Here is a 72089-nt window from a genome sequence, read left to right on the forward strand (position 1 = left end):
GCATTGTATTAATATTTTCCATCATCAAAAGAAGTGCATTGCAGTCAATTACTGGATTAACAGTGTATTCTTTTCATTTTTTAAGATCATAAGCTCCTTAGAGAATGTTTCTTGTTTTGAAGGAATTAGGAATACACTGACCAAGAAATCCCTTTCAAAAAACGGGAAGCTTTGTTGGTATGTGTCGCACTGGCCAATGCATGATTTTTCTTGTGTATTCTTTTCATTTTTTAAGATCATAAGCTCCTTAGAGAATGTTTCTTGTTTTGAAGAAATCAGGAATACACTGACCAAGAAATGCCCTTTCAACAAATGGGAAGCTTTGTTGGTATGTGTAGCACTTATGGGGTATGGACAGAGTCATGGCTTTGTCATTCTCAGAATACTAGATTTATGGCATCTTAAAAATATCCAACTCTGAATAGTCTTATGTAAATTAGGCTATTAAATATATTTTCCTATTATCTGCTTTAACATTTGATTCAAATTCTCTTTTCCAAAAGTGCCAAAAAGTGGACTTCAGTGTACATCATGTTTATTTATTCATTTGCATTTTTAACCTAATTTGTGCATTGTATTAATATTTTCCATCATCAAAAGAAGTGCATTGCAGTCAATTAATGGATTAACAGTGTAGAGCATTGAAATCATACAATCAGGTGTTGTGGCTTACAGATTTGACTAACAAATGCCCTTTTGAAAACCGGGAAGCGTTGGTGGTTTATGGTTCGATTCCCAGCCAACGCATAGTTTGTATTCTATTCATTTTTTAAGATCATAAGCTCCTTAGAGAATTTTTCTTGTTTTGAAGGAATTAGGAATACACTGACCAAGAAATGCCCTTTCAAAAAACGGGAAGCTTTGTTGGTATGTGTAGCACTGGCCAACGCATGATTTTTCTTGTGTATTCTTTTCATTTTTTAAGATCATAAGCTCCTTAGAGAATGTTTCTTGTTTTGAAGAAATCAGGAATACACTGACCAAGAAATGCCCTTTCAACAAATGGGAAGCTTTGTTGGTATGTGTAGCACTTATGGGATATGGACAGAGTCATGGCTTTGTCATTCAGAGAATACTAGATTTATGGCATCTTAAAAATATCCAGCTCTGAATAGTCTTATGTAAATTAGGCTATTAAATATATTTTCCTATTATCTGCTTTAGCATGTGATTCAAATTCTCTTTTCCAAAAGTGCCAAAAAGTGGACTTAAGTGTACATCATGTTTATTAATTCATTTACATTTTAAACCTAATTTGTGCATTGTATTAATATTTTCCATCATCAAAAGAAGTGCATTGCAGTCAATTACTGGATTAACAGTGTATTCTTTTCATTTTTTAAGATCATAAGCTCCTTAGAGAATGTTTCTTGTTTTGAAGAAATCAGGAATACACTGACCAAGGAATGCCCTTTCAACAAATGGGAAGCTTTCTTGGTATGTGTAGCACTTATGGGGTATGGACAGAGTCATGGCTTTGTCATTCACAGAATACTAGATTTATGGCATCTTAAAAATATCCAACTCTGAATAGTCTTATGTAAATTAGGCTATTAAATATATTTTCCTATTATCTGCTTTAACATTTGATTCAAATTCTCTTTTCCAAAAGTGCCAAAAAGTGGACTTCAGTGTACATCATGTTTATTTATTCATTTGCATTTTTAACCTAATTTGTGCATTGTATTAATATTTTCCATCATCAAAAGAAGTGCATTGCAGTCAATTAATGGATTAACAGTGTAGAGCATTGAAATCATACAATCAGGTGTTGTGGCTTACAGATTTGACTAACAAATGCCCTTTTGAAAACCGGGAAGCGTTGGTGGTTTATGGTTCGATTCCCAGCCAACGCATAGTTTGTATTCTATTCATTTTTTAAGATCATAAGCTCCTTAGAGAATTTTTCTTGTTTTGAAGGAATTAGGAATACACTGACCAAGAAATGCCCTTTCAAAAAACGGGAAGCTTTGTTGGTATGTGTAGCACTGGCCAACGCATGATTTTTCTTGTGTATTCTTTTCATTTTTTAAGATCATAAGCTCCTTAGAGAATGTTTCTTGTTTTGAAGAAATCAGGAATACACTGACCAAGAAATGCCCTTTCAACAAATGGGAAGCTTTGTTGGTATGTGTAGCACTTATGGGATATGGACAGAGTCATGGCTTTGTCATTCAGAGAATACTAGATTTATGGCATCTTAAAAATATCCAGCTCTGAATAGTCTTATGTAAATTAGGCTATTAAATATATTTTCCTATTATCTGCTTTAGCATGTGATTCAAATTCTCTCTTCCAAAAGTGCCAAAAAGTGGACTTAAGTGTACATCATGTTTATTAATTCATTTACGTTTTAAACCTAATTTGTGCATTGTATTAATATTTTCCATCATCAAAAGAAGTGCATTGCAGTCAATTACTGGATTAACAGTGTATTCTTTTCATTTTTTAAGATCATAAGCTCCTTAGAGAATGTTTCTTGTTTTGAAGAAATCAGGAATACACTGACCAAGAAATGCCCTTTCAACAAATGGGAAGCTTTGTTGGTATGTGTAGCACTTATGGGGTATGGACAGAGTCATGGCTTTGTCATTCACAGAATACTAGATTTATGGCATCTTAAAAATATCCAACTCTGAATAGTCTTATATAAATTAGGCTATTAAATATATTTTTCTATTATCTGCTTTAACATTTGATTCAAATTCTCTTTTCCAAAAGTGCCAAAAAGTGGACTTCAGTGTACATCATGTTTATTTATTCATTTGCATTTTTAACTTAATTTGTGCATTGTATTAATATTTTCCATCATCAAAAGAAGTGCATTGCAGTCAATTAATGGATTAACAGTGTAGAGCATTGAAATCATACAATCAGGTGTTGTGGCTTACAGATTTGACTAACAAATGCACTTTTGAAAACCGGGAAGCGATGGTGGTATATGGTTCGATTCCCAGCCAACGCATAGTTTGTATTCTATTCATTTGATAAGATCATAAGCTCCTTAGAGAATTTTTCTTGTTTTGAAGGAATTAGGAATACACTGACCAAGAAATGCCCTTTCAAAAAACGGGAAGCTTTGTTGGTATGTGTAGCACTGGCCAACGCATGATTTTTCTTGTGTATTCTTTTCATTTTTTAAGATCATAAGCTCCTTAGAGAATGTTTCTTGTTTTGAAGAAATCAGGAATACACTGACCAAGAAATGCCCTTTCAACAAATGGGAAGCTTTGTTGGTATGTGTAGCACTTATGGGATATGGACAGAGTCATGGCTTTGTCATTCAGAGAATACTAGATTTATGGCATCTTAATAATATCCAGCTCTGAATAGTCTTATGTAAATTAGGCTATTAAATATATTTTCCTATTATCTGCTTTAGCATGTGATTCAAATTCTCTTTTCCAAAAGTGCCAAAAAGTGGACTTAAGTGTACATCATGTTTATTTATTAATTTACATTTTAAACCTAATTTGTGCATTGTATTAATATTTTCCATCATCAAAAGAAGTGCATTGCAGTCAATTACTGGATTAACAGTGTATTCTTTTCATTTTTTAAGATCATAAGCTCCTTAGAGAATGTTTCTTGTTTTGAAGAAATCAGGAATACACTGACCAAGGAATGCCCTTTCAACAAATGGGAAGCTTTCTTGGTATGTGTAGCACTTATGGGGTATGGACAGAGTCATGGCTTTGTCATTCACAGAATACTAGATTTATGGCATCTTAAAAATATCCAACTCTGAATAGTCTTATATAGATTAGGCTATTAAATATATTTTCCTATTATCTGCTTTAACATTTGATTCAAATTCTCTTTTCCAAAAGTGCCAAAAAGTGGACTTCAGTGTACATCATGTTTATTTATTCATTTGCATTTTAACCTAATTTGTGCATTGTATTAATATTTTCCATCATCAAAAGAAGTGCATTGCAGTCAATTAATGGATTAACAGTGTAGAGCATTGAAATCATACAATCAGGTGTTGTGGCTTACAGATTTGACTAACAAATGCCCTTTTGAAAACCGGGAAGCGTTGGTGGTATATGGTTCGATTCCCAGCCAACGCATAGTTTGTATTCTATTCATTTTTTAAGATCATAAGCTCCTTAGAGAATTTTTCTTGTTTTGAAGGAATTAGGAATACACTGTCCAAGAAATGCCCTTTCAAAAAACAGGAAGCTTTGTTGGTATGTTTAGAACTGGCCAACGCATGATTTTTCTTGTGTATTCTTTTCATTTTTTAAGATCATAAGCTCCTTAGAGAATGTTTCTTGTTTTGAAGAAATCAGGAATACACTGACCAAGAAATGCCCTTTCAACAAATGGGAAGCTTTGTTGGTATGTGTAGCACTTATGGGGTATGGACAGAGTCATGGCTTTGTCATTCACAGAATACTAGATTTATGGCATCTTAAAAATATCCAACTCTGAATAGTCTTATATAAATTAGGCTATTAAATATATTTTTCTTTTATCTGCTTTAACATTTGATTCAAATTCTCTTTTCCAAAAGTGCCAAAAAGTGGACTTCAGTGTACATCATGTTTATTTATTCATTTGCATTTTTAACCTAATTTGTGCATTGTATTAATATTTTCCATCATCAAAAGAAGTGCATTGCAGTCAATTAATGGATTAACAGTGTAGAGCAATGAAATCATACAATCAGGTGTTGTGGCTTACAGATTTGACTAACAAATGCACTTTTGAAAACCGGGAAGCGATGGTGGTATATGGTTCGATTCCCAGCCAACGCATAGTTTGTATTCTATTCATTTGTTAAGATCATAAGCTCCTTAGAGAATTTTTCTTGTTTTGAAGGAATTAGGAATACACTGACCAAGACGGGAAGCTTTGTTGGTATGTGTAGCACTGGCCAACGCATGATTTTTCTTGTGTATTCTTTTCATTTTTTAAGATCATGAGCTCCTTAGAGAATGTTTCTTGTTTTGAAGAAATCAGGAATACACTGACCAAGAAATGCCCTTTCAACAAATGGGAAGCTTTGTTGGTATGTGTAGCACTTATGGGATATGGACAGAGTCATGGCTTTGTCATTCAGAGAATACTAGATTTATGGCATCTTAATAATATCCAGCTCTGAATAGTCTTATGTAAATTAGGCTATTAAATATATTTTCCTATTATCTGCTTTAGCATGTGATTCAAATTCTCTTTTCCAAAAGTGCCAAAAAGTGGACTTAAGTGTACATCATGTTTATTTATTAATTTACATTTTAAACCTAATTTGTGCATTGTATTAATATTTTCCATCATCAAAAGAAGTGCATTGCAGTCAATTACTGGATTAACAGTGTATTCTTTTCATTTTTTAAGATCATAAGCTCCTTAGAGAATGTTTCTTGTTTTGAAGAAATCAGGAATACACTGACCAAGAAATGCCCTTTCAACAAATGGGAAGCTTTCTTGGTATGTGTAGCACTTATGGGGTATGGACAGAGTCATGGCTTTGTCATTCACAGAATACTAGATTTATGGCATCTTAAAAATATCCAACTCTGAATAGTCTTATGTAAATTAGGTTATTAAATATATTTTCCTATTATCTGCTTTAACATTTGATTCAAATTCTCTTTTCCAAAAGTGCCAAAAAGTGGACTTCAGTGTACATCATGTTTATTTATTCATTTGCATTTTTAACCTAATTTGTGCATTGTATTAATATTTTCCATCATCAAAAGAAGTGCATTGCAGTCAATTAATGGATTAACAGTGTAGAGCATTGAAATCATACAATCAGGTGTTGTGGCTTACAGATTTGACTAACAAATGCCCTTTTGAAAACCGGGAAGCGTTGGTGGTATATGGTTCGATTCCCAGCCAACGCATAGTTTGTATTCTATTCATTTTTTAAGATCATAAGCTCCTTAGAGAATTTTTATTGTTTTGAAGGAATTAGGAATACACTGACCAAGAAATGCCCTTTCAAAAAACGGGAAGCTTTGTTGGTATGTGTAGCACTGGCCAACGCATGATTTTTCTTGTGTATTCTTTTCATTTTTTAAAATCATAAGCTCCTTAGAGAATGTTTCTTATTTTGAAGAAATCAGGAATACACTGACCAAGAAATGCCCTTTCAACAAATGGGAAGCTTTGTTGGTATGTGTAGCACTTATGGGATATGGACAGAGTCATGGCTTTGTCATTCACAGAATACTAGATTTATGGCATCTTAAAAATATCCAACTCTGAATAGTCTTATATAAATTAGGCTATTAAATATATTTTTCTTTTATCTGCTTTAACATTTGATTCAAATTCTCTTTTCCAAAAGTGCCAAAAAGTGGACTTCAGTGTACATCATGTTTATTTATTCATTTGCATTTTTAACCTAATTTGTGCATTGTATTAATATTTTCCATCATCAAAAGAAGTGCATTGCAGTCAATTAATGGATTAACAGTGTAGAGCATTGAAATCATACAATCAGGTGTTGTGGCTTACAGATTTGACTAACAAATGCACTTTTGAAAACCGGGAAGCGATGGTGGTATATGGTTCGATTCCCAGCCAACGCATAGTTTGTATTCTATTCATTTGTTAAGATCATAAGCTCCTTAGAGAATTTTTCTTGTTTTGAAGGAATTAGGAATACACTGACCAAGAAATGCCCTTTCAAAAAACGGGAAGCTTTGTTGGTATGTGTAGCACTGGCCAACGCATGATTTTTCTTGTGTATTCTTTTCATTTTTTAAGATCATGAGCTCCTTAGAGAATGTTTCTTGTTTTGAAGAAATCAGGAATACACTGACCAAGAAATGCCCTTTCAACAAATGGGAAGCTTTGTTGGTATGTGTAGCACTTATGGGATATGGACAGAGTCATGGCTTTGTCATTCAGAGAATACTAGATTTATGGCATCTTAATAATATCCAGCTCTGAATAGTCTTATGTAAATTAGGCTATTAAATATATTTTCCTATTATCTGCTTTAGCATGTGATTCAAATTCTCTTTTCCAAAAGTGCCAAAAAGTGGACTTAAGTGTACATCATGTTTATTTATTAATTTACATTTTAAACCTAATTTGTGCATTGTATTAATATTTTCCATCATCAAAAGAAGTGCATTGCAGTCAATTACTGGATTAACAGTGTATTCTTTTCATTTTTTAAGATCATAAGCTCCTTAGAGAATGTTTCTTGTTTTGAAGAAATCAGGAATACACTGACCAAGGAATGCCCTTTCAACAAATGGGAAGCTTTCTTGGTATGTGTAGCACTTATGGGGTATGGACAGAGTCATGGCTTTGTCATTCACAGAATACTAGATTTATGGCATCTTAAAAATATCCAACTCTGAATAGTCTTATATAGATTAGGCTATTAAATATATTTTCCTATTATCTGCTTTAACATTTGATTCAAATTCTCTTTTCCAAAAGTGCCCAAAAGTGGACTTCAGTGTACATCATGTTTATTTATTCATTTGCATTTTAACCTAATTTGTGCATTGTATTAATATTTTCCATCATCAAAAGAAGTGCATTGCAGTCAATTAATGGATTAACAGTGTAGAGCATTGAAATCATACAATCAGGTGTTGTGGCTTACAGATTTGACTAACAAATGCCCTTTTGAAAACCGGGAAGCGTTGGTGGTATATGGTTCGATTCCCAGCCAACGCATAGTTTGTATTCTATTCATTTTTTAAGATCATAAGCTCCTTAGAGAATTTTTCTTGTTTTGAAGGAATTAGGAATACACTGTCCAAGAAATGCCCTTTCAAAAAACGGGAAGCTTTGTTGGTATGTTTAGCACTGGCCAACGCATGATTTTTCTTGTGTATTCTTTTCATTTTTTAAGATCATAAGCTCCTTAGAGAATGTTTCTTGTTTTGAAGAAATCAGGAATACACTGACCAAGAAATGCCCTTTCAACAAATGGGAAGCTTTGTTGGTATGTGTAGCACTTATGGGATATGGACAGAGTCATGGCTTTGTCATTCAGAGAATACTAGATTTATGGCATCTTAAAAATATCCAGCTCTGAATAGTCTTATGTAAATTAGGCTATTAAATATATTTTCCTATTATCTGCTTTAGCATGTGATTCAAATTCTCTTTTCCAAAAGTGCCAAAAAGTGGACTTAAGTGTACATCATGTTTATTTATTCATTTACATTTTAAACCTAATTTGTGCATTGTATTAATATTTTCCATCATCAAAAGAAGTACATTGCAGTCAATTACTGGAGTAACAGTGTATTCTTTTCATTTTTTAAGATCAAAAGCACCTTAGAGAATTTTTCTTGTTTTGGAAGGAATTAGGAATACACTGACCAAGAAATGCCCTTTCAAAAAACGGGAAGCTTTGTTGGTATGTGTAGCACTGGCCAACGCATGATTTTTCTTGTGTATTCTTTTAATTTTTTAAGATCATAAGCTCCTTAGAGAATGTTTCTTGTTTTGAAGAAATCAGGAATACACTGACCAAGAAATGCCCTTTCAACAAATGGGAAGCTTTGTTGGTATGTGTAGCACTTATGGGATATGGACAGAGTCATGGCTTTGTCATTCAGAGAATACTAGATTTATGGCATCTTAAAAATATCCAGCTCTGAATAGTCTTATGTAAATTAGGCTATTAAATATATTTTCCTATTATCTGCTTTAGCATGTGATTCAAATTCTCTTTTCCAAAAGTGCCAAAAAGTGACTTCAGTGTACATCATGTTTATTTATTCATTTGCATTTTTAACCTAATTTGTGCATTGTATTAATATTTCAAATCATCAAAAGAAGTGCATTGCAGTCAATTAATGGATTAACAGTGTAGAGCATTGAAATCAAACAATCAGGTGTTGTGGCTTACAGATTTGACTAACAAATGCCCTTTTGAAAACCGGGAAGCGTTGGTGGTATATGGTTCGATTCCCAGCCAACGCACAGTTTGTATTCTATTAATTTTTTAAGATCATAAGCTCCTTAGAGAATTTTTCTTGTTTTGAAGGAATTAGGAATACACTGACCAAGAAATCCCTTTCAAAAAACGGGAAGCTTTGTTGGTATGTGTAGCACTGGCCAATGCATGATTTTTCTTGTGTATTCTTTTCATTTTTTAAGATCATAAGCTCCTTAGAGAATGTTTCTTGTTTTGAAGAAATCAGGAATACACTGACCAAGAAATGCCCTTTCAACAAATGGGAAGTTTTGTTGGTATGTGTAGCACTTATGGGGTATGGACAGAGTCATGGCTTTGTCATTCACAGAATACTAGATTTATGGCATCTTAAAAATATCCAACTCTGAATAGTCTTATGTAAATAAGGCTATTAAATATATTTTCCTATTATCTGCTTTAACATTTGATTCAAATTCTCTTTTCCAAAAGTGCCAAAAAGTGGACTTCAGTGTACATCATGTTTATTTATTCATTTGCATTTTTAACCTAATTTGTGCATTGTATTAATATTTTCCATCATCAAAAGAAGTGCATTGCAGTCAATTAATGGATTAACAGTGTAGAGCATTGAAATCATACAATCAGGTGTTGTGGCTTACAGATTTGACTAACAAATGCCCTTTTGAAAACCGGGAAGCGTTGGTGGTTTATGGTTCGATTCCCAGCCAACGCATAGTTTGTATTCTATTAATTTTTTAAGATCATAAGCTCCTTAGAGAATTTTTCTTGTTTTGAAGGAATTAGGAATACACTGACCAAGAAATGCCCTTTCAAAAAACGGGAAGCTTTGTTGGTATGTGTAGCACTGGCCAACGCATGATTTTTCTTGTGTATTCTTTTCATTTTTTAAGATCATAAGCTCCTTAGAGAATGTTTCTTGTTTTGAAGAAATCAGGAATACACTGACCAAGAAATGCCCTTTCAACAAATGGGAAGCTTTGTTGGTATGTGTAGCACTTATGGGATATGGACAGAGTCATGGCTTTGTCATTCAGAGAATACTAGATTTATGGCATCTTAAAAATATCCAGCTCTGAATAGTCTTATGTAAATTAGGCTATTAAATATATTTTCCTATTATCTGCTTTAGCATGTGATTCAAATTTTCTTTTCCAAAAGTGCCAAAAAGTGGACTTAAGTGTACATCATGTTTATTTATTCATTTACATTTTAAACTTAATTTGTGCATTGTATTAATATTTTCCATCATCAAAAGAAGTGCATTGCAGTCAATTACTGGATTAACAGTGTATTCTTTTCATTTTTTAAGATCATAAGCTCCTTAGAGAATGTTTCTTGTTTTGAAGAAATCAGGAATACACTGACCAAGAAATGCCCTTTCAACAAATGGGAAGCTTTCTTGGTATGTGTAGCACTTATGGGGTATGGACAGAGTCATGGCTTTGTCATTCACAGAATACTAGATTTATGGCATCTTAAAAATATCCAACTCTGAATAGTCTTATGTAAATTAGGTTATTAAATATATTTTCCTATTATCTGCTTTAACATTTGATTCAAATTCTCTTTTCCAAAAGTGCCAAAAAGTGGACTTCAGTGTACATCATGTTTATTTATTCATTTGCATTTTTAACCTAATTTGTGCATTGTATTAATATTTTCCATCATCAAAAGAAGTGCATTGCAGTCAATTAATGGATTAACAGTGTAGAGCATTGAAATCATACAATCAGGTGTTGTGGCTTACAGATTTGACTAACAAATGCCCTTTTGAAAACCGGGAAGCGTTGGTGGTATATGGTTCGATTCCCAGCCAACGCATAGTTTGTATTCTATTCATTTTTTAAGATCATAAGCTCCTTAGAGAATTTTTATTGTTTTGAAGGAATTAGGAATACACTGACCAAGAAATGCCCTTTCAAAAAACGGGAAGCTTTGTTGGTATGTGTAGCACTGGCCAACGCATGATTTTTCTTGTGTATTCTTTTCATTTTTTAAAATCATAAGCTCCTTAGAGAATGTTTCTTATTTTGAAGAAATCAGGAATACACTGACCAAGAAATGCCCTTTCAACAAATGGGAAGCTTTGTTGGTATGTGTAGCACTTATGGGATATGGACAGAGTCATGGCTTTGTCATTCAGAGAATACTAGATTTATGGCATCTTAAAAATATCCAGCTCTGAATAGTCTTATGTAAATTAGGCTATTAAATATATTTTCCTATTATCTGCTTTAGCATGTGATTCAAATTCTCTTTTCCAAAAGTGCCAAAAAGTGGACTTAAGTGTACATCATGTTTATTTATTAATTTACATTTTAAACCTAATTTGTGCATTGTATTAATATTTTCCATCATCAAAAGAAGTGCATTGCAGTCAATTACTGGATTAACAGTGTATTCTTTTCATTTTTTAAGATCATAAGCTCCTTAGAGAATTTTTCTTGTTTTGGAAGGAATTAGGAATACACTGACCAAGAAATGCCCTTTCAAAAAACGGGAAGCTTTGTTGGTATGTGTAGCACTGGCCAACGCATGATTTTTCTTGTGTATTCTTTTCATTTTTTAAGATCATAAGCTCCTTAGAGAATGTTTCTTGTTTTGAAGAAATCAGGAATACACTGACCAAGAAATGCCCTTTCAACAAATGGGAAGCTTTGTTGGTATGTGTAGCACTTATGGGATATGGACAGAGTCATGGCTTTGTCATTCAGAGAATACTAGATTTATGGCATCTTAATAATATCCAGCTCTGAATAGTCTTATGTAAATTAGGCTATTAAATATATTTTCCTATTATCTGCTTTAGCATGTGATTCAAATTCTCTTTTCCAAAAGTGCCAAAAAGTGGACTTAAGTGTACATCATGTTTATTTATTAATTTACATTTTAAACCTAATTTGTGCATTGTATTAATATTTTCCATCATCAAAAGAAGTGCATTGCAGTCAATTACTGGATTAACAGTGTATTCTTTTCATTTTTTAAGATCATAAGCTCCTTAGAGAATGTTTCTTGTTTTGAAGAAATCAGGAATACACTGACCAAGAAATGCCCTTTCAACAAATGGGAAGCTTTGTTGGTATGTGTAGCACTTATGGGGTATGGACAGAGTCATGGCTTTGTCATTCACAGAATACTAGATTTATGGCATCTTAAAAATATCCAACTCTGAATAGTCTTATGTAAATTAGGCTATTAAATATTTTTTCCTATTATCTGCTTTAACATTTGATTCAAATTCTCTTTTCCAAAAGTGCCAAAAAGTGGACTTCAGTGGACATCATGTTTATTTATTCATTTGCATTTTTAACTTAATTTGTGCATTGTATTAATATTTTCCATCATCAAAAGAAGAGCATTGCAGTCAATTAATGGATTAACAGTGTAGAGCATTGAAATCATACAATCAGGTGTTGTGGCTTACAGATTTGACTAACAAATGCCCTTTTGAAAACCGGGAAGCGTTGGTGGTTTATGGTTCGATTCCCAGCCAACGCATAGTTTGTATTCTATTCATTTTTTTAGATCATAAGCTCCTTAGAGAATTTTTCTTGTTTTGAAGGAATTAGGAATACACTGACCAAGAAATGCCCTTTCAAAAAACGGGAAGCTTTGTTGGTATGTGTAGCACTGGCCAACGCATGATTTTTCTTGTGTATTCTTTTCATTTTTTAAGATCATAAGCTCCTTAGAGAATGTTTCTTGTTTTGAAGAAATCAGGAATACAGTGACCAAGAAATGCCCTTTCAACAAATGGGAAGCTTTGTTGGTATGTGTAGCACTTATGGGATATGGACAGAGTCATGGCTTTGTCATTCAGAGAATACTAGATTTATGGCATCTTAATAATATCCAGCTCTGAATAGTCTTATGTAAATTAGGCTATTAAATATATTTTCCTATTATCTGCTTTAGCATGTGATTCAAATTCTCTTTTCCAAAAGTGCCAAAAAGTGGACTTAAGTGTACATCATGTTTATTTATTAATTTACATTTTAAACCTAATTTGTGCATTGTATTAATATTTTCCATCATCAAAAGAAGTGCATTGCAGTCAATTACTGGATTAACAGTGTATTCTTTTCATTTTTTAAGATCATAAGCTCCTTAGAGAATGTTTCTTGTTTTGAAGAAATCAGGAATACACTGACCAAGGAATGCCCTTTCAACAAATGGGAAGCTTTCTTGGTATGTGTAGCACTTATGGGGTATGGACAGAGTCATGGCTTTGTCATTCACAGAATACTAGATTTATGGCATCTTAAAAATATCCAACTCTGAATAGTCTTATATAGATTAGGCTATTAAATATGTTTTCCTATTATCTGCTTTAACATTTGATTCAAATTCTCTTTTCCAAAAGTGCCAAAAAGTGGACTTCAGTGTACATCATGTTTATTTATTCATTTGCATTTTAACCTAATTTGTGCATTGTATTAATATTTTCCATCATCAAAAGAAGTGCATTGCAGTCAATTAATGGATTAACAGTGTAGAGCATTGAAATCATACAATCAGGTGTTGTGGCTTACAGATTTGACTAACAAATGCCCTTTTGAAAACCGGGAAGCGTTGGTGGTATATGGTTCGATTCCCAGCCAACGCATAGTTTGTATTCTATTCATTTTTTAAGATCATAAGCTCCTTAGAGAATTTTTCTTGTTTTGAAGGAATTAGGAATACACTGTCCAAGAAATGCCCTTTCAAAAAACGGGAAGCTTTGTTGGTATGTGTAGCACTGGCCAACGCATGATTTTTCTTGTGTATTCTTTTCATTTTTTAAGATCATAAGCTCCTTAGAGAATGTTTCTTGTTTTGAAGAAATCAGGAATACACTGACCAAGAAATGCCCTTTCAACAAATGGGAAGCTTTGTTGGTATGTGTAGCACTTATGGGATATGGACAGAGTCATGGCTTTGTCATTCAGAGAATACTAGATTTATGGCATCTTAAAAATATCCAGCTCTGAATAGTCTTATGTAAATTAGGCTATTAAATATATTTTCCTATTATCTGCTTTAGCATGTGATTCAAATTCTCTTTTCCAAAAGTGCCAAAAAGTGGACTTAAGTGTACATCATGTTTATTTATTCATTTACATTTAAAACCTAATTTGTGCATTGTATTAATATTTTCCATCATCAAAAGAAGTACATTGCAGTCAATTACTGGATTAACAGTGTATTCTTTTCATTTTTTAAGATCAAAAGCACCTTAGAGAATTTTTCTTGTTTTGGAAGGAATTAGGAATACACTGACCAAGAAATGCCCTTTCAAAAAACGGGAAGCTTTGTTGGTATGTGTAGCACTGGCCAACGCATGATTTTTCTTGTGTATTCTTTTCATTTTTTAAGATCATAAGCTCCTTAGAGAATGTTTCTTGTTTTGAAGAAATCAGGAATACACTGACCAAGAAATGCCCTTTCAACAAATGGGAAGCTTTGTTGGTATCTGTAGCACTTATGGGGTATGGACAGAGTCATGGCTTTGTCATTCACAGAATACTAGATTTATGGCATCTTAAAAATATCCAACTCTGAATAGTCTTATGTAAATTAGGCTATTAAATATATTTTCCTATTATCTGCTTTAACATTTGATTCAAATTCTCTTTTCCAAAAGTGCCAAAAAGTGGACTTCAGTGTACATCATGTTTATTTATTCATTTGCATTTTTAACTTAATTTGTGCATTGTATTAATATTTTCCATCATCAAAAGAAGAGCATTGCAGTCAATTAATGGATTAACAGTGTAGAGCATTGAAATCATACAATCAGGTGTTGTGGCTTACAGATTTGACTAACAAATGCCCTTTTGAAAACCGGGAAGCGTTGGTGGTTTATGGTTCGATTCCCAGCCAACGCATAGTTTGTATTCTATTCATTTTTTTAGATCATAAGCTCCTTAGAGAATTTTTCTTGTTTTGAAGGAATTAGGAATACACTGACCAAGAAATGCCCTTTCAAAAAACGGGAAGCTTTGTTGGTATGTGTAGCACTGGCCAACGCATGATTTTTCTTGTGTATTCTTTTCATTTTTTAAGATCATAAGCTCCTTAGAGAATGTTTCTTGTTTTGAAGAAATCAGGAATACACTGACCAAGAAATGCCCTTTCAACAAATGGGAAGCTTTGTTGGTATGTGTAGCACTTATGGGATATGGACAGAGTCATGGCTTTGTCATTCAGAGAATACTAGATTTATGGCATCTTAAAAATATCCAGCTCTGAATAGTCTTATGTAAATTAGGCTATTAAATATATTTTCCTATTATCTGCTTTAGCATGTGATTCAAATTCTCTTTTCCAAAAGTGCCAAAAAGTGGACTTAAGTGTACTTCATGTTTATTTATTCATTTACATTTTAAACCTAATTTGTGCATTGTATTAATATTTTCCATCATCAAAAGAAGTACATTGCAGTCAATTACTGGATTAACAGTGTATTCTTTTCATTTTTTAAGATCAAAAGCACCTTAGAGAATTTTTCTTGTTTTGGAAGGAATTAGGAATACACTGACCAAGAAATGCCCTTTCAAAAAACGGGAAGCTTTGTTGGTATGTGTAGCACTGGCCAACGCATGATTTTTCTTGTGTATTCTTTTAATTTTTTAAGATCATAAGCTCCTTAGAGAATGTTTCTTGTTTTGAAGAAATCAGGAATACACTGACCAAGAAATGCCCTTTCAACAAATGGGAAGCTTTGTTGGTATGTGTAGCACTTATGGGATATGGACAGAGTCATGGCTTTGTCATTCAGAGAATACTAGATTTATGGCATCTTAAAAATATCCAGCTCTGAATAGTCTTATGTAAATTAGGCTATTAAATATATTTTCCTATTATCTGCTTTAGCATGTGATTCAAATTCTCTTTTCCAAAAGTGCCAAAAAGTGACTTCAGTGTACATCATGTTTATTTATTCATTTGCATTTTTAACCTAATTTGTGCATTGTATTAATATATCAAATCATCAAAAGAAGTGCATTGCAGTCAATTAATGGATTAACAGTGTAGAGCATTGAAATCAAACAATCAGGTGTTGTGGCTTACAGATTTGACTAACAAATGCCCTTTTGAAAACCGGGAAGCGTTGGTGGTATATGGTTCGATTCCCAGCCAACGCACAGTTTGTATTCTATTAATTTTTTAAGATCATAAGCTCCTTAGAGAATTTTTCTTGTTTTGAAGGAATTAGGAATACACTGACCAAGAAATCCCTTTCAAAAAACGGGAAGCTTTGTTGGTATGTGTAGCACTGGCCAATGCATGATTTTTCTTGTGTATTCTTTTCATTTTTGAAGATCATAAGCTCCTTAGAGAATGTTTCTTGTTTTGAAGAAATCAGGAATACACTGACCAAGAAATGCCCTTTCAACAAATGGGAAGTTTTGTTGGTATGTGTAGCACTTATGGGGTATGGACAGAGTCATGGCTTTGTCATTCACAGAATACTAGATTTATGGCATCTTAAAAATATCCAACTCTGAATAGTCTTATGTAAATAAGGCTATTAAATATATTTTCCTATTATCTGCTTTAACATTTGATTCAAATTCTCTTTTCCAAAAGTGCCAAAAAGTGGACTTCAGTGTACATCATGTTTATTTATTCATTTGCATTTTTAACCTAATTTGTGCATTGTATTAATATTTTCCATCATCAAAAGAAGTGCATTGCAGTCAATTAATGGATTAACAGTGTAGAGCATTGAAATCATACAATCAGGTGTTGTGGCTTACAGATTTGACTAACAAATGCCCTTTTGAAAACCGGGAAGCGTTGGTGGTTTATGGTTCGATTCCCAGCCAACGCATAGTTTGTATTCTATTAATTTTTTAAGATCATAAGCTCCTTAGAGAATTTTTCTTGTTTTGAAGGAATTAGGAATACACTGACCAAGAAATGCCCTTTCAAAAAACGGGAAGCTTTGTTGGTATGTGTAGCACTGGCCAACGCATGATTTTTCTTGTGTATTCTTTTCATTTTTTAAGATCTTAAGCTCCTTAGAGAATGTTTCTTGTTTTGAAGAAATCAGGAATACACTGACCAAGAAATGCCCTTTCAACAAATGGGAAGCTTTGTTGGTATGTGTAGCACTTATGGGATATGGACAGAGTCATGGCTTTGTCATTCAGAGAATACTAGATTTATGGCATCTTAAAAATATCCAGCTCTGAATAGTCTTATGTAAATTAGGCTATTAAATATATTTTCCTATTATCTGCTTTAGCATGTGATTCAAATTTTCTTTTCCAAAAGTGCCAAAAAGTGGACTTAAGTGTACATCATGTTTATTTATTCATTTACATTTTAAACTTAATTTGTGCATTGTATTAATATTTTCCATCATCAAAAGAAGTGCATTGCAGTCAATTACTGGATTAACAGTGTATTCTTTTCATTTTTTAAGATCATAAGCTCCTTAGAGAATGTTTCTTGTTTTGAAGAAATCAGGAATACACTGACCAAGAAATGCCCTTTCAACAAATGGGAAGCTTTCTTGGTATGTGTAGCACTTATGGGGTATGGACAGAGTCATGGCTTTGTCATTCACAGAATACTAGATTTATGGCATCTTAAAAATATCCAACTCTGAATAGTCTTATGTAAATTAGGTTATTAAATATATTTTCCTATTATCTGCTTTAACATTTGATTCAAATTCTCTTTTCCAAAAGTGCCAAAAAGTGGACTTCAGTGTACATCATGTTTATTTATTCATTTGCATTTTTAACCTAATTTGTGCATTGTATTAATATTTTCCATCATCAAAAGAAGTGCATTGCAGTCAATTAATGGATTAACAGTGTAGAGCATTGAAATCATACAATCAGGTGTTGTGGCTTACAGATTTGACTAACAAATGCCCTTTTGAAAACCGGGAAGCGTTGGTGGTATATGGTTCGATTCCCAGCCAACGCATAGTTTGTATTCTATTCATTTTTTAAGATCATAAGCTCCTTAGAGAATTTTTATTGTTTTGAAGGAATTAGGAATACACTGACCAAGAAATGCCCTTTCAAAAAACGGGAAGCTTTGTTGGTATGTGTAGCACTGGCCAACGCATGATTTTTCTTGTGTATTCTTTTCATTTTTTAAGATCATAAGCTCCTTAGAGAATGTTTCTTGTTTTGAAGAAATCAGGAATACACTGACCAAGAAATGCCCTTTCAACAAATGGGAAGCTTTGTTGGTATGTGTAGCACTTATGGGATATGGACAGAGTCATGGCTTTGTCATTCAGAGAATACTAGATTTATGGCATCTTAAAAATATCCAGCTCTGAATAGTCTTATGTAAATTAGGCTATTAAATATATTTTCCTATTATCTGCTTTAGCATGTGATTCAAATTCTCTTTTCCAAAAGTGCCAAAAAGTGGACTTAAGTGTACATCATGTTTATTTATTCATTTACATTTAAAACCTAATTTGTGCATTGTATTAATATTTTCCATCATCAAAAGAAGTACATTGCAGTCAATTACTGGATTAACAGTGTATTCTTTTCATTTTTTAAGATCAAAAGCACCTTAGAGAATTTTTCTTGTTTTGGAAGGCATTAGGAATACACTGACCAAGAAATGCCCTTTCAAAAAACGGGAAGCTTTGTTGGTATGTGTAGCACTGGCCAACGCATGATTTTTCTTGTGTATTCTTTTCATTTTTTAAGATCATAAGCTCCTTAGAGAATGTTTCTTGTTTTGAAGAAATCAGGAATACACTGACCAAGAAATGCCCTTTCAACAAATGGGAAGCTTTGTTGGTATGTGTAGCACTTATGGGGTATGGACAGAGTCATGGCTTTGTCATTCACAGAATACTAGATTTATGGCATCTTAAAAATATCCAACTCTGAATAGTCTTATGTAAATTAGGCTATTAAATATATTTTCCTATTATCTGCTTTAACATTTGATTCAAATTCTCTTTTCCAAAAGTGCCAAAAAGTGGACTTCAGTGTACATCATGTTTATTTATTCATTTGCATTTTTAACTTAATTTGTGCATTGTATTAATATTTTCCATCATCAAAAGAAGAGCATTGCAGTCAATTAATGGATTAACAGTGTAGAGCATTGAAATCATACAATCAGGTGTTGTGGCTTACAGATTTGACTAACAAATGCCCTTTTGAAAACCGGGAAGCGTTGGTGGTTTATGGTTCGATTCCCAGCCAACGCATAGTTTGTATTCTATTCATTTTTTTAGATCATAAGCTCCTTAGAGAATTTTTCTTGTTTTGAAGGAATTAGGAATACACTGACCAAGAAATGCCCTTTCAAAAAACGGGAAGCTTTGTTGGTATGTGTAGCACTGGCCAATGCATGATTTTTCTTGTGTATTCTTTTCATTTTTTAAGATCATAAGCTCCTTAGAGAATGTTTCTTGTTTTGAAGAAATCAGGAATACACTGACCAAGAAATGCCCTTTCAACAAATGGGAAGCTTTGTTGGTATGTGTAGCACTTATGGGATATGGACAGAGTCATGGCTTTGTCATTCAGAGAATACTAGATTTATGGCATCTTAAAAATATCCAGCTCTGAATAGTCTTATGTAAATTAGGCTATTAAATATATTTTCCTATTATCTGCTTTATCATGTGATTCAAATTCTCTTTTCCAAAAGTGCCAAAAAGTGGACTTAAGTGTACTTCATGTTTATTTATTCATTTACATTTTAAACCGAATTTGTGCATTGTATTAATATTTTCCATCATCAAAAGAAGTGCATTGCAGTCAATTACTGGATTAACAGTGTATTCTTTTCATTTTTTAAGATCATAAGCTCCTTAGAGAATGTTTCTTGTTTTGAAGAAATCAGGAATACACTGACCAAGAAATGCCCTTTCAACAAATGGGAAGCTTTGTTGGTATGTGTAGCACTTATGGGGTATGGACAGAGTCATGGCTTTGTCATTCACAGAATACTAGATTTATGGCATCTTAAAAATATCCAACTCTGAATAGTCTTATATAAATTAGGCTATTAAATATATTTTCCTATTATCTGCTTTAACATTTGATTCAAATTCTCTTTTCCAAAAGTGCCAAAAAGTGGACTTCAGTGTACATCATGTTTATTTATTCATTTGCATTTTTTACCTAATTTGTTCATTGTATTAATATTTTCCATCATCAAAAGAAGTGCATTGCAGTCAATTAATGGATTAACAGTGTAGAGCATTGAAATCATACAATCAGGTGTTGTCGCTTACAGATTTGACTAACAAATGCACTTTTGAAAACCGGGAAGCGATGGTGGTATATGGTTCGATTCCCAGCCAACGCATAGTTTGTTTTCTATTCATTTGTTAAGATCATAAGCTCCTTAGAGAATTTTTCTTGTTTTGAAGGAATTAGGAATACACTGACCAAGAAATGCCCTTTCAAAAAACGGGAAGCTTTGTTGGTATGTGTAGCACTGGCCAACGCATGATTTTTCTTGTGTATTCTTTACATTTTTTAAGATCATAAGCTCCTTAGAGAATGTTTCTTGTTTTGAAGAAATCAGGAATACACTGACCAAGAAATGCCCTTTCAACAAATGGGAAGCTTTGTTGGTATGTGTAGCACTTATGGGATATGGACAGAGTCATGGCTTTGTCATTCAGAGAATACTAGATTTATGGCATCTTAAAAATATCCAACTCTGAATAGTCTTTTGTAAATTAGGCTATTAAATATATTTTCCTATTATCTGCTTTAACATTTGATTCAAATTCTCTTTTCCAAAAGTGCCAAAAAGTGGACTTCAGTGTACATCATGTTTATTTATTCATTTGCATTTTTAACCTAATTTGTGCATTGTATTAATATTTTCCATCATCAAAAGAAGTGCATTGCAGTCAATTAATGGATTAACAGTGTAGAGCATTGAAATCATACAATCAGGTGTTGTGGCTTACAGATTTGACTAACAAATGCCCTTTTGAAAACCGGGAAGCGTTGGTGGTATATGGTTCGATTCCCAGCCAACGCATAGTTTGTATTCTATTCATTTTTTAAGATCATAAGCTCCTTAGAGAATTTTTATTGTTTTGAAGGAATTAGGAATACACTGACAAAGAAATGCCCTTTCAAAAAACTGGAAGCTTTGTTGGTATGTGTAGCACTGGCCAACGCATGATTTTTCTTGTGTATTCTTTTCATTTTTTAAAATCATAAGCTCCTTAGAGAATGTTTCTTATTTTGAAGAAATCAGGAATACACTGACCAAGAAATGCCCTTTCAACAAATGGGAAGCTTTGTTGGTATGTGTAGCACTTATGGGATATGGACAGAGTCATGGCTTTGTCATTCAGAGAATACTAGATTTATGGCATCTTAAAAATATCCAGCTCTGAATAGTCTTATGTAAATTAGGCTATTAAATATATTTTCCTATTATCTGCTTTAGCATGTGATTCAAATTCTCTTTTCCAAAAGTGCCAAAAAGTGGACTTAAGTGTACATCTTGTTTATTTATTCATTTACATTTTAAACCTAATTTGTGCATTGTATTAATATTTTCCATCATCAAAAGAAGTGCATTGTAGTCAATTACTGGATTAACAGTGTATTCTTTTCATTTTTTAAGATCATAAGCTCCTTAGAGAATTTTTCTTGTTTTGGAAGGAATTAGGAATACACTGACCAAGAAATGCCCTTTCAAAAAACGGGAAGCTTTGTTGGTATGTGTAGCACTGGCCAACGCATGATTTTTCTTGTGTATTCTTTTCATTTTTTAAGATCATAAGCTCCTTAGAGAATGTTTCTTGTTTTGAAGAAATCAGGAATACACTGACCAAGAAATGCCCTTTCAACAAATGGGAAGCTTTGTTGGTATGTGTAGCACTTATGGGGTATGGACAGAGTCATAGCTTTGTCATTCACAGAATACTAGATTCATGGCATCTTAAAAATATCCAACTCTGAATAGTCTTATGTAAATTAGGCTATTAAATATATTTTCCTATTATCTGCTTTAACATTTGATTCAAATTCTCTTTTCCAAAAGTGCCAAAAAGTGGACTTCAGTGTACATCATGTTTATTTATTCATTTGCATTTTTAACCTAATTTGTGCATTGTATTAATATTTTCCATCATCAAAAGAAGTGCATTGCAGTCAATTACTGGATTAACAGTGTATTCTTTTCATTTTTTAAGATCATAAGCTCCTTAGAGAATTTTTCTTGTTTTGGAAGGAATTAGGAATACACTGACCAAGAAATGACCTTTCAAAAAACGGGAAGCTTTGTTGGTATGTGTAGCACTGGCCAACGCATGATTTTTCTTGTGTATTCTTTTCATTTTTTAAGATCATAAGCTCCTTAGAGAATGTTTCTTGTTTTGAAGAAATCAGGAATACACTGACCAAGAAATGCCCTTTCAACAAATGGGAAGCTTTGTTGGTATGTGTAGCACTTATGGGATATGGACAGAGTCATGGCTTTGTCATTCAGAGAATACTAGATTTATGGCATCTTAAAAATATCCAGCTCTGAATAGTCTTATGTAAATTAGGCTATTAAATATATTTTCCTATTATCTGCTTTAGCATGTGATTCAAATTCTCTTTTCCAAAAGTGCCAAAAAGTGACTTCAGTGTACATCATGTTTATTTATTCATTTGCATTTTTAACCTAATTTGTGCATTGTATTAATATATCAAATCATCAAAAGAAGTGCATTGCAGTCAATTAATGGATTAACAGTGTAGAGCATTGAAATCAAACAATCAGGTGTTGTGGCTTACAGATTTGACTAACAAATGCCCTTTTGAAAACCGGGAAGCGTTGGTGGTATATGGTTCGATTCCCAGCCAACGCACAGTTTGTATTCTATTAATTTTTTAAGATCATAAGCTCCTTAGAGAATTTTTCTTGTTTTGAAGGAATTAGGAATACACTGACCAAGAAATCCCTTTCAAAAAACGGGAAGCTTTGTTGGTATGTGTAGCACTGGCCAATGCATGATTTTTCTTGTGTATTCTTTTCATTTTTGAAGATCATAAGCTCCTTAGAGAATGTTTCTTGTTTTGAAGAAATCAGGAATACACTGACCAAGAAATGCCCTTTCAACAAATGGGAAGTTTTGTTGGTATGTGTAGCACTTATGGGGTATGGACAGAGTCATGGCTTTGTCATTCACAGAATACTAGATTTATGGCATCTTAAAAATATCCAACTCTGAATAGTCTTATGTAAATAAGGCTATTAAATATATTTTCCTATTATCTGCTTTAACATTTGATTCAAATTCTCTTTTCCAAAAGTGCCAAAAAGTGGACTTCAGTGTACATCATGTTTATTTATTCATTTGCATTTTTAACCTAATTTGTGCATTGTATTAATATTTTCCATCATCAAAAGAAGTGCATTGCAGTCAATTAATGGATTAACAGTGTAGAGCATTGAAATCATACAATCAGGTGTTGTGGCTTACAGATTTGACTAACAAATGCCCTTTTGAAAACCGGGAAGCGTTGGTGGTTTATGGTTCGATTCCCAGCCAACGCATAGTTTGTATTCTATTTATTTTTTAAGATCATAAGCTCCTTAGAGAATTTTTCTTGTTTTGAAGGAATTAGGAATACACTGACCAAGAAATGCCCTTTCAAAAAACGGGAAGCTTTGTTGGTATGTGTAGCACTGGCCAACGCATGATTTTTCTTGTGTATTCTTTTCATTTTTTAAGATCTTAAGCTCCTTAGAGAATGTTTCTTGTTTTGAAGAAATCAGGAATACACTGACCAAGAAATGCCCTTTCAACAAATGGGAAGCTTTGTTGGTATGTGTAGCACTTATGGGATATGGACAGAGTCATGGCTTTGTCATTCAGAGAATACTAGATTTATGGCATCTTAAAAATATCCAGCTCTGAATAGTCTTATGTAAATTAGGCTATTAAATATATTTTCCTATTATCTGCTTTAGCATGTGATTCAAATTTTCTTTTCCAAAAGTGCCAAAAAGTGGACTTAAGTGTACATCATGTTTATTTATTCATTTACATTTTAAACTTAATTTGTGCATTGTATTAATATTTTCCATCATCAAAAGAAGTGCATTGCAGTCAATTACTGGATTAACAGTGTATTCTTTTCATTTTTTAAGATCATAAGCTCCTTAGAGAATGTTTCTTGTTTTGAAGAAATCAGGAATACACTGACCAAGAAATGCCCTTTCAACAAATGGGAAGCTTTCTTGGTATGTGTAGCACTTATGGGGTATGGACAGAGTCATGGCTTTGTCATTCACAGAATACTAGATTTATGGCATCTTAAAAATATCCAACTCTGAATAGTCTTATGTAAATTAGGTTATTAAATATATTTTCCTATTATCTGCTTTAACATTTGATTCAAATTCTCTTTTCCAAAAGTGCCAAAAAGTGGACTTCAGTGTACATCATGTTTATTTATTCATTTGCATTTTTAACCTAATTTGTGCATTGTATTAATATTTTCCATCATCAAAAGAAGTGCATTGCAGTCAATTAATGGATTAACAGTGTAGAGCATTGAAATCATACAATCAGGTGTTGTGGCTTACAGATTTGACTAACAAATGCCCTTTTGAAAACCGGGAAGCGTTGGTGGTATATGGTTCGATTCCCAGCCAACGCATAGTTTGTATTCTATTCATTTTTTAAGATCATAAGCTCCTTAGAGAATTTTTATTGTTTTGAAGGAATTAGGAATACACTGACCAAGAAATGCCCTTTCAAAAAACGGGAAGCTTTGTTGGTATGTGTAGCACTGGCCAACGCATGATTTTTCTTGTGTATTCTTTTCATTTTTTAAGATCATAAGCTCCTTAGAGAATGTTTCTTGTTTTGAAGAAATCAGGAATACACTGACCAAGAAATGCCCTTTCAACAAATGGGAAGCTTTGTTGGTATGTGTAGCACTTATGGGATATGGACAGAGTCATGGCTTTGTCATTCAGAGAATACTAGATTTATGGCATCATAAAAATATCCAGCTCTGAATAGTCTTATGTAAATTAGGCTATTAAATATATTTTCCTATTATCTGCTTTAGCATGTGATTCAAATTCTCTTTTCCAAAAGTGCCAAAAAGTGGACTTAAGTGTACATCATGTTTATTTATTCATTTACATTTAAAACCTAATTTGTGCATTGTATTAATATTTTCCATCATCAAAAGAAGTACATTGCAGTCAATTACTGGATTAACAGTGTATTCTTTTCATTTTTTAAGATCAAAAGCACCTTAGAGAATTTTTCTTGTTTTGGAAGGAATTAGGAATACACTGACCAAGAAATGCCCTTTCAAAAAACGGGAAGCTTTGTTGGTATGTGTAGCACTGGCCAACGCATGATTTTTCTTGTGTATTCTTTTCATTTTTTAAGATCATAAGCTCCTTAGAGAATGTTTCTTGTTTTGAAGAAATCAGGAATACACTGACCAAGAAATGCCCTTTCAACAAATGGGAAGCTTTGTTGGTATGTGTAGCACTTATGGGGTATGGACAGAGTCATGGCTTTGTCATTCACAGAATACTAGATTTATGGCATCTTAAAAATATCCAACTCTGAATAGTCTTATGTAAATTAGGCTATTAAATATATTTTCCTATTATCTGCTTAAACATTTGATTCAAATTCTCTTTTCCAAAAGTGCCAAAAAGTGGACTTCAGTGTACATCATGTTTATTTATTCATTTGCATTTTTAACTTAATTTGTGCATTGTATTAATATTTTCCATCATCAAAAGAAGAGCATTGCAGTCAATTAATGGATTAACAGTGTAGAGCATTGAAATCATACAATCAGGTGTTGTGGCTTACAGATTTGACTAACAAATGCCCTTTTGAAAACCGGGAAGCGTTGGTGGTTTATGGTTCGATTCCCAGCCAACGCATAGTTTGTATTCTATTCATTTTTTTAGATCATAAGCTCCTTAGAGAATTTTTCTTGTTTTGAAGGAATTAGGAATACACTGACCAAGAAATGCCCTTTCAAAAAACGGGAAGCTTTGTTGGTATGTGTAGCACTGGCCAACGCATGATTTTTCTTGTGTATTCTTTTCATTTTTTAAGATCATAAGCTCCTTAGAGAATGTTTCTTGTTTTGAAGAAATCAGGAATACACTGACCAAGAAATGCCCTTTCAACAAATGGGAAGCTTTGTTGGTATGTGTAGCACTTATGGGATATGGACAGAGTCATGGCTTTGTCATTCAGAGAATACTAGATTTATGGCATCTTAAAAATATCCAGCTCTGAATAGTCTTATGTAAATTAGGCTATTAAATATATTTTCCTATTATCTGCTTTATCATGTGATTCAAATTCTCTTTTCCAAAAGTGCCAAAAAGTGGACTTAAGTGTACTTCATGTTTATTTATTCATTTACATTTTAAACCGAATTTGTGCATTGTATTAATATTTTCCATCATCAAAAGAAGTGCATTGCAGTCAATTACTGGATTAACAGTGTATTCTTTTCATTTTTTAAGATCATAAGCTCCTTAGAGAATGTTTCTTGTTTTGAAGAAATCAGGAATACACTGACCAAGAAATGCCCTTTCAACAAATGGGAAGCTTTGTTGGTATGTGTAGCACTTATGGGGTATGGACAGAGTCATGGCTTTGTCATTCACAGAATACTAGATTTATGGCATCTTAAAAATATCCAACTCTGAATAGTCTTATATAAATTAGGCTATTAAATATATTTTCCTATTATCTGCTTTAACATTTGATTCAAATTCTCTTTTCCAAAAGTGCCAAAAAGTGGACTTCAGTGTACATCATGTTTATTTATTCATTTGCATTTTTAACCTAATTTGTGCATTGTATTAATATTTTCCATCATCAAAAGAAGTGCATTGCAGTCAATTAATGGATTAACAGTGTAGAGCATTGAAATCATACAATCAGGTGTTGTGGCTTACAGATTTGACTAACAAATGCCCTTTTGAAAACCGGGAAGCGTTGGTGGTATATGGTTCGATTCCCAGCCAACGCATAGTTTGTATTCTATTCATTTTTTAAGATCATAAGCTCCTTAGAGAATTTTTATTGTTTTGAAGGAATTAGGAATACACTGACAAAGAAATGCCCTTTCAAAAAACTGGAAGCTTTGTTGGTATGTGTAGCACTGGCCAACGCATGATTTTTCTTGTGTATTCTTTTCATTTTTTAAAATCATAAGCTCCTTAGAGAATGTTTCTTATTTTGAAGAAATCAGGAATACACTGACCAAGAAATGCCCTTTCAACAAATGGGAAGCTTTGTTGGTATGTGTAGCACTTATGGGATATGGACAGAGTCATGGCTTTGTCATTCAGAGAATACTAGATTTATGGCATCTTAAAAATATCCAGCTCTGAATAGTCTTATGTAAATTAGGCTATTAAATATATTTTCCTATTATCTGCTTTAGCATGTGATTCAAATTCTCTTTTCCAAAAGTGCCAAAAAGTGGACTTAAGTGTACATCTTGTTTATTTATTCATTTACATTTTAAACCTAATTTGTGCATTGTATTAATATTTTCCATCATCAAAAGAAGTGCATTGTAGTCAATTACTGGATTAACAGTGTATTCTTTTCATTTTTTAAGATCATAAGCTCCTTAGAGAATTTTTCTTGTTTTGGAAGGAATTAGGAATACACTGACCAAGAAATGCCCTTTCAAAAAACGGGAAGCTTTGTTGGTATGTGTAGCACTGGCCAACGCATGATTTTTCTTGTGTATTCTTTTCATTTTTTAAGATCATAAGCTCCTTAGAGAATGTTTCTTGTTTTGAAGAAATCAGGAATACACTGACCAAGAAATGCCCTTTCAACAAATGGGAAGCTTTGTTGGTATGTGTAGCACTTATGGGGTATGGACAGAGTCATAGCTTTGTCATTCACAGAATACTAGATTCATGGCATCTTAAAAATATCCAACTCTGAATAGTCTTATGTAAATTAGGCTATTAAATATATTTTCCTATTATCTGCTTTAACATTTGATTCAAATTCTCTTTTCCAAAAGTGCCAAAAAGTGGACTTCAGTGTACATCATGTTTATTTATTCATTTGCATTTTTAACCTAATTTGTGCATTGTATTAATATTTTCCATCATCAAAAGAAGTGCATTGCAGTCAATTACTGGATTAACAGTGTATTCTTTTCATTTTTTAAGATCATAAGCTCCTTAGAGAATTTTTCTTGTTTTGGAAGGAATTAGAAATACACTGACCAAGAAATGACCTTTCAAAAAACGGGAAGCTTTGTTGGTATGTGTAGCACTGGCCAACGCATGATTTTTCTTGTGTATTCTTTTCATTTTTTAAGATCATAAGCTCCTTAGAGAATGTTTCTTGTTTTGAAGAAATCAGGAATACACTGACCAAGAAATGCCCTTTCAACAAATGGGAAGCTTTGTTGGTATGTGTAGCACTTATGGGATATGGACAGAGTCATGGCTTTGTCATTCAGAGAATACTAGATTTATGGCATCTTAATAATATCCAGCTCTGAATAGTCTTATGTAAATTAGGCTATTAAATATATTTTCCTATTATCTGCTTTAGCATGTGATTCAAATTCTCTTTTCCAAAAGTGCCAAAAAGTGGACTTAAGTGTACATCATGTTTATTTATTAATTTACATTTTAAACCTAATTTGTGCATTGTATTAATATTTTCCATCATCAAAAGAAGTACATTGCAGTCAATTACTGGATTAACAGTGTATTCTTTTCATTTTTTAAGATCAAAAGCACCTTAGAGAATTTTTCTTGTTTTGGAAGGAATTAGGAATACACTGACCAAGAAATGCCCTTTCAAAAAACGGGAAGCTTTGTTGGTATGTGTAGCACTGGCCAACGCATGATTTTTCTTGTGTATTCTTTTCATTTTTTAAGATCATAAGCTCCTTAGAGAATGTTTCTTGTTTTGAAGAAATCAGGAATACACTGACCAAGAAATGCCCTTTCAACAAATGGGAAGCTTTGTTGGTATGTGTAGCACTTATGGGATATGTACAGAGTCATGGCTTTGTCATTCAGAGAATACTAGATTTATGGCATCTTAAAAATATCCAGCTCTGAATAGTCTTATGTAAATTAGGCTATTAAATATATTTTCCTATTATCTGCTTTAGCATGTGATTCAAATTCTCTTTTCCAAAAGTGCCAAAAAGTGGACTTAAGTGTACTTCATGTTTATTTATTCATTTACATTTTAAACCGAATTTGTGCATTGTATTAATATTTTCCATCATCAAAAGAAGTGCATTGAAGTCAATTACTGGATTAACAGTGTATTCTTTTCATTTTTTAAGATCATAAGCTCCTTAGAGAATGTTTCTTGTTTTGAAGAAATCAGGAATACACTGACCAAGAAATGCCCTTTCAACAAATGGGAAGCTTTGTTGGTATGTGTAGCACTTATGGGGTATGGACAGAGTCATGGCTTTGTCATTCACAGAATACTAGATTTATGGCATCTTAAAAATATCCAACTCTGAATAGTCTTATATAAATTAGGCTATTAAATATATTTTCCTATTATCTGCTTTAACATTTGATTCAAATTCTCTTTTCCAAAAGTGCCAAAAAGTGGACTTCAGTGTACATCATGTTTATTTATTCATTTGCATTTTTAACCTAATTTGTTCATTGTATTAATATTTTCCATCATCAAAAGAAGTGCATTGCAGTCAATTAATGGATTAACAGTGTAGAGCATTGAAATCATACAATCAGGTGTTGTGGCTTACAGATTTGACTAACAAATGCACTTTTGAAAACCGGGAAGCGATGGTGGTATATGGTTCGATTCCCAGCCAACGCATAGTTTGTTTTCTATTCATTTGTTAAGATCATAAGCTCCTTAGAGAATTTTTCTTGTTTTGAAGGAATTAGGAATACACTGACCAAGAAATGCCCTTTCAAAAAACGGGAAGCTTTGTTGGTATGTGTAGCACTGGCCAACGCATGATTTTTCTTGTGTATTCTTTACATTTTTTAAGATCATAAGCTCCTTAGAGAATGTTTCTTGTTTTGAAGAAATCAGGAATACACTGACCAAGAAATGCCCTTTCAACAAATGGGAAGCTTTGTTGGTATGTGTAGCACTTATGGGATATGGACAGAGTCATGGCTTTGTCATTCAGAGAATACTAGATTTATGGCATCTTAAAAATATCCAACTCTGAATAGTCTTTTGTAAATTAGGCTATTAAATATATTTTCCTATTATCTGCTTTAACATTTGATTCAAATTCTCTTTTCCAAAAGTGCCAAAAAGTGGACTTCAGTGTACATCATGTTTATTTATTCATTTGCATTTTTAACCTAATTTGTGCATTGTATTAATATTTTCCATCATCAAAAGAAGTGCATTGCAGTCAATTAATGGATTAACAGTGTAGAGCATTGAAATCATACAATCAGGTGTTGTGGCTTACAGATTTGACTAACAAATGCCCTTTTGAAAACCGGGAAGCGTTGGTGGTATATGGTTCGATTCCCAGCCAACGCATAGTTTGTATTCTATTCATTTTTTAAGATCATAAGCTCCTTAGAGAATTTTTATTGTTTTGAAGGAATTAGGAATACACTGACAAAGAAATGCCCTTTCAAAAAACTGGAAGCTTTGTTGGTATGTGTAGCACTGGCCAACGCATGATTTTTCTTGTGTATTCTTTTCATTTTTTAAAATCATAAGCTCCTTAGAGAATGTTTCTTATTTTGAAGAAATCAGGAATACACTGACCAAGAAATGCCCTTTCAACAAATGGGAAGCTTTGTTGGTATGTGTAGCACTTATGGGATATGGACAGAGTCATGGCTTTGTCATTCAGAGAATACTAGATTTATGGCATCTTAAAAATATCCAGCTCTGAATAGTCTTATGTAAATTAGGCTATTAAATATATTTTCCTATTATCTGCTTTAGCATGTGATTCAAATTCTCTTTTCCAAAAGTGCCAAAAAGTGGACTTAAGTGTACATCTTGTTTATTTATTCATTTACATTTTAAACCTAATTTGTGCATTGTATTAATATTTTCCATCATCAAAAGAAGTGCATTGTAGTCAATTACTGGATTAACAGTGTATTCTTTTCATTTTTTAAGATCATAAGCTCCTTAGAGAATTTTTCTTGTTTTGGAAGGAATTAGGAATACACTGACCAAGAAATGCCCTTTCAAAAAACGGGAAGCTTTGTTGGTATGTGTAGCACTGGCCAACGCATGATTTTTCTTGTGTATTCTTTTCATTTTTTAAGATCATAAGCTCCTTAGAGAATGTTTCTTGTTTTGAAGAAATCAGGAATACACTGACCAAGAAATGCCCTTTCAACAAATGGGAAGCTTTGTTGGTATGTGTAGCACTTATGGGGTATGGACAGAGTCATAGCTTTGTCATTCACAGAATACTAGATTCATGGCATCTTAAAAATATCCAACTCTGAATAGTCTTATGTAAATTAGGCTATTAAATATATTTTCCTATTATCTGCTTTAACATTTGATTCAAATTCTCTTTTCCAAAAGTGCCAAAAAGTGGACTTCAGTGTACATCATGTTTATTTATTCATTTGCATTTTTAACCTAATTTGTGCATTGTATTAATATTTTCCATCATCAAAAGAAGTGCATTGCAGTCAATTACTGGATTAACAGTGTATTCTTTTCATTTTTTAAGATCATAAGCTCCTTAGAGAATTTTTCTTGTTTTGGAAGGAATTAGGAATACACTGACCAAGAAATGACCTTTCAAAAAACGGGAAGCTTTGTTGGTATGTGTAGCACTGGCCAACGCATGATTTTTCTTGTGTATTCTTTTCATTTTTTAAGATCATAAGCTCCTTAGAGAATGTTTCTTGTTTTGAAGAAATCAGGAATACACTGACCAAGAAATGCCCTTTCAACAAATGGGAAGCTTTGTTGGTATGTGTAGCACTTATGGGATATGGACAGAGTCATGGCTTTGTCATTCAGAGAATACTAGATTTATGGCATCTTAATAATATCCAGCTCTGAATAGTCTTATGTAAATTAGGCTATTAAATATATTTTCCTATTATCTGCTTTAGCATGTGATTCAAATTCTCTTTTCCAAAAGTGCCAAAAAGTGGACTTAAGTGTACATCATGTTTATTTATTAATTTACATTTTAAACCTAATTTGTGCATTGTATTAATATTTTCCATCATCAAAAGAAGTGCATTGCAGTCAATTACTGGATTAACAGTGTATTCTTTTCATTTTTTAAGATCATAAGCTCCTTAGAGAATGTTTCTTGTTTTGAAGAAATCAGGAATACACTGACCAAGGAATGCCCTTTCAACAAATGGGAAGCTTTCTTGGTATGTGTAGCACTTATGGGGTATGGACAGAGTCATGGCTTTGTCATTCACAGAATACTAGATTTATGGCATCTTAAAAATATCCAACTCTGAATAGTCTTATATAGATTAGGCTATTAAATATGTTTTCCTATTATCTGCTTTAACATTTGATTCAAATTCTCTTTTCCAAAAGTGCCAAAAAGTGGACTTCAGTGTACATCATGTTTATTTATTCATTTGCATTTTAACCTAATTTGTGCATTGTATTAATATTTTCCATCATCAAAAGAAGTGCATTGCAGTCAATTAATGGATTAACAGTGTAGAGCATTGAAATCATACAATCAGGTGTTGTGGCTTACAGATTTGACTAACAAATGCCCTTTTGAAAACCGGGAGGCGTTGGTGGTATATGGTTCGATTCCCAGCCAACGCATAGTTTGTATTCTATTCATTTTTTAAGATCATAAGCTCCTTAGAGAATTTTTATTGTTTTGAAGGAATTAGGAATACACTGTCCAAGAAATGCCCTTTCAAAAAACGGGAAGCTTTGTTGGTATGTGTAGCACTGGCCAACGCATGATTTTTCTTGTGTATTCTTTTCATTTTTTAAGATCATAAGCTCCTTAGAGAATGTTTCTTGTTTTGAAGAAATCAGGAATACACTGACCAAGAAATGCCCTTTCAACAAATGGGAAGCTTTGTTGGTATGTGTAGCACTTATGGGATATGGACAGAGTCATGGCTTTGTCATTCAGAGAATACTAGATTTATGGCATCTTAAAAATATCCAGCTCTGAATAGTCTTATGTAAATTAGGCTATTAAATATATTTTCCTATTATCTGCTTTAGCATGTGATTCAAATTCTCTTTTCCAAAAGTGCCAAAAAGTGGACTTAAGTGTACATCATGTTTATTTATTCATTTACATTTAAAACCTAATTTGTGCATTGTATTAATATTTTCCATCATCAAAAGAAGTACATTGCAGTCAATTACTGGATTAACAGTGTATTCTTTTCATTTTTTAAGATCAAAAGCACCTTAGAGAATTTTTCTTGTTTTGGAAGGAATTAGGAATACACTGACCAAGAAATGCCCTTTCAAAAAACGGGAAACTTTGTTGGTATGTGTAGCACTGGCCAACGCATGATTTTTCTTGTGTATTCTTTTCATTTTTTAAGATCATAAGCTCCTTAGAGAATGTTTCTTGTTTTGAAGAAATCAGGAATACACTGACCAAGAAATGCCCTTTCAACAAATGGGAAGCTTTGTTGGTATGTGTAGCACTTATGGGGTATGGACAGAGTCATGGCTTTGTCATTCACAGAATACTAGATTTATGGCATCTTAAAAATATCCAACTCTGAATAGTCTTATGTAAATTAGGCTATTAAATATATTTTCCTATTATCTGCTTTAACATTTGATTCAAATTCTCTTTTCCAAAAGTGCCAAAAAGTGGACTTCAGTGTACATCATGTTTATTTATTCATTTGCATTTTTAACTTAATTTGTGCATTGTATTAATATTTTCCATCATCAAAAGAAGAGCATTGCAGTCAATTAATGGATTAACAGTGTAGAGCATTGAAATCATACAATCAGGTGTTGTGGTTTACAGATTTGACTAACAAATGCCCTTTTGAAAACCGGGAAGCGTTGGTGGTTTATGGTTCGATTCCCAGCCAACGCATAGTTTGTATTCTATTCATTTTTTTAGATCATAAGCTCCTTAGAGAATTTTTCTTGTTTTGAAGGAATTAGGAATACACTGACCAAGAAATGCCCTTTCAAAAAACGGGAAGCTTTGTTGGTATGTGTAGCACTGGCCAACGCATGATTTTTCTTGTGTATTCTTTTCATTTTTTAAGATCATAAGCTCCTTAGAGAATGTTTCTTGTTTTGAAGAAATCAGGAATACACTGACCAAGAAATGCCCTTTCAACAAATGGGAAGCTTTGTTGGTATGTGTAGCACTTATGGGATATGGACAGAGTCATGGCTTTGTCATTCAGAGAATACTAGATTTATGGCATCTTAAAAATATCCAGCTCTGAATAGTCTTATGTAAATTAGGCTATTAAATATATTTTCCTATTATCTGCTTTAGCATGTGATTCAAATTCTCTTTTCCAAAAGTGCCAAAAAGTGGACTTAAGTGTACTTCATGTTTATTTATTCATTTACATTTTAAACCGAATTTGTGCATTGTATTAATATTTTCCATCATCAAAAGAAGTGCATTGTAGTCAATTACTGGATTAACAGTGTATTCTTTTCATTTTTTAAGATCATAAGCTCCTTAGAGAATTTTTCTTGTTTTGGAAGGAATTAGGAATACACTGACCAAGAAATGCCCTTTCAAAAAACGGGAAGCTTTGTTGGTATGTGTAGCACTGGCCAACGCATGATTTTTCTTGTGTATTCTTTTCATTTTTTAAGATCATAAGCTCCTTAGAGAATGTTTCTTGTTTTGAAGAAATCAGGAATACACTGACCAAGAAATGCCCTTTCAACAAATGGGAAGCTTTGTTGGTATGTGTAGCACTTATGGGGTATGGACAGAGTCATAGCTTTGTCATTCACAGAATACTAGATTCATGGCATCTTAAAAATATCCAACTCTGAATAGTCTTATGTAAATTAGGCTATTAAATATATTTTCCTATTATCTGCTTTAACATTTGATTCAAATTCTCTTTTCCAAAAGTGCCAAAAAGTGGACTTCAGTGTACATCATGTTTATTTATTCATTTGCATTTTTAACCTAATTTGTGCATTGTATTAATATTTTCCATCATCAAAAGAAGTGCATTGCAGTCAATTAATGGATTAACAGTGTAGAGCATTGAAATCATACAATCAGGTGTTGTGGCTTACAGATTTGACTAACAAATGCCCTTTTGAAAACCGGGAAGCGCTGGTGGTATATGGTTCGATTCCCAGCCAACGCATAGTTTGTATTCTATTCATTTTTTAAGATCATAAGCTCCTTAGAAAATTTTTCTTGTTTTGGAAGGAATTAGGAATACACTGACCAAGAAATGCCCTTTCAAAAAACGGGAAGCTTTGTTGGTATGTGTAGCACTGGCCAACGCATTATTTTTCTTGTGTATTCTTTTCATTTTTTAAGATCATAAGCTCCTTAGAGAATGTTTCTTGTTTTGAAGAAATCAGGAATACACTGACCAAGAAATGCCCTTTCAACAAATGGGAAGCTTTGTTGGTATGTGTAGCACTTATGGGGTATGGACAGAGTCATGGCTTTGTCATTCACAGAATACTAGATTTATGGCATCTTAAAAATATCCAACTCTGAATAGTCTTTTGTAAATTAGGCTATTAAATATATTTTCCTATTATCTGCTTTAACATTTGATTCAAATTCTCTTTTCCAAAAGTGCCAAAAAGTGGACTTCAGTGTACATCATGTTTATTTATTCATTTGCATTTTTAACCTAATTTGTACAATGTATTAATATTTTCCATCATCAAAAGAAGTGCATTGCAGTCAATTAATGGATTAACAGTGTAGAGCATTGAAATCATACAATCTGGTGTTGTGGCTTACAGATTTGGCTAACAAATGCACTTTTGAAAACCGGGAAGCGTTGGTGGTATAGTGGTGAGCATAGCAGTTGACTCGGGTTCGATTCCCGGCCAACGCATAGTTTGTATTCTATTCATTTTTTAATATCATAAGCTCCTTAGAGAATTTTTCTTGTTTTGAAGGAATTAGGAATACACTGACCAAGAAATGCTTTTCAAAAAACGGGAAGCTTTGTTGGTATGTGTAGCACTGGCCAAAGCATGATTTTTCTTGTGTATTCTTTACATTTTTTAAGATCATAAGCTCCTTAGAGAATGTTTCTAGTTTTGAAGAAATCAGGAATACACTGACCAAGAAATGCACTTTCAACAAATGGGAAGCTTTGTTGGTATGTGTAGCACTTATGGGATATGGACAGAGTCATGGCTTTGTCATTCAGAGAATACTAGATTTATGGCATCTTAAAAATATCCAGCTCTGAATAGTCTTATGTAAATTAGGCTATTAAATATATTTTCCTATTATCTGCTTTAGCATGTGAATCAAATTCTCTTTTCCAAAAGTGCCAAAAAGTGGACTTAAGTGTACATCATGTTTATTTATTCATTTACATTTTAAACCTAATTTGTGCATTGTATTAATATTTTCCATCATCAAAAGAAGTGCATTGCAGTCAATTACTGGATTAACAGTGTATTCTTTTCATTTTTTAAGATCATAACCTCCTTAGAGAATGTTTCTTGTTTTGAAGAAATCAGGAATACACTGACCAAGAAATGCCCTTTCAACAAATGGGAAGCTTTGTTGGTATGTGTAGCACTTATGGGATATGGACAGAGTCATGGCTTTGTCATTCAGAGAAAACTAGATTTATGGCATCTTAAAAATATCCAACTGAATAGTCTTATGTAAATTAGGCTATTAAATATATTTTCCTATTATCTGCTTTAGCATGTGATTCAAATTCTCTTTTCCAAAAGAGCCAAAAAGTGGACTTAAGTGTACATCATGTTTATTTATTCATTTACATTTTAAACCTAATTTGTGCATTGTATTAATATTTTCCATCATCAAAAGAAGTGCACTGCAGTCAATTACTGGATTAACAGTGTATTCTTTTCATTTTTTAAGATCATAAGCTCCTTAGAGAATTTTTCTTGTTTTGGAAGGAATTAGGAATACACTGACCAAGAAATGCCCTTTCAAAAAACGGGAAGCTTTGTTGGTATGTGTAGCACTGGCCAACGCATGATTTTTCTTGTGTATTCTTTTCATTTTTTAAGATCATAAGCTCCTTAGAGAATGTTTCTTGTTTTGAAGAAATCAGGAAGGCACTGACCAAGAAATGCCCTTTCAAAAAACGGGAAGCTTTGTTGGTATGTGTAGCACTGGCCAACACATGATTTTTCTTGTGTATTCTTTTCATTTTTTAAAATCATAAGCTCCTTAGAGAATGTTTCTTATTTTGAAGAAATCAGGAATACACTGACCAAGAAATGCCCTTTCAACAAATGGGAAGCTTTGTTGGTATGTGTAGCACTTATGGGATATGGACAGAGTCATGGCTTTGTCATTCAGAGAAAACTAGATTTATGGCATCTTAAAAATATCCAACTGAATAGTCTTATGTAAATTAGGCTATTAAATATATTTTCCTATTATCTGCTTTAGCATGTGATTCAAATTCTCTTTTCCAAAAGTGCCAAAAAGTGGACTTAAGTGTACATCATGTTTATTAATTCATTTACATGTTAAACCTAATTTGTGCATTGTATTAATATTTTCCATCATCAAAAGAAGTGCATTGCAGTCAATTACTGGATTAACAGTGTATTCTTTTCATTTTTTAAGATCATAAGCTCCTTAGAGAATGTTTCTTGTTTTGAAGAAATCAGGAATACACTGACCAAGAAATGCCCTTTCAACAAATGGGAAGCTTTGTTGGTATGTGTAGCACTTATGGGGTATGGACAGAGTCATGGCTTTGTCATTCACAGAATACTAGATTTATGGCATCTTAAAAATATCCAACTCTGAATAGTCTTATATAAATTAGGCTATTAAATATATTTTACTATTATCTGCTTTAACATTTGATTCAAATTCTCTTTTCCAAAAGTGCCAAAAAGTGGACTTCAGTGTACATCATGTTTATTTATTCATTTGCATTTTTAACCTAATTTGTGCATTGTATTAATATTTTCCATCATCAAAAGAAGTGCATTGCAGTCAATTAATGGATTAACAGTGTAGAGCATTGAAATCATACAATCAGGTGTTGTGGCTTACAGATTTGACTAACAAATGCACTTTTGAAAATCGGGAAGCGATGGTGGTATATGGTTCGATTCCCAGCCAACGCATAGTTTGTATTCTATTCATTTGTTAAGATCATAAGCTCCTTAGAGAATTTTTCTTGTTTTGAAGGAATTAGGAATACACTGACCAAGAAATGCCCTTTCAAAAAACGGGAAGCTTTGTTGGTATGTGTAGCACTGGCCAACGCATGATTTTTCTTGTGTATTCTTTAAATTTTTTAAGATCATAAGCTCCTTAGAGAATGTTTCTTGTTTTGAAGAAATCAGGAATACACTGACCAAGAAATGCCCTTTCAACAAATGGGAAGCTTTGTTGGTATGTGTAGCACTTATGGGATATGGACAGAGTCATGGCTTTGTCATTCAGAGAATACTAGATTTATGGCATCTTAAAAATATCCAGCTCTGAATAGTCTTATGTAAATTAGGCTATTAAATATATTTTCCTATTATCTGCTTTAGCATGTGATTCAAATTCTCTTTTCCAAAAGTGCCAAAAAGTGACTTCAGTGTACATCATGTTTATTTATTCATTTGCATTTTTAACCTAATTTGTGCATTGTATTAATATATCAAATCATCAAAAGAAGTGCATTGCAGTCAATTAATGGATTAACAGTGTAGAGCATTGAAATCAAACAATCAGGTGTTGTGGCTTACAGATTTGACTAACAAATGCCCTTTTGAAAACCGGGAAGCATTGGTGGTATATGGTTCGATTCCCAGCCAACGCACAGTTTGTATTCTATTAATTTTTTAAGATCATAAGCTCCTTAGAGAATTTTTCTTGTTTTGAAGGAATTAGGAATACACTGACCAAGAAATCCCTTTCAAAAAACGGGAAGCTTTGTTGGTATGTGTAGCACTGGCCAATGCATGATTTTTCTTGTGTATTCTTTTCATTTTTGAAGATCATAAGCTCCTTAGAGAATGTTTCTTGTTTTGAAGAAATCAGGAATACACTGACCAAGAAATGCCCTTTCAACAAATGGGAAGTTTTGTTGGTATGTGTAGCACTTATGGGGTATGGACAGAGTCATGGCTTTGTCATTCACAGAATACTAGATTTATGGCATCTTAAAAATATCCAACTCTGAATAGTCTTATGTAAATAAGGCTATTAAATATATTTTCCTATTATCTGCTTTAACATTTGATTCAAATTCTCTTTTCCAAAAGTGCCAAAAAGTGGACTTCAGTGTACATCATGTTTATTTATTCATTTGCATTTTTAACCTAATTTGTGCATTGTATTAATATTTTCCATCATCAAAAGAAGTGCATTGCAGTCAATTAATGGATTAACAGTGTAGAGCATTGAAATCATACAATCAGGTGTTGTGGCTTACAGATTTGACTAACAAATGCCCTTTTGAAAACCGGGAAGCGTTGGTGGTTTATGGTTCGATTCCCAGCCAACGCATAGTTTGTATTCTATTAATTTTTTAAGATCATAAGCTCCTTAGAGAATTTTTCTTGTTTTGAAGGAATTAGGAATACACTGACCAAGAAATGCCCTTTCAAAAAACGGGAAGCTTTGTTGGTATGTGTAGCACTGGCCAACGCATGATTTTTCTTGTGTATTCTTTTCATTTTTTAAGATCATAAGCTCCTTAGAGAATGTTTCTTGTTTTGAAGAAATCAGGAATACACTGACCAAGAAATGCCCTTTCAACAAATGGGAAGCTTTGTTGGTATGTGTAGCACTTATGGGATATGGACAGAGTCATGGCTTTGTCATTCAGAGAATACTAGATTTATGGCATCTTAAAAATATCCAGCTCTGAATAGTCTTATGTAAATTAGGCTATTAAATATATTTTCCTATTATCTGCTTTAGCATGTGATTCAAATTTTCTTTTCCAAAAGTGCCAAAAAGTGGACTTAAGTGTACATCATGTTTATTTATTCATTTACATTTTAAACTTAATTTGTGCATTGTATTAATATTTTCCATCATCAAAAGAAGTGCATTGCAGTCAATTACTGGATTAACAGTGTATTCTTTTCATTTTTTAAGATCATAAGCTCCTTAGAGAATGTTTCTTGTTTTGAAGAAATCAGGAATACACTGACCAAGAAATGCCCTTTCAACAAATGGGAAGCTTTCTTGGTATGTGTAGCACTTATGGGGTATGGACAGAGTCATGGCTTTGTCATTCACAGAATACTAGATTTATGGCATCTTAAAAATATCCAACTCTGAATAGTCTTATGTAAATTAGGTTATTAAATATATTTTCCTATTATCTGCTTTAACATTTGATTCAAATTCTCTTTTCCAAAAGTGCCAAAAAGTGGACTTCAGTGTACATCATGTTTATTTATTCATTTGCATTTTTAACCTAATTTGTGCATTGTATTAATATTTTCCATCATCAAAAGAAGTGCATTGCAGTCAATTAATGGATTAACAGTGTAGAGCATTGAAATCATACAATCAGGTGTTGTGGCTTACAGATTTGACTAACAAATGCCCTTTTGAAAACCGGGAAGCGTTGGTGGTATATGGTTCGATTCCCAGCCAACGCATAGTTTGTATTCTATTCATTTTTTAAGATCATAAGCTCCTTAGAGAATTTTTATTGTTTTGAAGGAATTAGGAATACACTGACCAAGAAATGCCCTTTCAAAAAACGGGAAGCTTTGTTGGTATGTGTAGCACTGGCCAACGCATGATTTTTCTTGTGTATTCTTTTCATTTTTTAAGATCATAAGCTCCTTAGAGAATGTTTCTTGTTTTGAAGAAATCAGGAATACACTGACCAAGAAATGCCCTTTCAACAAATGGGAAGCTTTGTTGGAATGTGTAGCACTTATGGGATATGGACAGAGTCATGGCTTTGTCATTCAGAGAATACTAGATTTATGGCATCTTAAAAATATCCAGCTCTGAATAGTCTTATGTAAATTAGGCTATTAAATATATTTTCCTATTATCTGCTTTAGCATGTGATTCAAATTCTCTTTTCCAAAAGTGCCAAAAAGTGGACTTAAGTGTACATCATGTTTATTTATTCATTTACATTTAAAACCTAATTTGTGCATTGTATTAATATTTTCCATCATCAAAAGAAGTACATTGCAGTCAATTACTGGATTAACAGTGTATTCTTTTCATTTTTTAAGATCAAAAGCACCTTAGAGAATTTTTCTTGTTTTGGAAGGAATTAGGAATACACTGACCAAGAAATGCCCTTTCAAAAAACGGGAAGCTTTGTTGGTATGTGTAGCACTGGCCAACGCATGATTTTTCTTGTGTATTCTTTTCATTTTTTAAGATCATAAGCTCCTTAGAGAATGTTTCTTGTTTTGAAGAAATCAGGAATACACTGACCAAGAAATGCCCTTTCAACAAATGGGAAGCTTTGTTGGTATGTGTAGCACTTATGGGGTATGGACAGAGTCATGGCTTTGTCATTCACAGAATACTAGATTTATGGCATCTTAAAAATATCCAACTCTGAATAGTCTTATGTAAATTAGGCTATTAAATATATTTTCCTATTATCTGCTTTAACATTTGATTCAAATTCTCTTTTCCAAAAGTGCCAAAAAGTGGACTTCAGTGTACATCATGTTTATTTATTCATTTGCATTTTTAACTTAATTTGTGCATTGTATTAATATTTTCCATCATCAAAAGAAGAGCATTGCAGTCAATTAATGGATTAACAGTGTAGAGCATTGAAATCATACAATCAGGTGTTGTGGCTTACAGATTTGACTAACAAATGCCCTTTTGAAAACCGGGAAGCGTTGGTGGTTTATGGTTCGATTCCCAGCCAACGCATAGTTTGTATTCTATTCATTTTTTTAGATCATAAGCTCCTTAGAGAATTTTTCTTGTTTTGAAGGAATTAGGAATACACTGACCAAGAAATGCCCTTTCAAAAAACGGGAAGCTTTGTTGGTATGTGTAGCACTGGCCAACGCATGATTTTTCTTGTGTATTCTTTTCATTTTTTAAGATCATAAGCTCCTTAGAGAATGTTTCTTGTTTTGAAGAAATCAGGAATACACTGACCAAGAAATGCCCTTTCAACAAATGGGAAGCTTTGTTGGTATGTGTAGCACTTATGGGATATGGACAGAGTCATGGCTTTGTCATTCAGAGAATACTAGATTTATGGCATCTTAAAAATATCCAGCTCTGAATAGTCTTATGTAAATTAGGCTATTAAATATATTTTCCTATTATCTGCTTTAGCATGTGATTCAAATTCTCTTTTCCAAAAGTGCCAAAAAGTGGACTTAAGTGTACTTCATGTTTATTTATTCATTTACATTTTAAACCGAATTTGTGCATTGTATTAATATTTTCCATCATCAAAAGAAGTGCATTGCAGTCAATTACTGGATTAACAGTGTATTCTTTTCATTTTTTAAGATCATAAGCTCCTTAGAGAATGTTTCTTGTTTTGAAGAAATCAGGAATACACTGACCAAGAAATGCCCTTTCAACAAATGGGAAGCTTTGTTGGTATGTGTAGCACTTATGGGGTATGGACAGAGTCATGGCTTTGTCATTCACAGAATACTAGATTTATGGCATCTTAAAAATATCCAACTCTGAATAGTCTTATATAAATTAGGCTATTAAATATATTTTCCTATTATCTGCTTTAACATTTGATTCAAATTCTCTTTTCCAAAAGTGCCAAAAAGTGGACTTCAGTGTACATCATGTTTATTTATTCATTTGCATTTTTTACCTAATTTGTTCATTGTATTAATATTTTCCATCATCAAAAGAAGTGCATTGCAGTCAATTAATGGATTAACAGTGTAGAGCATTGAAATCATACAATCAGGTGTTGTCGCTTACAGATTTGACTAACAAATGCACTTTTGAAAACCGGGAAGCGATGGTGGTATATGGTTCGATTCCCAGCCAACGCATAGTTTGTTTTCTATTCATTTGTTAAGATCATAAGCTCCTTAGAGAATTTTTCTTGTTTTGAAGGAATTAGGAATACACTGACCAAGAAATGCCCTTTCAAAAAACGGGAAGCTTTGTTGGTATGTGTAGCACTGGCCAACGCATGATTTTTCTTGTGTATTCTTTACATTTTTTAAGATCATAAGCTCCTTAGAGAATGTTTCTTGTTTTGAAGAAATCAGGAATACACTGACCAAGAAATGCCCTTTCAACAAATGGGAAGCTTTGTTGGTATGTGTAGCACTTATGGGATATGGACAGAGTCATGGCTTTGTCATTCAGAGAATACTAGATTTATGGCATCTTAAAAATATCCAACTCTGAATAGTCTTTTGTAAATTAGGCTATTAAATATATTTTCCTATTATCTGCTTTAACATTTGATTCAAATTCTCTTTTCCAAAAGTGCCAAAAAGTGGACTTCAGTGTACATCATGTTTATTTATTCATTTGCATTTTTAACCTAATTTGTGCATTGTATTAATATTTTCCATCATCAAAAGAAGTGCATTGTAGTCAATTACTGGATTAACAGTGTATTCTTTTCAATTTTTAAGATCATAAGCTCCTTAGAGAATTTTTCTTGTTTTGGAAGGAATTAGGAATACACTGACCAAGAAATGCCCTTTCAAAAAACGGGAAGCTTTGTTGGTATGTGTAGCACTGGCCAACGCATGATTTTTCTTGTGTATTCTTTTCATTTTTTAAGATCATAAGCTCCTTAGAGAATGTTTCTTGTTTTGAAGAAATCAGGAATACACTGACCAAGAAATGCCCTTTCAACAAATGGGAAGCTTTGTTGGTATGTGTAGCACTTATGGGGTATGGACAGAGTCATAGCTTTGTCATTCACAGAATACTAGATTCATGGCATCTTAAAAATATCCAACTCTGAATAGTCTTATGTAAATTAGGCTATTAAATATATTTTCCTATTATCTGCTTTAACATTTGATTCAAATTCTCTTTTCCAAAAGTGCCAAAAAGTGGACTTCAGTGTACATCATGTTTATTTATTCATTTGCATTTTTAACCTAATTTGTGCATTGTATTAATATTTTCCATCATCAAAAGAAGTGCATTGCAGTCAATTACTGGATTAACAGTGTATTCTTTTCATTTTTTAAGATCATAAGCTCCTTAGAGAATTTTTCTTGTTTTGGAAGGAATTAGGAATACACTGACCAAGAAATGACCTTTCAAAAAACGGGAAGCTTTGTTGGTATGTGTAGCACTGGCCAACGCATGATTTTTCTTGTGTATTCTTTTCATTTTTTAAGATCATAAGCTCCTTAGAGAATGTTTCTTGTTTTGAAGAAATCAGGAATACACTGACCAAGAAATGCCCTTTCAACAAATGGGAAGCTTTGTTGGTATGTGTAGCACTTATGGGATATGGACAGAGTCATGGCTTTGTCATTCAGAGAATACTAGATTTATGGCATCTTAATAATATCCAGCTCTGAATAGTCTTATGTAAATTAGGCTATTAAATATATTTTCCTATTATCTGCTTTAGCATGTGATTCAAATTCTCTTTTCCAAAAGTGCCAAAAAGTGGACTTAAGTGTACATCATGTTTATTTATTAATTTACATTTTAAACCTAATTTGTGCATTGTATTAATATTTTCCATCATCAAAAGAAGTACATTGCAGTCAATTACTGGATTAACAGTGTATTCTTTTCATTTTTTAAGATCAAAAGCACCTTAGAGATTTTTTCTTGTTTTGGAAGGAATTAGGAATACACTGACCAAGAAATGCCCTTTCAAAAAACGGGAAGCTTTGTTGGTATGTGTAGCACTGGCCAACGCATGATTTTTCTTGTGTATTCTTTTCATTTTTTAAGATCATAAGCTCCTTAGAGAATGTTTCTTGTTTTGAAGAAATCAGGAATACACTGACCAAGAAATGCCCTTTCAACAAATGGGAAGCTTTGTTGGTATGTGTAGCACTTATGGGGTATGGACAGAGTCATGGCTTTGTCATTCACAGAATACTAGATTTATGGCATCTTAAAAATATCCAACTCTGAATAGTCTTATGTAAATGAGGCTATTAAATATATTTTCCTATTATCTGCTTTAACATTTGATTCAAATTCTCTTTTCCAAAAGTGCCAAAAAGTGGACTTCAGTGTACATCATGTTTATTTATTCATTTGCATTTTTAACTTAATTTGTGCATTGTATTAATATTTTCCATCATCAAAAGAAGAGCATTGCAGTCAATTAATGGATTAACAGTGTAGAGCATTGAAATCATACAATCAGGTGTTGTGGCTTACAGATTTGACTAACAAATGCCCTTTTGAAAACCGGGAAGCGTTGGTGGTTTATGGTTCGATTCCCAGCCAACGCATAGTTTGTATTCTATTCATTTTTTTAGATCATAAGCTCCTTAGAGAATTTTTCTTGTTTTGAAGGAATTAGGAATACACTGACCAAGAAATGCCCTTTCAAAAAACGGGAAGCTTTGTTGGTATGTGTAGCACTGGCCAACGCATGATTTTTCTTGTGTATTCTTTTCATTTTTTAAGATCATAAGCTCCTTAGAGAATGTTTCTTGTTTTGAAGAAATCAGGAATACACTGACCAAGAAATGCCCTTTCAACAAATGGGAAGCTTTGTTGGTATGTGTAGCACTTATGGGATATGTACAGAGTCATGGCTTTGTCATTCAGAGAATACTAGATTTATGGCATCTTAAAAATATCCAGCTCTGAATAGTCTTATGTAAATTAGGCTATTAAATATATTTTCCTATTATCTGCTTTAGCATGTGATTCAAATTCTCTTTTCCAAAAGTGCCAAAAAGTGGACTTAAGTGTACTTCATGTTTATTTATTCATTTACATTTTAAACCGAATTTGTGCATTGTATTAATATTTTCCATCATCAAAAGAAGTGCATTGCAGTCAATTACTGGATTAACAGTGTATTCTTTTCATTTTTTAAGATCATAAGCTCCTTAGAGAATGTTTCTTGTTTTGAAGAAATCAGGAATACACTGACCAAGAAATGCCCTTTCAACAAATGGGAAGCTTTGTTGGTATGTGTAGCACTTATGGGGTATGGACAGAGTCATGGCTTTGTCATTCACAGAATACTAGATTTATGGCATCTTAAAAATATCCAACTCTGAATAGTCTTATATAAATTAGGCTATTAAATATATTTTCCTATTATCTGCTTTAACATTTGATTCAAATTCTCTTTTCCAAAAGTGCCAAAAAGTGGACTTCAGTGTACATCATGTTTATTTATTCATTTGCATTTTTAACCTAATTTGTTCATTGTATTAATATTTTCCATCATCAAAAGAAGTGCATTGCAGTCAATTAATGGATTAACAGTGTAGAGCATTGAAATCATACAATCAGGTGTTGTGGCTTACAGATTTGACTAACAAATGCACTTTTGAAAACCGGGAAGCGATGGTGGTATATGGTTCGATTCCCAGCCAACGCATAGTTTGTTTTCTATTCATTTGTTAAGATCATAAGCTCCTTAGAGAATTTTTCTTGTTTTGAAGGAATTAGGAATACACTGACCAAGAAATGCCCTTTCAAAAAACGGGAAGCTTTGTTGGTATGTGTAGCACTGGCCAACGCATGATTTTTCTTGTGTATTCTTTACATTTTTTAAGATCATAAGCTCCTTAGAGAATGTTTCTTGTTTTGAAGAAATCAGGAATACACTGACCAAGAAATGCCCTTTCAACAAATGGGAAGCTTTGTTGGTATGTGTAGCACTTATGGGATATGGACAGAGTCATGGCTTTGTCATTCAGAGAATACTAGATTTATGGCATCTTAAAAATATCCAACTCTGAATAGTCTTTTGTAAATTAGGCTATTAAATATATTTTCCTATTATCTGCTTTAACATTTGATTCAAATTCTCTTTTCCAAAAGTGCCAAAAAGTGGACTTCAGTGTACATCATGTTTATTTATTCATTTGCATTTTTAACCTAATTTGTGCATTGTATTAATATTTTCCATCATCAAAAGAAGTGCATTGCAGTCAATTAATGGATTAACAGTGTAGAGCATTGAAATCATATAATCAGGTGTTGTGGCTTACAGATTTGACTAACAAATGCCCTTTTGAAAACCGGGAAGCGTTGGTGGTATATGGTTCGATTCCCAGCCAACGCATAGTTTGTATTCTATTCATTTTTTAAGATCATAAGCTCCTTAGAGAATTTTTATTGTTTTGAAGGAATTAGGAATACACTGACAAAGAAATGCCCTTTCAAAAAACTGGAAGCTTTGTTGGTATGTGTAGCACTGGCCAACGCATGATTTTTCTTGTGTATTCTTTTCATTTTTTAAAATCATAAGCTCCTTAGAGAATGTTTCTTATTTTGAAGAAATCAGGAATACACTGACCAAGAAATGCCCTTTCAACAAATGGGAAGCTTTGTTGGTATGTGTAGCACTTATGGGATATGGACAGAGTCATGGCTTTGTCATTCAGAGAATACTAGATTTATGGCATCTTAAAAATATCCAGCTCTGAATAGTCTTATGTAAATTAGGCTATTAAATATATTTTCCTATTATCTGCTTTAGCATGTGATTCAAATTCTCTTTTCCAAAAGTGCCAAAAAGTGGACTTAAGTGTACATCTTGTTTATTTATTCATTTACATTTTAAACCTAATTTGTGCATTGTATTAATATTTTCCATCATCAAAAGAAGTGCATTGTAGTCAATTACTGGATTAACAGTGTATTCTTTTCATTTTTTAAGATCATAAGCTCCTTAGAGAATTTTTCTTGTTTTGGAAGGAATTAGGAATACACTGACCAAGAAATGCCCTTTCAAAAAACGGGAAGCTTTGTTGGTATGTGTAGCACTGGCCAACGCATGATTTTTCTTGTGTATTCTTTTCATTTTTTAAGATCATAAGCTCCTTAGAGAATGTTTCTTGTTTTGAAGAAATCAGGAATACACTGACCAAGAAATGCCCTTTCAACAAATGGGAAGCTTTGTTGGTATGTGTAGCACTTATGGGGTATGGACAGAGTCATAGCTTTGTCATTCACAGAATACTAGATTCATGGCATCTTAAAAATATCCAACTCTGAATAGTCTTATGTAAATTAGGCTATTAAATATATTTTCCTATTATCTGCTTTAACATTTGATTCAAATTCTCTTTTCCAAAAGTGCCAAAAAGTGGACTTCAGTGTACATCATGTTTATTTATTCATTTGCATTTTTAACCTAATTTGTGCATTGTATTAATATTTTCCATCATCAAAAGAAGTGCATTGCAGTCAATTACTGGATTAACAGTGTATTCTTTTCATTTTTTAAGATCATAAGCTCCTTAGAGAATTTTTCTTGTTTTGGAAGGAATTAGGAATACACTGACCAAGAAATGACCTTTCAAAAAACGGGAAGCTTTGTTGGTATGTGTAGCACTGGCCAACGCATGATTTTTCTTGTGTATTCTTTTCATTTTTTAAGATCATAAGCTCCTTAGAGAATGTTTCTTGTTTTGAAGAAATCAGGAATACACTGACCAAGAAATGCCCTTTCAACAAATGGGAAGCTTTGTTGGTATGTGTAGCACTTATGGGATATGGACAGAGTCATGGCTTTGTCATTCAGAGAATACTAGATTTATGGCATCTTAATAATATCCAGCTCTGAATAGTCTTATGTAAATTAGGCTATTAAATATATTTTCCTATTATCTGCTTTAGCATGTGATTCAAATTCTCTTTTCCAAAAGTGCCAAAAAGTGGACTTAAGTGTACATCATGTTTATTTATTAATTTGCATTTTAACCTAATTTGTGCATTGTATTAATATTTTCCATCATCAAAAGAAGTGCATTGCAGTCAATTACTGGATTAACAGTGTATTCTTTTCATTTTTTAAGATCATAAGCTCCTTAGAGAATGTTTCTTGTTTTGAAGAAATCAGGAATACACTGACCAAGGAATGCCCTTTCAACAAATGGGAAGCTTTCTTGGTATGTGTAGCACTTATGGGGTATGGACAGAGTCATGGCTTTGTCATTCACAGAATACTAGATTTATGGCATCTTAAAAATATCCAACTCTGAATAGTCTTATATAGATTAGGCTATTAAATATGTTTTCCTATTATCTGCTTTAACATTTGATTCAAATTCTCTTTTCCAAAAGTGCCAAAAAGTGGACTTCAGTGTACATCATGTTTATTTATTCATTTGCATTTTAACCTAATTTGTGCATTGTATTAATATTTTCCATCATCAAAAGAAGTGCATTGCAGTCAATTAATGGATTAACAGTGTAGAGCATTGAAATCATACAATCAGGTGTTGTGGCTTACAGATTTGACTAACAAATGCCCTTTTGAAAACCGGGAAGCGTTGGTGGTATATGGTTCGATTCCCAGCCAACGCATAGTTTGTATTCTATTCATTTTTTAAGATCATAAGCTCCTTAGAGAATTTTTATTGTTTTGAAGGAATTAGGAATACACTGTCCAAGAAATGCCCTTTCAAAAAACGGGAAGCTTTGTTGGTATGTGTAGCACTGGCCAACGCATGATTTTTCTTGTGTATTCTTTTCATTTTTTAAGATCATAAGCTCCTTAGAGAATGTTTCTTGTTTTGAAGAAATCAGGAATACACTGACCAAGAAATGCCCTTTCAACAAATGGGAAGCTTTGTTGGTATGTGTAGCACTTATGGGATATGGACAGAGTCATGGCTTTGTCATTCAGAGAATACTAGATTTATGGCATCTTAAAAATATCCAGCTCTGAATAGTCTTATGTAAATTAGGCTATTAAATATATTTTCCTATTATCTGCTTTAGCATGTGATTCAAATTCTCTTTTCCAAAAGTGCCAAAAAGTGGACTTAAGTGTACATCATGTTTATTTATTCATTTACATTTAAAACCTAATTTGTGCATTGTATTAATATTTTCCATCATCAAAAGAAGTACATTGCAGTCAATTACTGGATTAACAGTGTATTCTTTTCATTTTTTAAGATCAAAAGCACCTTAGAGAATTTTTCTTGTTTTGGAAGGAATTAGGAATACACTGACCAAGAAATGCCCTTTCAAAAAACGGGAAACTTTGTTGGTATGTGTAGCACTGGCCAACGCATGATTTTTCTTGTGTATTCTTTTCATTTTTTAAGATCATAAGCTCCTTAGAGAATGTTTCTTGTTTTGAAGAAATCAGGAATACACTGACCAAGAAATGCCCTTTCAACAAATGGGAAGCTTTGTTGGTATGTGTAGCACTTATGGGGTATGGACAGAGTCATGGCTTTGTCATTCACAGAATACTAGATTTATGGCATCTTAAAAATATCCAACTCTGAATAGTCTTATGTAAATTAGGCTATTAAATATATTTTCCTATTATCTGCTTTAACATTTGATTCAAATTCTCTTTTCCAAAAGTGCCAAAAAGTGGACTTCAGTGTACATCATGTTTATTTATTCATTTGCATTTTTAACTTAATTTGTGCATTGTATTAATATTTTCCATCATCAAAAGAAGAGCATTGCAGTCAATTAATGGATTAACAGTGTAGAGCATTGAAATCATACAATCAGGTGTTGTGGTTTACAGATTTGACTAACAAATGCCCTTTTGAAAACCGGGAAGCGTTGGTGGTTTATGGTTCGATTCCCAGCCAACGCATAGTTTGTATTCTATTCATTTTTTTAGATCATAAGCTCCTTAGAGAATTTTTCTTGTTTTGAAGGAATTAGGAATACACTGACCAAGAAATGCCCTTTCAAAAAACGGGAAGCTTTGTTGGTATGTGTAGCACTGGCCAACGCATGATTTTTCTTGTGTATTCTTTTCATTTTTTAAGATCATAAGCTCCTTAGAGAATGTTTCTTGTTTTGAAGAAATCAGGAATACACTGACCAAGAAATGCCCTTTCAACAAATGGGAAGCTTTGTTGGTATGTGTAGCACTTATGGGATATGGACAGAGTCATGGCTTTGTCATTCAGAGAATACTAGATTTATGGCATCTTAAAAATATCCAGCTCTGAATAGTCTTATGTAAATTAGGCTATTAAATATATTTTCCTATTATCTGCTTTAGCATGTGATTCAAATTCTCTTTTCCAAAAGTGCCAAAAAGTGGACTTAAGTGTACTTCATGTTTATTTATTCATTTACATTTTAAACCGAATTTGTGCATTGTATTAATATTTTCCATCATCAAAAGAAGTGCATTGCAGTCAATTACTGGATTAACAGTGTATTCTTTTCATTTTTTAAGATCATAAGCTCCTTAGAGAATGTTTCTTGTTTTGAAGAAATCAGGAATACACTGACCAAGAAATGCCCTTTCAACAAATGTGAAGCTTTGTTGGTATGTGTAGCACTTATGGGTTATGGACAGAGTCATGGCTTTGTCATTCAGAGAATACTAGATTTATGGCATCTTAAAAATATCCAACTCTGAATAGTCTTTTGTAAATTAGGCTATTAAATATATTTTCCTATTATCTGCTTTAACATTTGATTCAAATTCTCTTTTCCAAAAGTGCCAAAAAGTGGACTTCAGTGTACATCATGTTTATTTATTCATTTGCATTTTTAACCTAATTTGTGCATTGTATTAATATTTTCCATCATCAAAAGAAGTGCATTGCAGTCAATTAATGGATTAACAGTGTAGAGCATTGAAATCATACAATCAGGTGTTGTGGCTTACAGATTTGACTAACAAATGCCCTTTTGAAAACCGGGAAGCGTTGGTGGTATATGGTTCGATTCCCAGCCAACGCATAGTTTGTATTCTATTCATTTTTTAAGATCATAAGCTCCTTAGAGAATTTTTATTGTTTTGAAGGAATTAGGAATACACTGACAAAGAAATGCCCTTTCAAAAAACTGGAAGCTTTGTTGGTATGTGTAGCACTGGCCAACGCATGATTTTTCTTGTGTATACTTTTCATTTTTTAAAATCATAAGCTCCTTAGAGAATGTTTCTTATTTTGAAGAAATCAGGAATACACTGACCAAGAAATGCCCTTTCAACAAATGGGAAGCTTTGTTGGTATGTGTAGCACTTATGGGATATGGACAGAGTCATGGCTTTGTCATTCAGAGAATACTAGATTTATGGCATCTTAAAAATATCCAGCTCTGAATAGTCTTATGTAAATTAGGCTATTAAATATATTTTCCTATTATCTGCTTTAGCATGTGATTCAAATTCTCTTTTCCAAAAGTGCCAAAAAGTGGACTTAAGTGTACATCTTGTTTATTTATTCATTTACATTTTAAACCTAATTTGTGCATTGTATTAATATTTTCCATCATCAAAAGAAGTGCATTGTAGTCAATTACTGGATTAACAGTGTATTCTTTTCATTTTTTAAGATCATAAGCTCCTTAGAGAATTTTTCTTGTTTTGGAAGGAATTAGGAATACACTGACCAAGAAATTCCCTTTCAAAAAACGGGAAGCTTTGTTGGTATGTGTAGCACTGGCCAACGCATGATTTTTCTTGTGTATTCTTTTCATTTTTTAAGATCATAAGCTCCTTAGAGAATGTTTCTTGTTTTGAAGAAATCAGGAATACACTGACCAAGAAATGCCCTTTCAACAAATGGGAAGCTTTGTTGGTATGTGTAGCACTTATGGGGTATGGACAGAGTCATAGCTTTGTCATTCACAGAATACTAGATTCATGGCATCTTAAAAATATCCAACTCTGAATAGTCTTATGTAAATTAGGCTATTAAATATATTTTCCTATTATCTGCTTTAACATTTGATTCAAATTCTCTTTTCCAAAAGTGCCAAAAAGTGGACTTCAGTGTACATCATGTTTATTTATTCATTTGCATTTTTAACCTAATTTGTGCATTGTATTAATATTTTCCATCATCAAAAGAAGTGCATTGCAGTCAATTAATGGATTAACAGTGTAGAGCATTGAAATCATACAATCAGGTGTTGTGGCTTACAGATTTGACTAACAAATGCCCTTTTGAAAACCGGGAAGCGCTGGTGGTATATGGTTCGATTCCCAGCCAACGCATAGTTTGTATTCTATTCATTTTTTAAGATCATAAGCTCCTTAGAAAATTTTTCTTGTTTTGGAAGGAATTAGGAATACACTGACCAAGAAATGCCCTTTCAAAAAACGGGAAGCTTTGTTGGTATGTGTAGCACTGGCCAACGCATTATTTTTCTTGTGTATTCTTTTCATTTTTTAAGATCATAAGCTCCTTAGAGAATGTTTCTTGTTTTGAAGAAATCAGGAATACACTGACCAAGAAATGCCCTTTCAACAAATGGGAAGCTTTGTTGGTATGTGTAGCACTTATGGGGTATGGACAGAGTCATGGCTTTGTCATTCACAGAATACTAGATTTATGGCATCTTAAAAATATCCAACTCTGAATAGTCTTTTGTAAATTAGGCTATTAAATATATTTTCCTATTATCTGCTTTAACATTTGATTCAAATTCTCTTTTCCAAAAGTGCCAAAAAGTGGACTTCAGTGTACATCATGTTTATTTATTCATTTGCATTTTTAACCTAATTTGTACAATGTATTAATATTTTCCATCATCAAAAGAAGTGCATTGCAGTCAATTAATGGATTAACAGTGTAGAGCATTGAAATCATACAATCTGGTGTTGTGGCTTACAGATTTGGCTAACAAATGCACTTTTGAAAACCGGGAAGCGTTGGTGGTATAGTGGTGAGCATAGCAGTTGACTCGGGTTCGATTCCCGGCCAACGCATAGTTTGTATTCTATTCATTTTTTAATATCATAAGCTCCTTAGAGAATTTTTCTTGTTTTGAAGGAATTAGGAATACACTGACCAAGAAATGCTTTTCAAAAAACGGGAAGCTTTGTTGGTATGTGTAGCACTGGCCAAAGCATGATTTTTCTTGTGTATTCTTTACATTTTTTAAGATCATAAGCTCCTTAGAGAATGTTTCTAGTTTTGAAGAAATCAGGAATACACTGACCAAGAAATGCACTTTCAACAAATGGGAAGCTTTGTTGGTATGTGTAGCACTTATGGGATATGGACAGAGTCATGGCTTTGTCATTCAGAGAATACGAGATTTATGGCATCTTAAAAATATCCAGCTCTGAATAGTCTTATGTAAATTAGGCTATTAAATATATTTTCCTATTATCTGCTTTAGCATGTGAATCAAATTCTCTTTTCCAAAAGTGCCAAAAAGTGGACTTAAGTGTACATCATGTTTATTTATTCATTTACATTTTAAACCTAATTTGTGCATTGTATTAATATTTTCCATCATCAAAAGAAGTGCATTGCAGTCAATTACTGGATTAACAGTGTATTCTTTTCATTTTTTAAGATCATAACCTCCTTAGAGAATGTTTCTTGTTTTGAAGAAATCAGGAATACACTGACCAAGAAATGCCCTTTCAACAAATGGGAAGCTTTGTTGGTATGTGTAGCACTTATGGGATATGGACAGAGTCATGGCTTTGTCATTCAGAGAATACTAGATTTATGGCATCTTAAAAATATCCAGCTCTGAATAGTCTTATGTAAATTAGGCTATTAAATATATTTTCCTATTATCTGCTTTAGCATGTGATTCAAATTCTCTTTTCCAAAAGTGCCAAAAAGTGGACTTAAGTGTACTTCATGTTTATTTATTCATTTACATTTTAAACCGAATTTGTGCATTGTATTAATATTTTCCATCATCAAAAGAAGTGCATTGCAGTCAATTACTGGATTAACAGTGTATTCTTTTCATTTTTTAAGATCATAAGCTCCTTAGAGAATGTTTCTTGTTTTGAAGAAATCAGGAATACACTGACCAAGAAATGCCCTTTCAACAAATGTGAAGCTTTGTTGGTATGTGTAGCACTTATGGGTTATGGACAGAGTCATGGCTTTGTCATTCAGAGAATACTAGATTTATGGCATCTTAAAAATATCCAACTCTGAATAGTCTTTTGTAAATTAGGCTATTAAATATATTTTCCTATTATCTGCTTTAACATTTGATTCAAATTCTCTTTTCCAAAAGTGCCAAAAAGTGGACTTCAGTGTACATCATGTTTATTTATTCATTTGCATTTTTAACCTAATTTGTGCATTGTATTAATATTTTCCATCATCAAAAGAAGTGCATTGCAGTCAATTAATGGATTAACAGTGTAGAGCATTGAAATCATACAATCAGGTGTTGTGGCTTACAGATTTGACTAACAAATGCCCTTTTGAAAACCGGGAAGCGTTGGTGGTATATGGTTCGATTCCCAGCCAACGCATAGTTTGTATTCTATTCATTTTTTAAGATCATAAGCTCCTTAGAGAATTTTTATTGTTTTGAAGGAATTAGGAATACACTGACAAAGAAATGCCCTTTCAAAAAACTGGAAGCTTTGTTGGTATGTGTAGCACTGGCCAACGCATGATTTTTCTTGTGTATACTTTTCATTTTTTAAAATCATAAGCTCCTTAGAGAATGTTTCTTATTTTGAAGAAATCAGGAATACACTGACCAAGAAATGCCCTTTCAACAAATGGGAAGCTTTGTTGGTATGTGTAGCACTTATGGGATATGGACAGAGTCATGGCTTTGTCATTCAGAGAATACTAGATTTATGGCATCTTAAAAATATCCAGCTCTGAATAGTCTTATGTAAATTAGGCTATTAAATATATTTTCCTATTATCTGCTTTAGCATGTGATTCAAATTCTCTTTTCCAAAAGTGCCAAAAAGTGGACTTAAGTGTACATCTTGTTTATTTATTCATTTACATTTTAAACCTAATTTGTGCATTGTATTAATATTTTCCATCATCAAAAGAAGTGCATTGTAGTCAATTACTGGATTAACAGTGTATTCTTTTCATTTTTTAAGATCATAAGCTCCTTAGAGAATTTTTCTTGTTTTGGAAGGAATTAGGAATACACTGACCAAGAAATTCCCTTTCAAAAAACGGGAAGCTTTGTTGGTATGTGTAGCACTGGCCAACGCATGATTTTTCTTGTGTATTCTTTTCATTTTTTAAGATCATAAGCTCCTTAGAGAATGTTTCTTGTTTTGAAGAAATCAGGAATACACTGACCAAGAAATGCCCTTTCAACAAATGGGAAGCTTTGTTGGTATGTGTAGCACTTATGGGGTATGGACAGAGTCATAGCTTTGTCATTCACAGAATACTAGATTCATGGCATCTTAAAAATATCCAACTCTGAATAGTCTTATGTAAATTAGGCTATTAAATATATTTTCCTATTATCTGCTTTAACATTTGATTCAAATTCTCTTTTCCAAAAGTGCCAAAAAGTGGACTTCAGTGTACATCATGTTTATTTATTCATTTGCATTTTTAACCTAATTTGTGCATTGTATTAATATTTTCCATCATCAAAAGAAGTGCATTGCAGTCAATTAATGGATTAACAGTGTAGAGCATTGAAATCATACAATCAGGTGTTGTGGCTTACAGATTTGACTAACAAATGCCCTTTTGAAAACCGGGAAGCGCTGGTGGTATATGGTTCGATTCCCAGCCAACGCATAGTTTGTATTCTATTCATTTTTTAAGATCATAAGCTCCTTAGAAAATTTTTCTTGTTTTGGAAGGAATTAGGAATACACTGACCAAGAAATGCCCTTTCAAAAAACGGGAAGCTTTGTTGGTATGTGTAGCACTGGCCAACGCATTATTTTTCTTGTGTATTCTTTTCATTTTTTAAGATCATAAGCTCCTTAGAGAATGTTTCTTGTTTTGAAGAAATCAGGAATACACTGACCAAGAAATGCCCTTTCAACAAATGGGAAGCTTTGTTGGTATGTGTAGCACTTATGGGGTATGGACAGAGTCATGGCTTTGTCATTCACAGAATACTAGATTTATGGCATCTTAAAAATATCCAACTCTGAATAGTCTTTTGTAAATTAGGCTATTAAATATATTTTCCTATTATCTGCTTTAACATTTGATTCAAATTCTCTTTTCCAAAAGTGCCAAAAAGTGGACTTCAGTGTACATCATGTTTATTTATTCATTTGCATTTTTAACCTAATTTGTACAATGTATTAATATTTTCCATCATCAAAAGAAGTGCATTGCAGTCAATTAATGGATTAACAGTGTAGAGCATTGAAATCATACAATCTGGTGTTGTGGCTTACAGATTTGGCTAACAAATGCACTTTTGAAAACCGGGAAGCGTTGGTGGTATAGTGGTGAGCATAGCAGTTGACTCGGGTTCGATTCCCGGCCAACGCATAGTTTGTATTCTATTCATTTTTTAATATCATAAGCTCCTTAGAGAATTTTTCTTGTTTTGAAGGAATTAGGAATACACTGACCAAGAAATGCTTTTCAAAAAACGGGAAGCTTTGTTGGTATGTGTAGCACTGGCCAAAGCATGATTTTTCTTGTGTATTCTTTACATTTTTTAAGATCATAAGCTCCTTAGAGAATGTTTCTAGTTTTGAAGAAATCAGGAATACACTGACCAAGAAATGCACTTTCAACAAATGGGAAGCTTTGTTGGTATGTGTAGCACTTATGGGATATGGACAGAGTCATGGCTTTGTCATTCAGAGAATACGAGATTTATGGCATCTTAAAAATATCCAGCTCTGAATAGTCTTATGTAAATTAGGCTATTAAATATATTTTCCTATTATCTGCTTTAGCATGTGAATCAAATTCTCTTTTCCAAAAGTGCCAAAAAGTGGACTTAAGTGTACATCATGTTTATTTATTCATTTACATTTTAAACCTAATTTGTGCATTGTATTAATATTTTCCATCATCAAAAGAAGTGCATTGCAGTCAATTACTGGATTAACAGTGTATTCTTTTCATTTTTTAAGATCATAACCTCCTTAGAGAATGTTTCTTGTTTTGAAGAAATCAGGAATACACTGACCAAGAAATGCCCTTTCAACAAATGGGAAGCTTTGTTGGTATGTGTAGCACTTATGGGGTATGGACAGAGTCATGGCTTTGTCATTCACAGAATACTAAATTTATGGCATCTTAAAAATATCCAACTCTGAATAATCTTTTGTAAATTAGTCTATTAAATATATATTCCTATTATCTGCTTTAACATTTGATTCAAATTCTCTTTTCCAAAAGTGCCAAAAAGTGGACTTCAGTGTACATCATGTTTATTTATCCATTTGCATTTTTAACCTAATTTGTGCATTGTATTAATATTTTCCATCATCAAAAGAAGTGCATTGCAGTCAATTAATGGATTAACAGTGTAGAGCATTGAAATCATACAATCAGGTGTTGTGGCTTACAGATTTGACTGACAAATGCCCTTTTGAAAACCGGGAAGCGTTGGTGGTATATGGTTCGATTCCCAGCCAACGCATAGTTTGTATTCTATTCATTTTTTAAGATCATAAGCTCCTTAGAGAATTTTTATTGTTTTGGAAGGAATTAGGAATACACTGACCAAGAAATGCCCTTTCAAAAAACGGGAAGCTTTGTTGGTATGTGTAGCACTGGCCAACGCATGATTTTTCTTGTGTATTCTTTTCATTTTTTAAAATCATAAGCTCCTTAGAGAATGTTTCTTATTTTGAAGAAATCAGGAATACACTGACCAAGAAATGCCCTTTCAACAAATGGGAAGCTTTGTTGGTATGTGTAGCACTTATGGGATATGGACAGAGTCATGGCTTTGTCATTCAGAGAAAACTAGATTTATGGCATCTTAAAAATATCCAACTGAATAGTCTTATGTAAATTAGGCTATTAAATATATTTTCCTATTATCTGCTTTAGCATGTGATTCAAATTCTCTTTTCCAAAAGAGCCAAAAAGTGGACTTAAGTGTACATCATGTTTATTTATTCATTTACATTTTAAACCTAATTTGTGCATTGTATTAATATTTTCCATCATCAAAAGAAGTGCACTGCAGTCAATTACTGGATTAACAGTGTATTCTTTTCATTTTTTAAGATCATAAGCTCCTTAGAGAATTTTTCTTGTTTTGGAAGGAATTAGGAATACACTGACCAAGAAATGCCCTTTCAAAAAACGGGAAGCTTTGTTGGTATGTGTAGCACTGGCCAACGCATGATTTTTCTTGTGTATTCTTTTCATTTTTTAAGATCATAAGCTCCTTAGAGAATGTTTCTTGTTTTGAAGAAATCAGGAAGGCACTGACCAAGAAATGCACTTTCAAAAAACGGGAAGCTTTGTTGGTATGTGTAGCACTGGCCAACACATGATTTTTCTTGTGTATTCTTTTCATTTTTTAAAATCATAAGCTCCTTAGAGAATGTTTCTTATTTTGAAGAAATCAGGAATACACTGACCAAGAAATGCCCTTTCAACAAATGGGAAGCTTTGTTGGTATGTGTAGCACTTATGGGATATGGACAGAGTCATGGCTTTGTCATTCAGAGAAAACTAGATTTATGGCATCTTAAAAATATCCAACTGAATAGTCTTATGTAAATTAGGCTATTAAATATATTTTCCTATTATCTGCTTTAGCATGTGATTCAAATTCTCTTTTCCAAAAGTGCCAAAAAGTGGACTTAAGTGTACATCATGTTTATTAATTCATTTACATGTTAAACCTAATTTGTGCATTGTATTAATATTTTCCATCATCAAAAGAAGTGCATTGCAGTCAATTACTGGATTAACAGTGTATTCTTTTCATTTTTTAAGATCATAAGCTCCTTAGAGAATGTTTCTTGTTTTGAAGAAATCAGGAATACACTGACCAAGAAATGCCCTTTCAACAAATGGGAAGCTTTGTTGGTATGTGTAGCACTTATGGGGTATGGACAGAGTCATGGCTTTGTCATTCACAGAATACTAGATTTATGACATCTTAAAAATATCCAACTCTGAATAGTCTTATATAAATTAGGCTATTAAATATATTTTACTATTATCTGCTTTAACATTTGATTCAAATTCTCTTTTCCAAAAGTGCCAAAAAGTGGACTTCAGTGTACATCATGTTTATTTATTCATTTGCATTTTTAACCTAATTTGTGCATTGTATTAATATTTTCCATCATCAAAAGAAGTGCATTGCAGTCAATTAATGGATTAACAGTGTAGAGCATTGAAATCATACAATCAGGTGTTGTGGCTTACAGATTTGACTAACAAATGCACTTTTGAAAATCGGGAAGCGATGGTGGTATATGGTTCGATTCCCAGCCAACGCATAGTTTGTATTCTATTCATTTGTTAAGATCATAAGCTCCTTAGAGAATTTTTCTTGTTTTGAAGGAATTAGGAATACACTGACCAAGAAATGCCCTTTCAAAAAACGGGAAGCTTTGTTGGTATGTGTAGCACTGGCCAACGCATGATTTTTCTTGTGTATTCTTTAAATTTTTTAAGATCATAAGCTCCTTAGAGAATGTTTCTTGTTTTGAAGAAATCAGGAATACACTGACCAAGAAATGCCCTTTCAACAAATGGGAAGCTTTGTTGGTATGTTTAGCACTTATGGGATATGGACAGAGTCATGGCTTTGTCATTCAGAGAATACTAGATTTATGGCATCTTAAAAATATCCAGCTCTGAATAGTCTTATGTAAATTAGGCTATTAAATATATTTTCCTATTATCTGCTTTAGCATGTGATTCAAATTTTCTTTTCCAAAAGTGCCAAAAAGTGGACTTAAGTGTACATCATGTTTATTTATTCATTTACATTTTAAACTTAATTTGTGCATTGTATTAATATTTTCCATCATCAAAAGAAGTGCATTGCAGTCAATTACTGGATTAACAGTGTATTCTTTTCATTTTTTAAGATCATAAGCTCCTTAGAGAATGTTTCTTGTTTTGAAGAAATCAGGAATACACTGACCAAGAAATGCCCTTTCAACAAATGGGAAGCTTTCTTGGTATGTGTAGCACTTATGGGGTATGGACAGAGTCATGGCTTTGTCATTCACAGAATACTAGATTTATGGCATCTTAAAAATATCCAGCTCTGAATAGTCTTATGTAAATTAGGCTATTAAATATATTTTCCTATTATCTGCTTTAGCATGTGATTCAAATTCTCTTTTCCAAAAGTGCCAAAAAGTGGACTTAAGTGTACATCATTTTTATTTATTCATTTACATTTTAAACCTAATTTGTGCATTGTATTAATATTTTCCATCATCAAAAGAAGTACATTGCAGTCAATTACTGGATTAACAGTGTATTCTTTTCATTTTTTAAGATCAAAAGCACCTTAGAGAATTTTTCTTGTTTTGGAAGGAATTAGGAATACACTGACCAAGAAATGCCCTTTCAAAAAACGGGAAGCTTTGTTGGTATGTGTAGCACTGGCCAACGCATGATTTTTCTTGTGTATTCTTTTCATTTTTTAAAATCATAAGCTCCTTAGAGAATGTTTCTTGTTTTGAAGAAATCAGGAATACACTGACCAAGAAATGCCCTTTCAACAAATGGGAAGCTTTGTTGGTATGTGTAGCACTTATGGGATATGGACAGAGTCATGGCTTTGTCATTCAGAGAATACTAGATTTATGGCATCTTAAAAATATCCAGCTCTGAATAGTCTTATGTAAATTAGGCTATTAAATATATTTTCCTATTATCTGCTTTAGCATGTGATTCAAATTCTCTTTTCCAAAAGTGCCAAAAAGTGGACTTCAGTGTACATCATGTTTATTTATTCATTTGCATTTTTAACCTAATTTGTGCATTGTATTAATATTTCAAATCATCAAAAGAAGTGCATTGCAGTCAATTAATGGATTAACAGTGTAGAGCATTGAAATCAAACAATCAGGTGTTGTGGCTTACAGATTTGACTAACAAATGCCCTTTTGAAAACCGGGAAGCGTTGGTGGTATATGGTTCGATTCCCAGCCAACGCATAGTTTGTATTCTATTAATTTTTTAAGATCATAAGCTCCTTAGAGAATTTTTCTTGTTTTGAAGGAATTAGGAATACACTGACCAAGAAATGCCCTTTCAACAAATGGGAAGCTTTGTTGGTATGTGTAGCACTTATGGGATATGGACAGAGTCATGGCTTTGTCATTCAGAGAATACGAGATTTATGGCATCTTAAAAATATCCAGCTCTGAATAGTCTTATGTAAATTAGGCTATTAAATATATTTTCCTATTATCTGCTTTAGCATGTGAATCAAATTCTCTTTTCCAAAAGTGCCAAAAAGTGGACTTAAGTGTACATCATGTTTATTTATTCATTTACATTTTAAACCTAATTTGTGCATTGTATTAATATTTTCCATCATCAAAAGAAGTGCATTGCAGTCAATTACTGGATTAACAGTGTATTCTTTTCATTTTTTAAGATCATAACCTCCTTAGAGAATGTTTCTTGTTTTGAAGAAATCAGGAATACACTGACCAAGAAATGCCCTTTCAACAAATGGGAAGCTTTGTTGGTATGTGTAGCACTTATGGGGTATGGACAGAGTCATGGCTTTGTCATTCACAGAATACTAAATTTATGGCATCTTAAAAATATCCAACTCTGAATAATCTTTTGTAAATTAGTCTATTAAATATATATTCCTATTATCTGCTTTAACATTTGATTCAAATTCTCTTTTCCAAAAGTGCCAAAAAGTGGACTTCAGTGTACATCATGTTTATTTATCCATTTGCATTTTTAACCTAATTTGTGCATTGTATTAATATTTTCCATCATCAAAAGAAGTGCATTGCAGTCAATTAATGGATTAACAGTGTAGAGCATTGAAATCATACAATCAGGTGTTGTGGCTTACAGATTTGACTGACAAATGCCCTTTTGAAAACCGGGAAGCGTTGGTGGTATATGGTTCGATTCCCAGCCAACGCATAGTTTGTATTCTATTCATTTTTTAAGATCATAAGCTCCTTAGAGAATTTTTATTGTTTTGGAAGGAATTAGGAATACACTGACCAAGAAATGCCCTTTCAAAAAACGGGAAGCTTTGTTGGTATGTGTAGCACTGGCCAACGCATGATTTTTCTTGTGTATTCTTTTCATTTTTTAAAATCATAAGCTCCTTAGAGAATGTTTCTTATTTTGAAGAAATCAGGAATACACTGACCAAGAAATGCCCTTTCAACAAATGGGAAGCTTTGTTGGTATGTGTAGCACTTATGGGATATGGACAGAGTCATGGCTTTGTCATTCAGAGAAAACTAGATTTATGGCATCTTAAAAATATCCAACTGAATAGTCTTATGTAAATTAGGCTATTAAATATATTTTCCTATTATCTGCTTTAGCATGTGATTCAAATTCTCTTTTCCAAAAGAGCCAAAAAGTGGACTTAAGTGTACATCATGTTTATTTATTCATTTACATTTTAAACCTAATTTGTGCATTGTATTAATATTTTCCATCATCAAAAGAAGTGCACTGCAGTCAATTACTGGATTAACAGTGTATTCTTTTCATTTTTTAAGATCATAAGCTCCTTAGAGAATTTTTCTTGTTTTGGAAGGAATTAGGAATACACTGACCAAGAAATGCCCTTTCAAAAAACGGGAAGCTTTGTTGGTATGTGTAGCACTGGCCAACGCATGATTTTTCTTGTGTATTCTTTTCATTTTTTAAGATCATAAGCTCCTTAGAGAATGTTTCTTGTTTTGAAGAAATCAGGAAGGCACTGACCAAGAAATGCCCTTTCAAAAAACGGGAAGCTTTGTTGGTATGTGTAGCACTGGCCAACACATGATTTTTCTTGTGTATTCTTTTCATTTTTTAAAATCATAAGCTCCTTAGAGAATGTTTCTTATTTTGAAGAAATCAGGAATACACTGACCAAGAAATGCCCTTTCAACAAATGGGAAGCTTTGTTGGTATGTGTAGCACTTATGGGATATGGACAGAGTCATGGCTTTGTCATTCAGAGAAAACTAGATTTATGGCATCTTAAAAATATCCAACTGAATAGTCTTATGTAAATTAGGCTATTAAATATATTTTCCTATTATCTGCTTTAGCATGTGATTCAAATTCTCTTTTCCAAAAGTGCCAAAAAGTGGACTTAAGTGTACATCATGTTTATTAATTCATTTACATGTTAAACCTAATTTGTGCATTGTATTAATATTTTCCATCATCAAAAGAAGTGCATTGCAGTCAATTACTGGATTAACAGTGTATTCTTTTCATTTTTTAAGATCATAAGCTCCTTAGAGAATGTTTCTTGTTTTGAAGAAATCAGGAATACACTGACCAAGAAATGCCCTTTCAACAAATGGGAAGCTTTGTTGGTATGTGTAGCACTTATGGGGTATGGACAGAGTCATGGCTTTGTCATTCACAGAATACTAGATTTATGGCATCTTAAAAATATCCAACTCTGAATAGTCTTATATAAATTAGGCTATTAAATATATTTTACTATTATCTGCTTTAACATTTGATTCAAATTCTCTTTTCCAAAAGTGCCAAAAAGTGGACTTCAGTGTACATCATGTTTATTTATTCATTTGCATTTTTAACCTAATTTGTGCATTGTATTAATATTTTCCATCATCAAAAGAAGTGCATTGCAGTCAATTAATGGATTAACAGTGTAGAGCATTGAAATCATACAATCAGGTGTTGTGGCTTACAGATTTGACTAACAAATGCACTTTTGAAAATCGGGAAGCGATGGTGGTATATGGTTCGATTCCCAGCCAACGCATAGTTTGTATTCTATTCATTTGTTAAGATCATAAGCTCCTTAGAGAATTTTTCTTGTTTTGAAGGAATTAGGAATACACTGACCAAGAAATGCCCTTTCAAAAAACGGGAAGCTTTGTTGGTATGTGTAGCACTGGCCAACGCATGATTTTTCTTGTGTATTCTTTAAATTTTTTAAGATCATAAGCTCCTTAGAGAATGTTTCTTGTTTTGAAGAAATCAGGAATACACTGACCAAGAAATGCCCTTTCAACAAATGGGAAGCTTTGTTGGTATGTTTAGCACTTATGGGATATGGACAGAGTCATGGCTTTGTCATTCAGAGAATACTAGATTTATGGCATCTTAAAAATATCCAGCTCTGAATAGTCTTATGTAAATTAGGCTATTAAATATATTTTCCTATTATCTGCTTTAGCATGTGATTCAAATTTTCTTTTCCAAAAGTGCCAAAAAGTGGACTTAAGTGTACATCATGTTTATTTATTCATTTACATTTTAAACTTAATTTGTGCATTGTATTAATATTTTCCATCATCAAAAGAAGTGCATTGCAGTCAATTACTGGATTAACAGTGTATTCTTTTCATTTTTTAAGATCATAAGCTCCTTAGAGAATGTTTCTTGTTTTGAAGAAATCAGGAATACACTGACCAAGAAATGCCCTTTCAACAAATGGGAAGCTTTCTTGGTATGTGTAGCACTTATGGGGTATGGACAGAGTCATGGCTTTGTCATTCACAGAATACTAGATTTATGGCATCTTAAAAATATCCAGCTCTGAATAGTCTTATGTAAATTAGGCTATTAAATATATTTTCCTATTATCTGCTTTAGCATGTGATTCAAATTCTCTTTTCCAAAAGTGCCAAAAAGTGGACTTAAGTGTACATCATTTTTATTTATTCATTTACATTTTAAACCTAATTTGTGCATTGTATTAATATTTTCCATCATCAAAAGAAGTACATTGCAGTCAATTACTGGATTAACAGTGTATTCTTTTCATTTTTTAAGATCAAAAGCACCTTAGAGAATTTTTCTTGTTTTGGAAGGAATTAGGAATACACTGACCAAGAAATGCCCTTTCAAAAAACGGGAAGCTTTGTTGGTATGTGTAGCACTGGCCAACGCATGATTTTTCTTGTGTATTCTTTTCATTTTTTAAAATCATAAGCTCCTTAGAGAATGTTTCTTGTTTTGAAGAAATCAGGAATACACTGACCAAGAAATGCCCTTTCAACAAATGGGAAGCTTTGTTGGTATGTGTAGCACTTATGGGATATGGACAGAGTCATGGCTTTGTCATTCAGAGAATACTAGATTTATGGCATCTTAAAAATATCCAGCTCTGAATAGTCTTATGTAAATTAGGCTATTAAATATATTTTCCTATTATCTGCTTTAGCATGTGATTCAAATTCTCTTTTCCAAAAGTGCCAAAAAGTGGACTTCAGTGTACATCATGTTTATTTATTCATTTGCATTTTTAACCTAATTTGTGCATTGTATTAATATTTCAAATCATCAAAAGAAGTGCATTGCAGTCAATTAATGGATTAACAGTGTAGAGCATTGAAATCAAACAATCAGGTGTTGTGGCTTACAGATTTGACTAACAAATGCCCTTTTGAAAACCGGGAAGCGTTGGTGGTATATGGTTCGATTCCCAGCCAACGCATAGTTTGTATTCTATTAATTTTTTAAGATCATAAGCTCCTTAGAGAATTTTTCTTGTTTTGAAGGAATTAGGAATACACTGACCAAGAAATGCCCTTTCAACAAATGGGAAGCTTTGTTGGTATGTGTAGCACTTATGGGATATGGACAGAGTCATGGCTTTGTCATTCAGAGAATACTAGATTTATGGCATCTTAAAAATATCCAGCTCTGAATAGTCTTATGTAAATTAGGCTATTAAATATATTTTCCTATTATCTGCTTTAGCATGTGATTCAAATTCTCTTTTCCAAAAGTGCCAAAAAGTGGACTTAAGTGTACTTCATGTTTATTTATTCATTTACATTTTAAACCAAATTTGTGCATTGTATTAATATTTTCCATCATCAAAAGAAGTGCATTGCAGTCAATTACTGGATTAACAGTGTATTCTTTTCATTTTTTAAGATCATAAGCTCCTTAGAGAATGTTTCTTGTTTTGAAGAAATCAGGAATACACTGACCAAGAAATGCCCTTTCAACAAATGGGAAGCTTTGTTGGTATGTGTAGCACTTATGGGGTATGGACAGAGTCATGGCTTTGTCATTCACAGAATACTAGATTTATGGCATCTTAAAAATATCCAACTCTGAATAGTCTTATATAAATTAGGCTATTAAATATATTTTCCTATTATCTGCTTTAACATTTGATTCAAATTCTCTTTTCCAAAAGTGCCAAAAAGCGGACTTCAGTGTACATCATGTTTATTTATTCATTTGCATTTTTAACCTAATTTGTTCATTGTATTAATATTTTCCATCATCAAAAGAAGTGCATTGCAGTCAATTAATGGATTAACAGTGTAGAGCATTGAAATCATACAATCAGGTGTTGTGGCTTACAGATTTGACTAACAAATGCACTTTTGAAAACCGGGAAGCGATGGTGGTATATGGTTCGATTCCCAGCCAACGCATAGTTTGTATTCTATTCATTTGTTAAGATCATAAGCTCCTTATAGAATTTTTCTTGTTTTGAAGGAATTAGGAATACACTGACCAAGAAATGCCCTTTCAAAAAACGGGAAGCTTTGTTGGTATGTGTAGCACTGGCCAACGCATGATTTTTCTTGTGTATTCTTTTCATTTTTTAAGATCATAAGCTCCTTAGAGAATGTTTCTTGTTTTGAAGAAATCAGGAATACACTGACCAAGAAATGCCCTTTCAACAAATGGGAAGCTTTGTTGGTATGTGTAGCACTTATGGGATATGTTCAGAGTCATGGCTTTGTCATTCAGAGAATACTAGATTTATGGCATCTTAAAAATATCCAGCTCTGAATAGTCTTATGTAAATTAGGCTATTAAATATATTTTCCTATTATCTGCTTTAGCATGTGATTCAAATTTTCTTTGCCAAAAGTGCCAAAAAGTGGACTTCAGTGTACATCATGTTTATTTAGTCATTTACATTTTAAACCTAATTTGTGCATTGTATTAATATTTTCCATCATCAAAAGAAGTGCATTGCAGTCAATTACTGGATTAACAGTGTATTCTTTTCATTTTTTAAGATCATAAGCTCCTTAGAGAATTTTTCTTGTTTTGGAAGGAATTAGGAATACACTGACCAAGAAATGCCCTTTCAAAAAACGGGAAGCTTTGTTGGTATGTGTAGCACTGGCCAACGCATGATTTTTCTTGTGTATTCTTTTCATTTTTTAAGATCATAAGCTCCTTAGAGAATGTTTCTTGTTTTGAAGAAATCAGGAATACACTGACCAAGAAATGCCCTTTCAACAAATGGGAAGCTTTGTTGGTATGTGTAGCACTTATGGGGTATGGACAGAGTCATAGCTTTGTCATTCACAGAATACTAGATTCATGGCATCTTAAAAATATCCAACTCTGAATAGTCTTATGTAAATTAGGCTATTAAATATATTTTCCTATTATCTGCTTTAACATTTGATTCAAATTCTCTTTTCCAAAAGTGCCAAAAAGTGGACTTCAGTGTACATCATGTTTATTTATTCATTTGCATTTTTAACCTAATTTGTGCATTGTATTAATATTTTCCAACATCAAAAGAAGTGCATTGCAGTCAATTAATGGAATAACAGTGTAGAGCATTGAAATCATACAATCAGGTGTTGTGGCTTACAGATTTGACTAACAAATGCCCTTTTGAAAACCGGGAAGCGCTGGTGGTATATGGTTCGATTCCCAGCCAACGCATAGTTTGTATTCTATTCATTTTTTAAGATCATAAGCTCCTTAGAGAATTTTTCTTGTTTTGAAGGAATTAGGAATACACTGACCAAGAAATGCCCTTTCAACAAATGGGAAGCTTTGTTGGTATGTGTAGCACTTATGGGATATGGACAGAGTCATGGCTTTGTCATTCAGAGAATACTAGATTTATGGCATCTTAAAAATATCCAGCTCTGAATAGTCTTATGTAAATTAGGCTATTAAATATATTTTCCTATTATCTGCTTTAGCATGTGATTCAAATTCTCTTTTCCAAAAGTGCCAAAAAGTGGACTTAAGTGTACTTCATGTTTATTTATTCATTTACATTTTAAACCGAATTTGTGCATTGTATTAATATTTTCCATCATCAAAAGAAGTGCATTGCAGTCAATTACTGGATTAACAGTGTATTCTTTTCATTTTTTAAGATCATAAGCTCCTTAGAGAATGTTTCTTGTTTTGAAGAAATCAGGAATACACTGACCAAGAAATGCCCTTTCAACAAATGGGAAGCTTTGTTGGTATGTGTAGCACTTATGGGGTATGGACAGAGTCATGGCTTTGTCATTCACAGAATACTAGATTTATGGCATCTTAAAAATATCCAACTCTGAATAGTCTTATATAAATTAGGCTATTAAATATATTTTCCTATTATCTGCTTTAACATTTGATTCAAATTCTCTTTTCCAAAAGTGCCAAAAAGCGGACTTCAGTGTACATCATGTTTATTTATTCATTTGCATTTTTAACCTAATTTGTTCATTGTATTAATATTTTCCATCATCAAAAGAAGTGCATTGCAGTCAATTAATGGATTAACAGTGTAGAGCATTGAAATCATACAATCAGGTGTTGTGGCTTACAGATTTGACTAACAAATGCACTTTTGAAAACCGGGAAGCGATGGTGGTATATGGTTCGATTCCCAGCCAACGCATAGTTTGTATTCTATTCATTTGTTAAGATCATAAGCTCCTTAGAGAATTTTTCTTGTTTTGAAGGAATTAGGAATACACTGACCAAGAAATGCCCTTTCAAAAAACGGGAAGCTTTGTTGGTATGTGTAGCACTGGCCAACGCATGATTTTTCTTGTGTATTCTTTTCATTTTTTAAGATCATAAGCTCCTTAGAGAATGTTTCTTGTTTTGAAGAAATCAGGAATACACTGACCAAGAAATGCCCTTTCAACAAATGGGAAGCTTTGTTGGTATGTGTAGCACTTATGGGATATGTTCAGAGTCATGGCTTTGTCATTCAGAGAATACTAGATTTATGGCATCTTAAAAATATCCAGCTCTGAATAGTCTTATGTAAATTAGGCTATTAAATATATTTTCCTATTATCTGCTTTAGCATGTGATTCAAATTTTCTTTGCCAAAAGTGCCAAAAAGTGGACTTCAGTGTACATCATGTTTATTTAGTCATTTACATTTTAAACCTAATTTGTGCATTGTATTAATATTTTCCATCATCAAAAGAAGTGCATTGCAGTCAATTACTGGATTAACAGTGTATTCTTTTCATTTTTTAAGATCATAAGCTCCTTAGAGAATTTTTCTTGTTTTGGAAGGAATTAGGAATACACTGACCAAGAAATGCCCTTTCAAAAAACGGGAAGCTTTGTTGGTATGTGTAGCACTGGCCAACGCATGATTTTTCTTGTGTATTCTTTTCATTTTTTAAGATCATAAGCTCCTTAGAGAATGTTTCTTGTTTTGAAGAAATCAGGAATACACTGACCAAGAAATGCCCTTTCAACAAATGGGAAGCTTTGTTGGTATGTGTAGCACTTATGGGGTATGGACAGAGTCATAGCTTTGTCATTCACAGAATACTAGATTCATGGCATCTTAAAAATATCCAACTCTGAATAGTCTTATGTAAATTAGGCTATTAAATATATTTTCCTATTATCTGCTTTAACATTTGATTCAAATTCTCTTTTCCAAAAGTGCCAAAAAGTGGACTTCAGTGTACATCATGTTTATTTATTCATTTGCATTTTTAACCTAATTTGTGCATTGTATTAATATTTTCCATCATCAAAAGAAGTGCATTGCAGTCAATTAATGGAATAACAGTGTAGAGCATTGAAATCATACAATCAGGTGTTGTGGCTTACAGATTTGACTAACAAATGCCCTTTTGAAAACCGGGAAGCGCTGGTGGTATATGGTTCGATTCCCAGCCAACGCATAGTTTGTATTCTATTCATTTTTTAAGATCATAAGCTCCTTAGAAAATTTTTCTTGTTTTGGAAGGAATTAGGAATACACTGACCAAGAAATGCCCTTTCAAAAAACGGGAAGCTTTGTTGGTATGTGTAGCACTGGCCAACGCATGATTTTTCTTGTGTATTCTTTTCATTTTTTAAGATCATAAGCTCCTTAGAGAATGTTTCTTGTTTTGAAGAAATCAGGAATACACTGACCAAGAAATGCCCTTTCAACAAATGGGAAGCTTTGTTGGTATGTGTAGCACTTATGGGGTATGGACAGAGTCATGGCTTTGTCATTCACAGAATACTAGATTTATGGCATCTTAAAAATATCCAACTCTGAATAGTCTTTTGTAAATTAGGCTATTAAATATATTTTCCTATTATCTGCATTAACATTTGATTCAAATTCTCTTTTCCAAAAGTGCCAAAAAGTGGACTTCAGTGTACATCATGTTTATTTATTCATTTGCATTTTTAACCTAATTTGTACATTGTATTAATATTTTCCATCATCAAAAGAAGTGCATTGCAGTCAATTAATGGATTAACAGTGTAGAGCATTGAAATCATACAATCTGGTGTTGTGGCTTACAGATTTGGCTAACAAATGCACTTTTGAAAACCGGGAAGCGTTGGTGGTATAGTGGTGAGCATAGCAGTTGACTCGGGTTCGATTCCCGGCCAACGCATAGTTTGTATTCTATTCATTTTTTAATATCATAAGCTCCTTAGAGAATTTTTCTTGTTTTGAAGGAACTAGGAATACACTGACCAAGAAATGCTTTTCAAAAAACGGGAAGCTTTGTTGGTATGTGTAGCACTGGCCAACGCATGATTTTTCTTGTGTATTCTTTACATTTTTTAAGATCATAAGCTCCTTAGAGAATGTTTCTAGTTTTGAAGAAATCAGGAATACACTGACCAAGAAATGCACTTTCAACAAATGGGAAGCTTTGTTGGTATGTGTAGCACTTATGGGATATGGACAGAGTCATGGCTTTGTCATTCAGAGAATACGAGATTTATGGCATCTTAAAAATATCCAGCTCTGAATAGTCTTATGTAAATTAGGCTATTAAATATATTTTCCTATTATCTGCTTTAGCATGTGAATCAAATTCTCTTTTCCAAAAGTGCCAAAAAGTGGACTTAAGTGTACATCATGTTTATTTATTCATTTACATTTTAAACCTAATTTGTGCATTGTATTAATATTTTCCATCATCAAAAGAAGTGCATTGCAGTCAATTAATGGATTAACAGTGTAGA

Source organism: Taudactylus pleione, unplaced genomic scaffold (assembly GCF_031769625.1).
Source record: "Taudactylus pleione unplaced genomic scaffold, aTauple2 ptg000467l, whole genome shotgun sequence".
Taxonomy (NCBI): domain Eukaryota; kingdom Metazoa; phylum Chordata; class Amphibia; order Anura; family Myobatrachidae; genus Taudactylus; species Taudactylus pleione.